The sequence below is a fragment of the Phallusia mammillata genome, chromosome 1, assembly GCF_965637545.1.
Source record: "Phallusia mammillata chromosome 1, kaPhaMamm4.hap1.1, whole genome shotgun sequence".
NCBI lineage: Eukaryota > Metazoa > Chordata > Ascidiacea > Phlebobranchia > Ascidiidae > Phallusia > Phallusia mammillata.
Genome location: NC_137252.1, coordinates 7,549,360 through 7,621,448, shown reverse-complemented (window position 1 = coordinate 7,621,448; position 72,089 = coordinate 7,549,360). Strand labels below are relative to the sequence as shown.

At 38.3% G+C, this 72,089-nt stretch overlaps 3 protein-coding genes across 5 annotated transcripts in view; 2 read left to right on the top strand and 1 right to left on the bottom strand.

The window, feature by feature from the left end:
- LOC145219636 (A disintegrin and metalloproteinase with thrombospondin motifs 18-like) overlaps positions 1-35,680 on the bottom strand; it is a 46,370-nt gene extending 10,690 nt beyond the window's left edge. The window contains exons 1-10 of one of the 2 annotated variants that reach the window (XM_080086971.1): positions 35,455-35,680; positions 25,745-26,105; positions 23,451-23,544; positions 18,713-19,074; positions 13,624-13,786; positions 7,711-8,015; positions 4,960-5,043; positions 3,650-3,806; positions 2,754-2,859; positions 560-697 (exon numbers count right to left, since the gene is read on the bottom strand). In XM_080086971.1, the coding sequence (XP_079943097.1) occupies positions 560-697; positions 2,754-2,859; positions 3,650-3,806; positions 4,960-5,043; positions 7,711-8,015; positions 13,624-13,786; positions 18,713-19,074; positions 23,451-23,544; positions 25,745-25,831 (1,496 nt within the window). In that variant the 5' untranslated portion in view covers positions 25,832-26,105; positions 35,455-35,680. The remainder of the gene's footprint in view (positions 1-559; positions 698-2,753; positions 2,860-3,649; positions 3,807-4,959; positions 5,044-7,710; positions 8,016-13,623; positions 13,787-18,712; positions 19,075-23,450; positions 23,545-25,744; positions 26,106-35,454) is intronic. The other variant, XM_080086976.1, reaches the window with a different exon arrangement.
- Positions 35,681-36,850: 1,170 nt separating this feature from the next.
- Positions 36,851-51,923, top strand: LOC145226384 (disintegrin and metalloproteinase domain-containing protein 10-like). The gene is made up of 17 exons (XM_080092285.1): positions 36,851-37,006; positions 37,339-37,489; positions 38,580-38,701; positions 38,771-38,966; positions 39,597-39,681; positions 40,624-40,866; positions 41,962-42,136; positions 42,517-42,680; positions 43,615-43,798; positions 45,490-45,652; positions 46,163-46,264; positions 46,644-46,737; positions 47,228-47,342; positions 47,550-47,654; positions 48,825-48,940; positions 49,634-49,760; positions 50,238-51,923. Exons 1-17 carry the CDS (start codon positions 36,961-36,963, stop codon positions 50,324-50,326), a joined length of 2,277 nt encoding a protein of 758 aa, XP_079948411.1. The 5' UTR covers positions 36,851-36,960; the 3' UTR covers positions 50,327-51,923.
- A 1,392-nt stretch (positions 51,924-53,315) lies between these two features.
- On the top strand, positions 53,316-70,848 carry LOC145220448 (septin-7-like). Of its 2 annotated transcripts, none has more exons than XM_080087662.1 (13): positions 53,316-53,513; positions 54,020-54,125; positions 54,393-54,499; positions 54,653-54,753; positions 56,538-56,672; positions 57,097-57,214; positions 57,688-57,780; positions 58,145-58,241; positions 58,516-58,567; positions 58,715-58,834; positions 59,735-59,870; positions 64,049-64,191; positions 70,041-70,848. In XM_080087662.1, the coding sequence occupies exons 1-13, from the start codon at positions 53,487-53,489 to the stop codon at positions 70,069-70,071; spliced, it is 1,266 nt and encodes a 421-aa protein (XP_079943788.1). In that variant the 5' UTR covers positions 53,316-53,486; the 3' UTR covers positions 70,072-70,848. The 2 variants fall into 2 exon arrangements, with proteins under 2 accessions (XP_079943788.1, XP_079943784.1); XM_080087658.1 differs by lacking the exon at positions 70,041-70,848 and adding an exon at positions 66,606-68,477.
- Positions 70,849-72,089: the final 1,241 nt, after the last annotated feature.

The following is a 72,089-nucleotide window of genomic DNA, read 5'->3' as shown; positions in this document are numbered from 1 at the left end:
TCTATTTTGAATTTACCATCTTTACAATTCTAACCTAGGCGTCAATAAAAATGACGTAATCTCTTTTCTGTAGCGAGGTCGAGAATGGGGAAACACTTTGGCAGTGAACAGTGGCGGGCTTAAGATGCACGCTTTGTCTCACTGAAGTGCCTCGGTCGGGTTTTGTTGCAAAGAGAAGTTCACCCGAACTCGATATACCGTGACAGGACGTTTCTACAGTTGGCGCGTGTCGTAACTGCGAAAAGGTCGCTGTCGATTTGAAGAGACTGAAACCGGCTCTCGATTTGTGATTTTCACGCTTTATCGAGCGAGAAAATCATACTCAAGACGACTTAATTGTGTTGTTTATGGTATAGAGTCGAGTTTGGATGAGGAAACTGCGGCTTGGGTTTCAAAGCAACCGCTATAGCCGCCCTTTCTGCGTTAAAAACACAAGCCCTTGAAAAGCGAAAGAACAGTCCAAGTGTATATCCATCAACACTGGCTCGTTGAAGTGCGTAAACAAAATCCATTTACCCAGAACTGTATGGATTTCCTGCACAGCACGAGCGGTTATTACCTGAGGAAGTTGGATATGGACTCACGGCTGCACGAAGACCACGTGAAGACCCCGTTCAGGCCGTTGAGAGTGGGTGACATAATGTGGCCATCTCGTCGGCTGCAAACATTGCCTTGCCCGTCGTGCTTCATACCAAAGCTGTGGAAATGAAAACAAGTCTTTAGGAGTGAAGTTACTTGTAATGGGTACGAGGTGTTATTTTTACAGCACACACTTCGGTTCAAAGGTCATGATTTGTGAACAAGGGCTGGGACCGATGTATTGTTGTTTTCCTAAGGAAGTCTCGGTATAGTCGAGTCGCGGTTTGGGAACATTGAACAGTTTGATGATGTTTCGATTGCCCACAGAGCTGGCAATTCAATGCTGCGCCCCTACAAATAGCTAAGGATCAAACGCTTTGAAAAAGACCCCGCGTAAAAAATGAGCAAACATCGGCGGCGCTATCACGTATTAACAACAAACACTCGGATTACGGAACTTTTCACGGGGTCTAAGTCGGTTATACGTTCAAAATCACATTTGAAGCGGCGCAAATGACAAGCGGACAAAGGACGGCTGAACGATTGTGGAATCGCACGACATAGGTTACGACTTAACCTCCCCTTTGACGGAGCAGCTACACCGCGAAAAATTGAAAGCCTTTGGGTCATGGTTACCGGGCGCTGTAAGGATCGAGGGATTAGGCTTAATGAATGATGTTCAACATCAAAGACAAGGACCGGCCTTTATAGTCCAAGCACGTGCGGCAAAAAATACATGTCGTACCACACACGATCATGTCCATGCAAAAACCACATGCACTCTTCACTGCAAACGACAGAAGCCGCATTATCGTCAAATAAGGTAGTTATATTACTTGAAAACCTTCACACAGTTTGCTGAGTAATCCAAAAAGCTAAGTGTCGAATGGTGCAACCTGCCAAGCACTGTACACGGGCCTGGTGTCAGTTTTTCACCAATATATCTTTCCATTAATCAGAGCATCTTGCCCCACATGGTCACTGACCCACTACGCTCTTTAACTGATGCATGTCACTTTGACTGTAGATTTTCAATGAGCGTTCCAGTGAGTCTTGTCTGTAGAGTACTTTACCCGTTTTGCCAGTTAAGCGATTATTCTGACTATAAAAAGCCTTCGTTTGGGGCCATTACCATAACAGGGGCGTCAAAAAGTGCAAAGATCACCACGGAAGGAATATTTCGGGGGTATGTGCCTTGAAGCACTGGCTGACGCGAGCCAAGGTGACGCGGGGATGGATACAAATCCTAAAGTCGCAAATGTTCCGTAACGTCTACCACATGAAAGTGAGACCATCCCATCCGGATTGCCCCTTCACTTTCACTGGTGGATGAAAATCCCTACTTAGCCTCGCCCTACGTACGGAAACGGTGCTCGTGCCGTGAAAGGAACCGGTCATGGGCCAACGGAAGCCTAACAACTACACTGTGCGATTAATAGCAAAACGGATACGTGTGATTCGGTGAGGCTTTTCAGAGGCAATCGAATCTGTCATAACCTAAGCGTCTGCAAGCGATGGGATCTTTAGGAAATAGTTTCTCCCTATTGGAGCACATTGGATGCCGCCCCTTGGAAGCAACAGTGGTTTTGGTAAGACAACATCTTTTTTGCTAAACGTGTGTGCCGAGCTGTTCTCAATACTGGCAAAATGTTAGGGGCAAATACACTTGTTTATTTTTCACATTATCTAAATCCATTCTCCCCAATAATGCACCTTTGGATAAAACTCCTACATTATGTCCCTTATCAGAATTATATCTGCCCGCTAAAAAACAAGTTTTATAATTTGCGAAGCGAGTATTAAAAGTGGCAATGCACCGTTCGTAAACAATGTAATATCTTCAAAAGTATAGCGAGGGTTTAACTTATACAGTGCGGCGCCTTTGTGGTCTTGGTGCCGCAAAATATTCAAGAAGTAGTGAAGGACCCTTGCGTTTCTAAGTGATGGCAACACTAGGGCTCCGTTCAAAGCCTTGGTAGCCTTGAAGTGCGCAAAAAGCGAGTAACTTTGTTTGTGACTTTGTTGATATAACAGCTGGCTCATAGTGGATCGTTTATTGGTTCTACATGATACGCAGGGCTGGGTAATTTCATTCGTTGACGCTCGCTATGGAAGTATGCGCGCCTTGGAGCGAGCCATCGCTGGCGTAATTGCATTGAAGTCATATGGCCTACCTGTGACCAGTTTCGTGTGCGACGGTGAAGGCCAATCCCAATCCCATGTCCTCATTGATGGTGCAGCTGTCTCGGTACGAGCACATGCCTCCAATTTGAGCCAGACCTGCCAACACATAACACAGATTCGTCTACGTTCTGTACACGGTACACGGATGTCAATTGCAAGTCTACAGCCTATAGCGTGTGGATCCAAGCGTCTTTAATGGTTAACAACGTGGCTTTCTTTCAACGTTTGCCAGCATTCCTTACACAGGAGAGCGGCTAGGGCTTTTCGTTCGGGCAATTGCCTCCCGGTGTGCACAGCGGTCGCTCTTGCCGTTGGTTTCCTCAAGTTCAAAATCAATTCGACGTGCTAAGTCTGGACGATCGATGGCATTTAGAAGGGAGGCTGCGTTGGCGGTTTATTGCAGCGTTCCAAATCACGGCGCTTTACTCAAAATATGCGGTGGAAACAAATTGATTTGGCCTGTTTTGTGCGAATCATTATCGGCAGCACGAATGTAGGAGTCAACGCCTTTTCCCGAGATTTATTGCACACGAACGCAGCAATATACGTGAGAAATTCTATTATTGTGTTATGAGGTCAGAGTAACACGTAATTTCCAATAGAGTTGGTTGCGTACTGTTCTAAAGCGCAAACCTATTTTTACAGCCCACGATTTACATGAATTCATTTGCTTCGGTATATTCGGGTGAACAATTGAATGATGATTGTATTATATTTGTCCACTGTTTTGCCCACCACTTTTTGGGGTTTACAACATATAGGTACATCGACGCTCAAAAAAACCTAGGTATAGCGCAGTTTAAGCTCTTTAAGTTCAAACAAACAAATGTGGTAAAAGTTTAAGAAATACATTCAACTTTTGTCTATTCAACTGAAATTAATATACCTAGTGTTTCACATGGGCTGTTTTTGTTCACGCAGATGTCGATGCCCGTAAGAAGGATGGAGTGGTCAGGCCGTCTTCCGTCAGTGTAGTTGAGGCCAGATTGCCAGCGACAAAAGTTGTTAAGCGACTCGTCAGCTTTGTGTTTCAATTCAAGATTCTGGACGACATTTTCGTAAGTTAGTTTGACTATAGTATTGCAAAATATCAAGAAATATGTACAAAAATACTAAAATTAAATCATTTGGAAATTTTTTTTGAACTGATCAAATAGAATGCTGCTCAAAGAAAGATATTATTCGTACAAACAGCTTATATATAGTATGCCTGGTAGCAACGGTTTATGTAAACATATTACTGGTCTCTTGGGAGGATTAAGTACATGAATCTGCTTCAAAACCACACTAAAGACAACCACGCAGTTTTCAAGTAGGATAAGTAAATCCCGAAACCCAGCATTATTTCGATTCTCCCCATTAAAACGGCCCCTGCTGCGAACAGATAACATCTTCCCCTCGACCGCAATAGGCAAATATCGATTTAATAGCTATAGGCGTTGACTGCACAATCGGCGATTGTTCGGTGACAATGCGGTAATTATCCGATTTCGAACGCGTTTAAACAAAGCCCGCTTGGAGTGTTTGCTGTAGCCGCTAATCGCTTCACTGTCCAAATGATCTTGTATCGCGTAGGCAATTATCGCTCCTATATGTCAATGGTCGCAAATATTGTTCCACCTGGGAAGTTCTTTTAAACATGATTTCAGACCGCCGACTGTCTGTGACATCATAGAGCACGTGTTTCGGATTTTCAAGCGCCTTATGCAGCTTATACGGGGTTTACAAAGCCCCACAGAGGACTATTTCGGGTGGCAAACGGTTTAAGTGGAGATAGACAGTAGTTTCCGAGTGCAATGGTCCATGTCTAACCATTGGGGCAACATGCAAGCTTGGATCTAGTTTATCCGCTTGCGACCCGCTTTAAAGCTACTAATTCCGGTCGTTTGAACTTGTGAGCATAGTAAACCGGCGTCAGTTCTGGCAAAGTTATTTAGGTGTCGAATGTTAAAACGGTCACATTAAAATGTCATTTATCATGTACAGTATCATTTAGTATGTCTGTAAACAGACTCTTTCAAATTGGCAAAGCTATCGAATTATTGTGATTAGGGATATCTTGCATAAAAAACTCGAACCACTTATTCTAATACGTTAAAAGTGTTCTCTGAATTTAAAAAAAAAACAAAGTTGGAACTCCGAACTCAAAACATACTTTATTAGTTCAAAGTTCACAATGTAATTGCATATACGTACCTCATTATCCTCCATAAGCATCAACCCCACCAGGACAACATTCACCTGTCCGTCAAGGGTGCGATCCGAAAACAATCCTGAAACCTAATGACGTCACCAGCGGCATGCGTCAACGGCGACGAAGGAACATGAAAAAGAAAAACAAGCGCAAAGCGTTTAGCTGTGTTATATCAGAAAGTGTGTATCCCGTCATCGACATGTCAAAATCATGAAAACAGAGGCGAGATAACGGGACAGGATCGTTATCTGGCGGCATACAAGATTCTACACAAGGTTTGCCCACGCACTGACGTTGAAACAAAATATTGACGCTTCGTGAAAATGACTCTACTGTCTGTAGGCGCCAATAGACTTAAACAGGCCCCAAGTTGTGTTGTAGTTTTATCCTACTATTGACTATGCAACATAAATGTGTGTTTTTTGAACAAATTTGTCGTTTAACTTATGTGATGCTAAACAAAATACTACAGTTGTTATTAAAGAACTTGTAATTTTGTTGATGTTTTTTTAAACATGCAACCTGCTGGACGAAACGCCTGTTCAGCATAAATTATAAACAGTGTTTGTTTGCAACTTTATACCCTAAAAACGTTTTAGGCCACAAGACGAGCGTTTTGTGCCAGTATTCTGGTACGTAATACAAAGGCCAAGCAGTAACTAAGTTATAACTGATTTGCGTGTAAAAAAATCAGGCATATTTTTGACAAAACATGAAGTATCATATACCGCAAAATAGACTTTTTAAAACCTTACACCCTATCTTTCGGCATTTTTCTCACAAGTTACATGAAAGCAGTCACGACGCTTATACGCCCAAGAATAAATGAACAGGTGCAATATAAAATCGACATTATAAATCGTCGGCCCGTGAATCCTGGTTAAATGATTGTCTGCTGTGATTTCCCGGGACCTGTAATCGGCCTGGTAGGTCCGGAAAAGGTGTGACAAGAAAAAGCTTTACTTTCTGTATTCGACGCAATAGATATAAGTGAATGAGGCTAAGTTAAACATCTCCGCTGGATGAAAGCAAAAACCTATTTGTTTTTTGTCGTAGCATGGCTGTTACTCAAGGTTGCAAAAACACTACTGTTTACATAGAATGCGTCCGCAGACCTTATTTAAACAGCTCGTATCCGGTTTTAATCTTTAGCTTTAATGTCAAAACGTTTATTCTTCTTTTTCATTATTGCCTGTGACATATGTATACAGCCGAACAATTGGCTGTTGTACCTTACCGTTAAATAAACAAAGTATGATAAAAGGTAAGTAGACATCTAGTTTTGTAATGTGAACTCGAATGCTAATCGTATGGTTACCAAACTGATAAAATAGGTTTATAACTTGCTGTAGCCAAGCAATAATTATTGTTTTATTACTTAAAATATACATTATTGCGACAAATGTTTTCATGAGTAGGTAAGTTTTTTGTTTATCTGAAGTAGCAATCAATGCAACTCCATAGTTACAAAACTGATAAACACGGTTAATTACATCATAAGTAGCTTGCGTTGCTGAATTGTGGTATCAAAAAACAGTGCAGGCAAAAATAGAACATAAGATTATGAGAAAACCCTTTTTAGCTGATACAAAAACACTTATTAAAATGTCAAAATATAAATCCGCGCGAAAATTGTCTATGTTTGTCACTCTAACGTGCGATTGACCCAACAGTCAAAATCAACAATGTGGGCTTCACGGTTGGCTAAAGTCAAATAGGTCATAAACTAGAAGCGTGCCCTATATGGTAAACTCAACAACTCTAATGCGAGCGCTCTTGCAGACTAAACAAAAAATCCAATATCGCCCGAAATCGCAAACCAAAACAAAGATCTATCAAAGTTAAACAAAGCTGCCCAAAACTTGACGCTAAATTCCCGCCAGGCTCCCGCGCGTCGCCGAGCTGGACGTGCATCAACAAAGCATGCATTACGTCAGCGCCTGAGCTGCTCCGAGACTAGAGATTACGTCACGGGCATGAGAAGCTAAGGCATAGCAAGGTAAAACCGTAAATGTGATTTCAATAGGGCCCAGGTCTATTCTTCTACCTCGCATGATCAAAGCAAATCTAACCGGTTGACAGATTTAAACACAAAGGTCCAAAAACTTGTTTTGACAGCAAGGGCACGGCCGTGTCATATTCATGCTCAGCGAACCGCATTTTTCGTCCCAAAGCCTGCTCATCGCCTACCAAGCAGCAAAGGCGACAAAACAGCAGCATTTATGACTATCAAAACGGGCACGTTTCTTATCCCAGTTGTTAACAACGTCGGTGGTCCAAGTTCTGTTATTTATAGTTAACGAACACAAAGGGCACCAGCGCAACGGCGGTTAATTAACTTGTAGTAAATGGGAATAGGCTACTACAAAGTAGCACTGGGCCTTTAGGTTTCTATGGTTTGTTAAGCTATTTCATTGGCCACCTGTGGTCACTGGTCATTTGGGTTCGAAAAAGCGTGTGACCGTTGCCCATTGGCGGCAAATTTTATCCCAATGGGTTTACAGTAAATAAACAAGTAGGCCAGTGGAAGCTATCCCTAAACGGCTCGAATTAAATTGCCTTTTCTGGCATTTGCACACCGTGGGTAATTTCGTTGCGAACAAAACTTTTGTGTTCCATCGAAACGACAGTACGAGGCGTTTATAAGGGCAACGTTCACCAAAGTTTTACATCAGCTCAATGACATTATTTACCAAAAGGTTAGATTTAAATGCCGCTGTGCTTTATTGCACAAAAAAATTGACGTCACTCACCATGTTCATGACCGTGAGCACGTACGTCGTGATGTCCCTGTGATCGCGTTCGTGATTCCGTATCATATCACGATCGGCCACCACCAGAGTTTCAACATTTTTATCCGAAGGCCTTTCCCTGATCGGAGATGCCATGCGATTTAGGTGGTTCCCCAGGTTGCTGGTGACGCGCTCAGCCGACCTGCGGTGTCGTGACGTCACTTGAGGGTCATTGGGAAGGTCAAAATCCTCCTCAAATTCGATTTCACCGTTGGACATCAGTTTTATCGTCTTTGTTTCGGACGATTTGGGAATTTGAATTGGATCTGTATGAAAATTAAGGAAGTGTGAGATGTTTGGTGATAAAATAACATTATATTTACGGATCTGTTGATACGTTTAATGAGGAAAATATAAACATATAGAAGTGACCTCATATCACTGATTATGTCTTAAGAATTTGCCGACACTTCTAAACAATAAAGCATGTAGCTTTTTACGTATCTGCAGGTCGTAATATTTCTCATCAAGATTTGTAGCAAAAAATTAAGAATTTATGAAATCGTGATGATAAAAAATGTGTACTTGTTTGGTAAACGGCTGCAAATATGTTGCATACCTGCGGAACACGTGCGGTCAAACTGAAAATGAAATCTAAACTTGATACCGATCCTTATAACCTCAATATCAATCTCGCGGCACTGAACGCGGGTGACAATAAAATGCGATTCCCGGCAAAAACGCAGCTGCTACAGGCTTTGCGCTGTCAACTTCCACATCAACTTACAAAGACATATCTAGCTCTGATATCAAGCATCAAAATCGACCTGGCCACATTATTTCACCGCGAATCGCGTGTGGAGCAGGTTTCATGACTTATACCGTCATTTCTAATGCTCAACGTACGCCTTTAGACACGTGCTTGTCCTTGCACTGACAATGCTTCCAACTTTCAGGAGATTATTTGGATTTCCGGGCCAAGAGCAACAAGTGCAGTGAGGTTTTATCCCAGGGTGAGCTCCCGGCAGTCGCACGATATTGTTTACGAAGATTTCCCACAACCCAGAGGGGCTGTAATGTACGAGATATTGTTATGAGGTTAATCTTGTACGGTAAACGCTCGCTAGGATAGGGATTAAGAGTTTTTTTGGAACCGTATCTCGCCCTTTCGTTCCCAGATGTAAGGATGTAAAATCGGGCAAAGGTTATAAGTTTGAAAAACAATTAGGATTAGTATATGAAACTTGCCCCTGCTGAACATTAATACTGCATATTGCTTATTACCAGCTGCACTGATGAGACCTTATTGGTCGAAACAGTGTGCACTGTCTGCAGCTTACTTAATACTAGCGTTTTACAAGTTCCAAAGGTCAGTCAATACCTAAAATTGGGTGTAAAAAAGTTACTCAGTGTACAATAGTGTTTAATTGTATCGAAGAGTTAAAGAAACGCTGTTTTTAAAACAACAAACATACAAGTCCATATTTGTAAATAGGTAAGTACTATTTGAAGGCTTTCAAACACCATCTCATGATCTGATACGATTAGTTTTGACAGCTATTGTGACGAAATACATACAACACTGATCGGTTTTTATACTTCACAATCCGAAAGCGGTTTACGGAGCGAAATCTGAGTCTAGCCCCGGTTTTATAAACTCTTATGAGGTCTATGATTAATGACTATGTCTGCGGCCGGGGCTTTGCCACTTTCGAGGTGGCGCAAAAGAAAAAAACAAATTTGCTACGCGGCGACCCCACACAAAGCGAAGGCCGGGTTTATTGTATATGCGATCGAATCAATTCGTGGCGAAAATAAAACCATTGGCAAATCCGTCGCCCTGGCAACGCTTACTTGAGACCCATTGTGACGTGAAGGGGGTGCCATTGTCGGAGTTGTGTTTAGCCAAACAATGTCTCTACGTTGGTCTTTAAGATGGATCGTGTCGGGTGGCAGAGTTGGAGGGATTTGAGATGGTTTATCGGTGACGATCTAACCAACGCGTGCACTTGACAAAATATCATGTTTGCCTTATACGAGCGTCGCACTTTCACAGTTTATCGTACCATCGTCGTTTTACCCTGCGGTCATTCCTATTAGAGTGGCTTTGTCAATTGTGAATTGCAAGTCAGTTTTATACTTGTCGTTTTCTAAGCCTTCGCGAAAACACTTAATTTACTTCTTCAAATTATGCGTTTCTATAAATTTTAATAATGTAAATAACCTCCCAAAATAGACGTAAAACGCGACATGCTTTGTTGTTTAAACGTTTAGGCAAATGCTCATGCCATCATCAGTAATATGAGGGGTCACATCAATTTTAGTTTTTCAAACTTTTAAATTTACTTCTACAAACTTGGCATTTCAAAAGTTAGAGAACTTTTGTTGCAATTTATTCTTCAAAGGGTTAAGTTAAATCAAGTTCAAAAACCCTTGGGTCAAAAGTAAAACAAAACGTTATGATGCTCATAATCCAACGGCAAGTAGATTTTGCAACGAGCATTGCCTCAATGACGTAATTAACCACCGAGATCAAGGGTGACGTAATCCCCTGGCGTACGACAAATAAAGTTTCGTAGTTCCGGTGCTGAAGTTTTCGTAACAAACTACTCAGCTTGCGACCAAAGAGCTGAATGGCCCTCCAACGCTTACTACGAGCTCTTGGTGCTTTTGTGCGGCGAACGCCCTGTTTACTGTTGGCCCAAAGGCGGTCGTCGATTGAAGGGGCCCTGTGAGGCCTGTGTGGTCGCTACCGTTTGGGGGGTCGCATAGGGAAACAGTATATGCAGTCAAAACATAGGCCAGTGTTTGCGTGTGCCTGCCGACGATTGCTTTGCTACTAGGTTCAATTTACACTTGCTGTGGTTCAGAGATTTTGAGTGATGTGTAATGGTTTACGTAGACAGAATTCCTAAGGAGATTCTCATTAACTTCGGTTACACTGTTGCAAGAAGGTGTTCGATCATTTTCACTTGACCAAACCCCAACCCTCGTTGACTCACTGAAGACAATGTCCCGCACTACGTGTACCAGCGGCCAGTGCACCACAAACATATCGCATTACCCGGCTTTTGTTTTACCGTCACAGGCGGGGAACGGTCGTGGAATTGTAGAGCCTGGAATGCCGCAAGTTACCGGTCGGCGTGAATCTTTCATGAATCACAAGCACACAGTGTTCATCAAGGATTCACAGGCGCGCCGCTCCGCGAGAATGACATCATTGCTATGTGCTGTGTATTGCCAAGTCACGTATATGAAGAGAAGGAAAGCTATACTCAACCGGTGTATCCAATTAATACTGGATCGCTTGGTACACCTAGAGCTTACCTAAGTGACCTTAAGGTGCACCAAGCAATATAAAGGTGCACCAAGCGATATAAAGTTGCACCAAGTGGTATGTGCACCTATAGCGATATTAAGGTGCACAAAGCGATATTAAGGTGCACAAAGCGATCCTGTATATTTCAGATTATTATGGACAACCACCAAGCACAATAATGTGCTTTTACATTGTAACGATAACAAGCAATCGTTTTGTCACTTGGCTTGCGAACTCCGCGGCCTGTCGACAGGAATAGATTACGGCGTAGCAATTGAGCGTAATCGTCCGGTACAGACCTATATAATTGATGTCGCCCAAATGTCAATGCAAATGCCAAGCGCGTGCATGTTTGCGAAGCGATGAAATCCTTTGGCAACCTGAAGCGAATAGCCAACCTGTGTATGGTTTTTAGTTGTTGCTTCTTGTTCCTACAATACGTGGGAATATTGGGAGGATATTTTAAGAGCAAAATAACATCGAAATGTATATTAAGCGTGCTTGGGAATATGCACGGACGCAAAGCCATTACCAATATGCTCGAGTACAATTGGAAAGTTATTGACTTCATCACCAAATATCTGTTGTAGCAAAGACATTTAAGATTCAACCCATGCATAGCCCATTAATTGCAGCCTCTCATTCAGTGGTTCTCAACTGGTGGTCCACGGACAATTTCAAACCAAGATGCTTGTTTTGATGCTTTCTTTATCCTTATTTTACAATGGGCTGGACCACGATATTCATTTAATTGAATTTGGTGGTCCATGGGTTAAAAAAGGTGGTTCTCAACCAGTGGGCCATGGAAGCATTTTGATTGGGCCACAGACCAACCAAATAGAAAGCTTTTTTTAAGAATTTACTTTCATTTGTGTCACAACACTCAATTTTACAAGAATAATGGCTTGGGGAGGAATTGAGAAGGAATGTTTTTGTTTTGTTTTTTGTTCTGAACCTATTTTATAGTTGAATTCTTTCTGTCTTAAAAATTTACTGGGCCACAGAATTTTTTTGCAATGAAAGTGGGCCACGAAAGAAAAAAGGTTGAGAACCACTGAGTTAAAACGAGTTGAGAACCACTGCTCTAAAAGCAGTCAACCCCACATAAAGCATTATTTGTATCTTTTGACCCGTTTTGCTTTCATTATAGCACAGCCAACCCTATATAACCCATTATTTGAAACCATATGCACGTTTGACTTTAAACCACTGAAGGCTTTTGGTTGTCACGTAGTTGCGTTTTCGCAGCATTTTTAGCAGGTATAGGTACTCTTCCAAAAGTTACAGCGCGGATAACATTGCCCCCTTTACGTCACTGGTTGTTGACACGAAATTGTGTGAGAACGCGAGGAACAAGCGTCAGAGCAAAGAAGTAACGCGTTTGGTGACAATCAACTACACAAAAGAGCGGCGAGACGAGATAACCGTGAGACGAGGCATCCATGCGACTCTGACCGTTTGGAAACGGAAACACATTTTTGGAGCGTTTCTTTGATGATTTTAAAAAACATCACCGGGAATTCACGTGTCATGAGAAATTCGAATTCAACATAGCACTTGTACGGGAAAAGGTTGGGACTGGTATGGGAATCTTTTGGTCTCATAAACTCCTTAATTTTGGGCCCATAACTCCCTAATAGGCCTCCTTAACTGTGCACACCAGCATAAAAAACTTAAAAGTTAGCAAATGGATGTGAATTTAACCTTGAATAAAGAAAACACGTCCCACCTTTAACCTGGACACAATGTTTCCAAAATCCGCCCCAGTCCGAATCGATGTGAGCTTAACCCCGAAAATATCACAGCCCACATTTAAACCTGGACAAAATGTTTCCAAAAACCGCACACACCAATCTGGACATTATCAGCACTCGAGACACTTGACCGATTCGCGCCTTTGCGGCGAAGACTTGTTCAGCGAAACGCGACAACGTATATGACTTCGCAATTATCTACTTGATGGGTTGACACCTTAACACGCCGTTTGACGGTCTCACATGGGAAGATAGTGAATTGCGCGGACGCATGTTAATTAAGTGCGCTCTCGATTGCTTCCGAATAGCCAGCTCTTTACCTGGAGTCTTATTAAATCGCGGGTTACAAAAAGCACGCCTGTTCAAAGACTATTGCTAATGATGGGTAGATTCGAGGCCCAACCTAAGTAATAATAGAGTCGTTGAACATTAACCGGGAATCATTGACGCAATTATGATCATCGTTCTTAAAAGTTCATCAGTAATACGTCCTTTCGCTCTATGCTGATTAGGTTTAATTGCAGAGTTAGTTTAACCACAAAATGATGCTGATTCCGTTTAAGCATCGAGCAATCTTCCAATTCAAAGGTGCTGCTATCAACGGCAATAGCCAGTGATAGCGTTACCATAGCAAATTTAAACCGGAGCAATTAAACCCTTTCACTGCTGGTAAACAAGTAACCGACGTAGATTTTGTTTACAATAACAATGTCATTGCTCGTGTCGTAGGGTATAGCGTCGTGTCAGTGTGTCAAGTGTAGCAATTAATTAGCCACACTGGACAACGCAATGATGCACCAATGAGTGTGTTGTCATAAACAAACTAATCACTCCTGACGTGATATTTACAAGGCAACTTACGGCGTCGTTTTTTCCCACAGTAGTGAAGTCGGTGCTTGCCTCCATCGAGATGACGACGTTTATAGAGGACATGCGGGTGCTGGGGATGAGGGAAAGAGTGATTGACGTGCGCGGGAGCCGGCTCCAAAAGGAAGTCATCTTCTTCAGTGCGGAGAAGTCCGGTCTGCGAAAAGGAGTTGGGTTAACATCGAAAGTGAAACTTGTTGTGTAAACATGTCACACGGAACAAATATGTTTGTGGTACTCGACATACATAATTATATCGACTTGTTTACATATACATTTGTAAAGAGAAATTGATTTGACTATCCCATTGACAATCGCCTATTATTATATGCTGTGTACAAATGCAGTCTTAATTTTATGTTTTGAGATACCGCAATCAATTTGCATCACATATGAATAATTCCAAGTAAAGACAGGGCGATTTTGAACGAAAAAAAGGGTGCAGCAATGTTCTTTTTCAAGCACAGCGTTTAAAACATTTTGCGAAAATATAACGCTTCATATAGTGACACCCGCGATCGAAAATTGGTTTCCCTTTCCGGTTTTTCATTCAACTTCAAAAAACCACAAACAATTATAACTTAAATGTTGCCGGTAAACTGACTTGTTCTAACAACCAACTAACCAGAAACGGCATCAGTAAGAAGCTTGACGCGACCCAGGTGTTCCCGAAGCGTCCCCGTTATCCCTAATTTGCTACCAACAAAAACATCAAAGTCTCGGCATTAAGTCATGGCCTTTGTATGCGCAAAGGTCGGTCAGAGCAATGGTATAGGAAACTGGGAATATTGACAGGCTGTGACGTAAAGATTTAGGGCAATAAAGACATATCATGACGTAAGAGGACCAAATAAGTGTAGGTGTGAAATTAATTTGATAACAGGTGCTGCTTGTGAACTGGTCAATTTTAACACAGGGCGTTGCACTTTTCGCAAAGCCGTTTTCGTACATTAGCGAATTGATATATCGGTCACGTCGCATTTGGGACCTAATTTATGCGTTAGAAATACCGAATCGCAAACTGAAATATGATTACGGGCCCCACGACTCAAAAGGCATACATCAAAATGTCACGGCGCCTCGGTATATGACAGGATCCATTGTGAAAGTGTACGAGCCAAGCGCTTAGTCCACTATCCCGTTGGTAGTAAATATTTGACTTGGTAAACAATCAGCGCGTAACAGCCGGAAACGAAAACGAACAAAAAAGGAAACAAAGAAATCTGGATTTCTAAAACTACGAAAAACCTGCCACATAAAGGGTTGGAAAAAGTTGCATTTTCAGTCCATATCTGTTTGTCTAAGCCTAAAACATATGCACCCATGCATATTTTTTTATACAATTACATAATCTGCTTGTTTAGTATTGGTAAGTCGTATTGGCCCCAACATACAAAATTTGCAGTCTTGTTTAAAACTATGATCTAAGTTTGATTGTTTAAGCAGGCATAGCAAGCGATGAGATATTAGATAAAGCCATTTACTCAACTCCAAGAACAACAGCTGATTGAGCCCAAACGGAGATACACATGTACAATCGCGCTTAAACATCTCCCGCAGGGTTCTTTAGCTTTCATCGCAGCAGAGATTTTGTTTGCTTTGGACAACAAGAGATCTCAAAAGCAAACCTTGTTTGACGATTTTCCGGCCGATTTTGGCCTCAAAGACCCTCATTTATTTGTCTTTGTGGATTTTCGGTGGCCCTTTACGTTGTTGTGTACACATTTGCGCGCGATATTATCTCACTATGGCCAATGGTAATAGGGGCTTGGCTTATAGGCATAATGCAAGCAGCATGTAGAACGTTACGGTGTAATTGCTATATACTGATAGGGGCTGAAAAACGGAAGAGAACTCATCTAACCGAATGGAATAAATAGGCAAAGCTTTGTGGGTTAATAAGTCCAACTGGCAATAATCCCAAGATACTTATTCCTGCTTAAATGTAAAACGCATGAAATTGATGATATCCCAAGAACATAGTTAAGATTAATCAAAGAGCTTATCTTGTATATTACTCCAAGTTGTCTACATAAGCGGGTATTTTTGCAATTTACCATGGAAAGCAATATTGTCTATTAAGCTTGAAGTACACTATATCATTAATACTGAATATTTTTGTGTAGGTTTAATTTTTTAAGCGTATTGCTGGAGGCATTCCAATACGCACAGTATAAAGTCATTGCCCGTATAAGGAGGGCTTGGCAATTTAATTTCCAATACATTTAAGGCAGTGACCAAAGAGGTTCTACGTAGAAGGCGTGGGTATATATTTAAAATCAGGCCGGAAGTTAAACGAGGAATTCGAATCAAAGGGTCATTAGATTAGAACCTCAACATGCCACATTTCTAGAAAATTTAACCCTTATGTGGTTTAAGTAGCTTTCTGCCATTAAGACTTGGCCGAGTGCGTGCGGTTGATACGGTGACGCATAGGTGACGTCATCGTGGCACACGCCGGTGACGTCACTCGCGGTTGAGTGCACGAGATTAGATTTTCCATTGATACAGAGGTTTGCGTGGAGTAACGAAACCACTAATTTTACACCTGAATTAAAAAACCATTACCTCATCTGTTTTTCGCCAGGACGACCGCGGTTACCTCATCCTGTGCAAACAAAATCGAAACGGGGCTCGCTTTTTGTGTGGAGTTTGTGGACCAAGCCGTTCTGGGCTCGGAAGCAGCTACGCTGGGGGCCCTATTAGCGGTTAACTGTGGGCCTTGACTGAGCGATCGTAAAGCGGCGAACAATGTCACTCTTACGAGGCTGGATTGATTTGTCTGCCCGTCGTTGGTTTTACGATATTGGCTCAGCACGAATGGATGCTCTGTTACCTGGTGGGTTTTAATACTTTTTTCTCAGAAGACAAAGCTGATGCATGTAAAGACCTCGTTGTCGATGACACGCACCATAAGACAGTGATAAAGTCTAAGCCCATTATGATTTTGTACGTTTACTCTGTTTTCTAATGTGCGAATCTTTGTAATTCGAAAATGCAGGAGCTTTTTTTAAAAAAAACGGGACTCATATGTCATTCAAAGGACTAGTTTTAAGTGTTTTTAAAGATTAGTCATGAAAATTTTGTTTGAATACGAACATTTTTGTGCAGACTTGGTTGCTAAATGGGGATAAAACATAAAAATTGACAGTTTTTTATTGCATTAAAACACTATGTATGCAAAACTTTTTCACACAAATCTAATTTTAAGACTTCAAATCCTTTCTTAATCAACTAAAATCGAATTGAACGCCGCCTTGAGACGAATACACATAAATAATGCAAGCTCCGTCAATCACAAATTAACGACTTTAGCTAGAACCTCGTTCCATTAACCTTTCCTAAGCCCAGGTAAGAAAAACATAGGCAGAGCGGGGTACCGCATATACCCGGCCGACTTTGAGGGCATTTTTCAACCCAGACTACCGCAAAGCATTACGTAACGCCGGGAACTAGATACTTTACCATTGGTGTAAGGACGCGCTTAAACGACAAGTGATGTTGCAATTGGACTTGAGCGACTCAAACGACCCTTGATTACGCTTTTAAATGCCCTGAATCTTGGCTACACGTCATTCTTTAATAACGGTTACAATTTATCTTGTTAGCCTTGCCTAATATAGAACCAAGCTGGTCATTAATTTTTAGTTCGTTTTATTTGTGTCATGCCAGTTTTCGAATGCTTTCGTTTTTTGGACGTTTTTGGTCAATAATTACCCTCAACAACATGACCAACTTGAATGAGTTACAATACGACCACGTTTTTAATCATACGTGCTTGTTTATGCTACTTCCTTATAATAGTTTTTTATCATGACTTCGCAGCAAAACATTCAAGCAAAGTAAAGACACTTTTCAAACAACTGCTAGTTACTTTGAGGAACCCTTAATTTGTGTAGAAAGTTGCGCACGTTTGTTATTTCGGCTTACCAGGCGGGAAGAAAAGAAAAGACTTCAAAGCAGACGCCAGCCGACGGGAATATAATTGTGGCCACGTGGATTTGTAAACAACAACTAAAAAAGAGGAGCTTGGTGGCGCACAAAGGCTTGTGAAAGCACAATGAGACGATCACGGTCTATTCTTGGACTTATAATTTCGGTGGTCGACCAAGGAAGGGGGAAATGTAGAAAGCAAAACATCACCATTGTGAAAGATTATTAATAGACTACGCGAACGGCAATGGCAATGTTGATTATATCTCGCAACTTGGCAAAAGTAAATAATCCACGGCAGAGGTTTACTTAACTATAAGGGTACACGTAATGATGTATGAACTGGATATCACCCTAGGCGCAATATGTAACGTGTATGTTACCCAAGAGCACGTTGTCAAAACCAATTTAGGCTAGTATAATGATTGACTGTTTAGGAAAAGTGCTTGGAATTAACGGTCGACGCCAGGCAAAGTCGGCTCCTGCACGCGCAATTTATTTTCCGCCTTGATTTCAATGATTTCAAAGTGGACTGTAACAATACACGCACTTTGGACGGTCCGGGGATCGTACCCGTTTCGCTTTCGCTGGAAGTGTCAAGCGTTTAAGTTTAGTCAGAGATAGGAACTGTCGAAAGGGATTGTGCAGTAAAAACAAAGACACTGATTGGCTTTAGGCTTCAAGTGATCCGCGAAGGAAGGTGAGAACTGAAAACCCGCCAATAAGCACCGATTTCGAAACTGACATTTTGTTATCAGCAAAAATCACCGTTTAAACGCAGCGCACTGTGACTGAAGTATCATTTTCCCACGTTTTTAAAACCACAAACCAGTTATAAATTCATGTTTATATAGGTTTGTGGATTTGGGTAATGCAGTTTGTGTCAACATAAACAAGAAATGATGATGTCATCGTAGAAAAAAAATATATAACTCTATCTAAAAATGTCTAACTCTGATTTGACCAAAGGGTTTCATCGTACATTGGTTTTGCGTGCTAAACTTTCAGATTTAGTTTTCGTTTTCCTTTTTAGTGCAATTTTAAGCGGTGCTGTTATTCTAAGTCAACTTTATGAAGGTTTTGACCCAAAATCGCATCTTCGTATGTACAACTATCGCTTCATTAAATATTTAAACAAAAATACACGTACCAAGCCTTCACACGTGCTAACAGCTACTGCACCGTCCAAGTGGGATGACAATCTTCCTTGATAATGACATCCTAGTTTCTCGCTTCCTTGCTCCTCCTCCCGAAGAGTAGGACTCTCAGCTCCTGCATCCCTCTTCATCCTTTTCACAGTGAATCCATGAGCCAGGAGAGCCCGGTTCGGCTCCAGATGCATCTTGAACTCTTCACCGAATCCGCTCACGTGATAATGCAAACCCGACTCCTCTAACCGGATGACGTCATCGGAGGTATCGCGACGCATCCGGTTGCTCCGTTTGTGACGTACTTGGTGGGTCACGTGCTCGCCATGTTCGTTTACCATTGACGGGACGACGATTTCGAAATCTGTTAAAATGTTCTTTTTGTTAGAAATATTCGTATTTTTAAGTGGTACAATTGTTATGCTTTTTCTTGGTTCTGCTGCAATAACGAGCTATCAGAACCCAATTCAAACCAGTATTTAAGTAAATAAAAACGATAAAAGAAAATACAAGCAGCGCAGGTATAACAGTCGCAACACAACCTCAGTTCAAGCCTGATTTTAACTGCCCGCTTCGAAGTCTTCGCTACAGCTACTTAACATATAATGACAATTATGACGTCAGCAGAGAACAGTACCAAAATACAAACGTGGCATAATAACTTTATTTTGCTGGTTTGTTGGTTCTGTCCGATTAAGTATGAAGTCTTACAAACTTTATTCAGCTGGTGTTGGCCAAATTAAACTGTAACATTTTCATCAAACATAATTGGAAAAATCAAAAGTCGAATCTGGTTTGGTCGATTTAATTCAGAGCCTTTGAAGTGCCGTAAATCTGTTCGCGTTAAGACAGAAAACATCAGCACATTTCATAATACACAAGTGCTGATTTAAGCCGGGATTGTCACGTCTGTGTTTCATGCGGCACAGGAAACGCACTGTGGACTGAACGCAAATAAATATATTTGACTTGGTATTGACTCTGGCAAAAAATCTAAAGCAGTCTGTTTGCGCTTTCTGTCGGGACGGAACTTGGTGGCTGAATTCCTATCCCTTGTTCTCAGGCCGGCTTCAAATTTTGCCGACCACATAAATTCCGATACAAACGGACCCGCCAATAAAACCACGTGTCATTGAATCGTTTGTCACAAAGAAATGCATTGTATCGCATCTGTTTGTGAGTTAGAAGCGGTAGATATTTTCTGCGCACTTGCATATGCCTTTACCTTCATATTAAATGCGTTGTATTCCTCCTTTTAAGTCATGTTATTGGTGCGACTGTGATTTTTAAGCGAAAATTTCACATTTTGCGGTAAAAACCAACGCCTCTGCCTTCATACTGAATGCGTTGAAATCTTTCATTTGAGTAATGGTACTGATAGCACTGTGTTTTTCAAGCAAAACATAACGAAGGCCGTTTTCAATGTTAGACAGTAAACGTTGATGTAATTTTCAGACAAAACGTTTTTCGTATATTTAAGTAGCATTCCTCGGAATATCGCATTGAGAATGCGGGCATTTTTTACACATCATTGCACACACAGTTTACATTTTCACCCCTGAAGAAACTAGAGAGAAGGGATCTCTAAAACTAATCAACCCTATAGAGTGGAATGACTTTGTGCGATTCTAGGCCACTGGCCCGTGAAGCGACGTTTACTTTAACGCGACAAAGTCGTCTCTGCTGTATACATACACGTGAGAACGGCTTCCAAGCATACAGGGTTGACAAAAGACCCACTGCCAAATCTTCATTCATTATAGGCGATCGCAATGCATTACCGTATTAAGGCCCATTGACCGTGGTCTGTAATATTGCCTTGGATTACTAAGCGAGGTTTAAGCAAGCAGTAACGGTAATTTAATTAAGGCTTTCTATGGTAAACCTGCGTCAACGGTGGAATAGCAACAGAAAATTTAATCCATGGTCATCGTTTCCGCTTGGTATTTAACTTCGCGACATTTCTATGAACCTTTTGATGCGCGTTTGGCTTTTGTTAAGCGCATAACTGAAGGATCAGAAATGCACGATATTTTCAAAGATTTGACTGCACTAAGCTGAATCTTGACGTCACAATTGCATCACAATTGGTAAGAGATGGCATTAATGAAGGGTGACTAAAAGGCTACTGCTTTCGTTGGTAAAACTAAAAGTGCCTTGCACAAATCTGTTTCTCTATTTGCAGGAAATGAATTATTTCTTTATCAGCAAGAATAGTACGTAGACATTCACAGATTAAGCGAAGTACAAAAAAGGCAAAGTTTTGAACTTAAAATCAGTCTATATTTCATCCTTACTCAATAATTTTGTGTTAAATTTCAGTCCTTAGAATTGGGTCTGTCGGAAACGAATTCCATACCACACAGCCTTTGACGATGTAGCGCATGAAAATCCCGAATTCTACTTTTCGCGTGGCTCGAAGTGCAAAGGTGCCATGATGACCGGTGTTACTATTTCGGGAAAGACAGCGAACTGGCGCTGAAACGGAAACGCGCACTGTACGCACGGTTAAGCCCAAAAGATACCCAGGCCACTGCGTTATTTACCTTGAAGCATACCGCGTAACAAAGCGTAGATTATGACGTAATCTTGTCGGCTTTTGGCCTGAAACAGCGTTTGCATCCTAAAAACGCGAATGTTTTGTGGTTTAAAATCGCTAATGAATTATCATTTTGAACGTATATCCTATTATTGTGGTATTATTTATGTTTTGTGTGATTTAAATGCGTTTTAAAATGATAAATACATTTTTATTTTACTTTGTACCTTTCTTGTTATTGTACCGTATTTTAATATTTGGGTTTTGGAGCAACTTAAATGTGATATTCAAATTCTTCTTCCAAAACAATTTTTATTTACTTCTCAAATTCTACCTCCTCGATATTCCAAATATTTAAACGTTAATGTGGTAAAAAACGGATATTAAATTTTGTGTATCTTTACGCAACGTGTCAATGAACATAATAATTCCACACCTGTTTCGATATTTTCCAACTACACAAGCTAAGTTTGTTTACAGTGAAAATCAAGAACAGATGTGAAATTGTAATTTGATTCACGCTTTTCCTGAGGAAAGCCGCTCAACCGGGTGCTTAGCAGCAAGTGAGCGCATCCAATTGGAGCTTTGGGCAAAATCTTGCAAATCATCGTTTGTTCGGGAAGCTAATCCCTCGAAAAGGTCGCCACCTTTCATCTAAACTTGACTGTCAAAACTTGGAACGGGTCAATTGCCCGAGTCCACAGTGTGTGATCAATTAAAAGTCAAGTGATCTGAGCGCTCACTGACTCTATAAACTTGCTCTCGTGCTCTATACACTACGTTTTTTTTTTTCTTTTTGGGGAGGGCAAAATATGTATTTCTCGTGTCTAGAGAACTGACTAAATTTGTTTTTAGTTTAGCCAAGGGTTAAATGGGATTTTCTTCTACTTGAAGAAGGAAATGGTGATTTCCAAAAAGCAACCTTCAGAACTAATTGATTGGGTTAAGTTAACAAACGGTTGAATGTTTTTTTTTTTTTTTTGCTATCATTTTTATAGATTCTATTTGAATAAGGAAATGTAATTTCCAGTAGGCCAAATATATATATTTCTCTTACCTATAGTGATTGATTTTGTTTTGACATTTAACCAATTAAGGTTAAAATGGTTTAGCTACCAACGTTTGATTCTACTTAAATACAAGAATGATGTTTTCGAACAAGCAAACTATTTGTTTCTCGTACTTAAATAGAACTGACTCATTTTGTTTTCAATATCAACAAAAGTTAAAATGAGCTTTCAGCTATCTTCTTTGGATTCTATTTCAGTATAAGGAAGTGGTAAAGCTAAAAAGGCGAAATACGTACTCTGTGGTATGTATAACTAATTTTATCTTAACCAAACTTGTTTTCTGATATTTTGTATGGATTACATTTCAGTTATTTCAGAGTGTAAATGTTTACCGCTTTTACGGGTCACTAAACTTCAGCGAAGTTTGATTTAAATTGTCCAGGTGCGTTGTTCACAAGGGGAAAAGCGGTTCACATAACACATAGGAACGCATGTGTTTTCATATGTCTCGGGGCATTGGCGATGAGCAGCTAAGCCCTAAAGATCGGCGCAAACCTGTGAATTGTACGACCACAAAAGAGGCAGTTTTAGAAGAAAATCGTGGAGAAGCTTATCATTTGGGCGTCGCTCAGTTTTCCAATTACGGTCTTTGCCAGCGGAAGATCAAGCACTATGTATTGCGATTTCATAAGGTGCTCACGTAATCACGTAAGCATGTTCCTGAATTTAGCATTACAATTTTCAGACGACCGGATAAACCAATCATTGAAATACACGCAATTTAGTACTGAACGCAAATTGTATGCCAATTTAGGTTTTCGTAAAAATTTGATACTTTTACGCAAGAAAAATTTAACAAGTCATCGCACGTTAGGTCATATAAGGCACCATACCGAATCAAACCCTTTAAAATGTTTTTGTTTTTGGTAAACGAAAATTGTGGATTTTCTTTAAAATTTGATACTTAACGGAACAAAAATTCAACCATTCATAGCATGCCAGGTTACAAAATCACATACCGAATCCAGCCGGTTACCAAACGCTTACATAACTTAAACAACTAAAATTAGGAGAAAATAGGTAACAGTGTTTGTTAACGGCGTAGACAGCAGTCACCAATTTACACCTACAAAACCACAGGTATGTTACACACGCAATACCCCATATTAGGAGCATTACTAGACACCTTACCTTCCAAATGAGCATGCGTGGTAGATCGCAGATGTCTGTGTAGTTCTGTATGGGAATCGGTGTAGTGCTCGGGCCAGGTTTCTTGATCAAGACTCTGAAACAAAAATGCCAGCGGTCAGACGACATGACACAAGCTAGAACTTGACAGTGGGTCAAATCTCTACAGAGTTGCATTAGCTGATTCGGAACAACCGCAATCCCCTAGCGAGTGTTGGATGTGCGCTAAACATATGTGTCTGAACAAACTCGGAACTCGATCAAAGGTGATTGGATTTCGCTTATGTCACCGCCTCGCGCAACTCAAATCCCTCGGTGCTTAAAGACTGCAGCGTCTTAACCGCATTAAACGCGAGGCGCATATTTCGCTTCAAACGAACTTGCTTGGCGAAAAAGCAAATATTCGTGTAAGACATTGCAAATGATCAAATATACACCAATATTTACTTGGTTCGGTATAACGCCTTTATTAGGCCGTGCGTGTTATGATATATTTACTTGTATGTTTCTGTAGGGAATTGTTTACATGTAACATATGTCCAAAGCTAATGTGTATCGAAACTGTATATTAAAATCGGATCATTTGTTAAAAACATACTAGCATTAAAGCAACACGTTATGCGCTGTACAACGTTAAAAAAATTACACAGTGTTTGGCAAAACTCACTCATGTCAACAAAGCGTTGCGGTGATACAAAACGGAAAACAGTTTTTCGAGGCTGAACACAAATCGAAGCGGTTTTATCTACATGTCACAGGTACATGAGCGCGTCGTTAGCAACAATCGCCTCTTTTGACGCGCTGCACTCCGACCTGAAAGAGCAGGTTTTGGTAATCGTTATCCGACGATCTTGCCACATCACAGCTATTGATAGCTGCTGCGTCGCGTCGCACAGAGCGAGAGGTGAAAGTTATACAAGCATGACACACGGGCTATCAGAGCACAAGCAATCAGTCACGGATTAACAAATTCAGACAAAGCGTCTCGACTCCTGAAAGATGACGTTGCAATGGGTTACCGTTCACAACATAGTGAATCAAACCTCAGTAACTATGCCTAGAACCAAATTGTATTATGACTTGCTTGGAACATTTTAAATCTGAAAGTGAAAGGAAAGATACAATAAGCGAATTTATACCGTTGCAGATTTAGCGTCAAGTTGCACATTATAGTTGATGGTCAAATGCCTAAAGTCTAGACACGCTTTTACACATGGGAATTGTACGTGCCATTTGTAGCTACGCTTGTGCGCATTTCTATGCTGAGGTCATTTGTCCGTCAACACCTAATAGCTAACGTTGTCCATGATGCAATTATGTAGATACCTAGACATTGCACTTGTTTTGTAGCCACGGAAAAAATCCGTACACAAATGAGTCGGCATAAAAGGGGTCGTTTGAAATCGCGAGATTCTCAAGAACACAAAGATATACATTTCATTTTGCTTTAATATTTAGGGGTTTAATTGAGTACCAGAGCAAAACTGATTATTGACTAAAATGTAATGCAACATTGCTGCGAAACGTTTAAATTATTCAGTTTACACTAAGAGGGGTATTTTTTGATGTCGTTTATTATGTTTAGGAACACTATACACGAACTTAAAGTAATTTAATCAAAAACGGCCAGAGTACTTGTGTATGTAGAATACATCATACAGACGTTTCAACAATCGCTGTTGTCGCCATCAGTGCAGACTGCAGACAACAGCGTTTGTTGAAATGTCTGCATGATGTATTCTATATGCACAAGTATGGTTTTTATTTGATTTATTATGCTCATTCAAAAAAACTCATACTTGGCAAAGACCCAAGAGCTTTAGGACGCCAGGTAATTACGTCATTTGCGGTTTAGAGCGACTGAAAGGCCAGAGTGGAATCTAATCGTGGTTGTTTAGACGCGCGCAACAAATCAAAACACGATTTTCGTGGCCTGACAAACGAACACTCAAGCGGGTGAGCGCTGGCGTGTTTGCCCAGCACACAGGCTCACTGTGTTGCATGGCGAATGATTAACCCAGAGACAAACGGCCCTTTAACGGCGGGCGGCTCACCTCGACAAGTTTACATCGGCGCTGCGCCAGTTTGGTGAGATTGATTGTTAAGACCCTGCGCTCGCGAGGCAATTGACGGCGCTGGGCAAATGTTATCACGGCCCGTTTTAATACGTTTACTACGCATAAAAAATGTTCTACGGATATTTACATTAGTCTAACAAAAGTAAACACTAACAATATTTGAAATTGAAAAAAAATTCTTAAATTTTTAAAAATCAATTTTCCTCTCATTTCACCCACCTTGGCACATCCGACAAGAACACACATCAACACTACAGTGATAGTATATTTGCAGACTGAACTCGCAAACAGAGTAGCGGATCTCATTCTGATCGAGACCAACGAAAAGCTCAGTGCTCCGCGGTAAAACCTGGCTTAAATCCTGGCCAAAACAGTCGACCGTCTTCAATGTCTGATCGAAGTGGAGGTGCAAAGCTGCTATCCAGAGTCTAGCAAATGGCAAACATTCAATTTTTCCAGGTTTGAACGTTGATTTGGACAATTGCAAAACTTTAAAGTCCACTATCTTGCATCCGTGCTCTTAAGTTTATTTGCAACTCAGTTCCGTACAATTAAGGCAAATAACAACGGACGCTTGCACCTGCAAAACAGTAAAATCTCAAAGTTACCGATACTTGTAAATTTTATTTCAAATATCATTAAAAAAGGTAAAATCTGCGCCGGCCTTTTCCGTGGCACCTACAGCGCCATTGACTAACGCGTCGACCGGGTGACCAAGCTCTTCAACCAATTTCGGGCGGTTCTTTCTCTCCATCGGCTTTTTCTTGCCTTCTCGTCTGCGCGGCTGTGGTGGCGAGGCGGGCAAGTCGATTTTACTCTCGAATGCAAACAAAGAGAGGCACATCATAAGGCAAACACCGTCCACAAAATTACGGACCCCCACTGTGCAGCAAAACGACTGTTATAGCTGCTAAAGGTTCGGGGAGTTTTGCGGTTAGGCAGTCAACACTAGTTAAACATCAGTCACCTCGGGTGCCGAGCATGAAACTTTTTACTTACCGGATTTTCAAGTGGGCCTATGAGATCGATTTAAACCGTTTTTGTGCCAATGTTACAGAAACACGACTGCATGCTAACGTACTGTACATTTGGTAACCTTCAATTCAGACATACATAACCTGTTGCAGCATAGTATAAACCTAAAACAGCTCTCTTTATTAAGCGTCCTTCTGTGTATTATGCTACTACTGCAGGGGTACAAAACCTTTCCGCTATGACGGCCGCTTTGCACATACTTATTTTACCAACGGCCGCCAAGTGTCTTCTTGTTTTTGATTACAAAATACAAATGTAAAGAAATATCTCTCACATATATATATACTGTCTGATAGTGCCTACAAATCCAAGATTAACTTATAACTTCAAGCACAGATTAAGCTGAACAGTCTATATTGTTTATGACGTCACCATCTATATTGTGACGCGAGTGGTGCCTTATTTGCATTGTTAGCATATAATAGGCGTAAAAAAGTCGAAAACATATGGCTACCAGACTGGTAAAACTCTTTTCTGTTTCACAAAATCTACTTAGAGCAGTTTTGAATGCAAATATATAACATACATAAAGTTTTGCTTATGTCGAGGGCACCAGAGGATATATTTTGGCATACATGTTCACAGCCGCATAAACTGGGCCCCGCCGCGGGTTGTGTACCCCTGTGCTAGGCACTCCAAAATGGTATTAAATGCGATTTGATTAGGACGCCAGAACGCTGGTACGCAAAATGCATATCAATGAACAACTGTATGAGGATTAAATTAAGACAATACGCTTTCTGATGAAACACAATACTCCATCACTATGGTTAATTCTTACCTAACTTAAAATATTGGTACACGGAAGTAGGGATCGGTCACTAATCCTTCAAACATAAACACCTTTAGCCTCGACGACAAACGACCCAGAAATAGACTAGGGTGGCTTTAAATCTGAATGAAGCCTAGTTCACGATCCGCCGCTAGCGCACCGGGCAGACAATAAGGGTAAGCGCAGAGCCGGCACAACAGTCAAACCAAAGGGTCGCTTATAAAAACATATCGGTTTTCTCTGTATCCTGTCTGAACGTGCGATAGAATAGGTCGGGCTGTGAAGCCGTCCTTTGCCCCAAAACCAAGCACTATCAGGGCAAGTTTAGCCAAGCAAGGCTCAAGTGCAAAATCAGCGCTATATTTTTTCACTGACGCCTGGCCGCAAAAACACACTTATCCTTGGGTCTTTGTTGGGTATCAATCATAGCAATATGTTAAGTACCCCTTTGTTGGCAACAGAAACCAAAATGCTTGAATACAATTGCTCTGGAACACTATGTACGGGTCTGTTCATAAGTTTAATGGTTGCTCTGATCCTTTAAGTGAGATTCTCCCGTTTTCGTAAGTATTGCGACGCAAATGGGATCTTGTTAAGCTTAACATGATCCACGCGCAACGGTCAGTGCTACACAAGGCTATGAGTTACAACTTCAATCGTCGGCTGAGGTGTCACGCTGTTATTATCAGTGGTTAGCCACATCAGACGGGCAAAGACACAACTTTTCAATATTCACCCGCTAAGTAATCGGGTTACAACATTTTCTCCCAGTATAACTGACGCAGTAATATTCACCAGTGCACTTTTCGCATCTGGCTGTGCGGTTTCTGCGGTAAAAAGAAACAGAAACATATTTTTGCTTTGAATTCAGGCGTTCAAGTCTCTACGACGCATCTTAGAAGACGCAGGTGCTGTTTCATTGTCCGACACAGAAGCCATACGAACAACAGGTGACATTTTTTTCAGCTGGACAAAAACTTTCACGCCTACATGCGCAGGTTATAGCCACTTACGAACTGAGATTATAGTTCAACTTAACATATCATTTGCCAGCGTCCACAGCTACGTTTAACGTGCGAAAATATACGTGACATTGGCGAGATCAAAAAGGTCCATTTATTGCCATCAAATCAGTTTTTGCCTGGCTGTCGTTTCACGGGTAAAAAGGGCCCTCTTTTTGTTTATTTTAAGTTCCAACTTTGACACGTTTGCGTCATAATTTCACTTCCTTTGCATGAAATAACTTTTACGTTCTTTGCGTGCGCATAGGGTGTGGATTGATTCGTAATGTACAGTCGTACGTTGCAAATAAATAAGCCATCGTTGGCAGGCATAATGGACAAACTTGTGCACCGGACGTCGAAACGTCGATTATTTGTAATAAAAACTGCTGGAATAGCAATACTGCAAATGTTGATATGTTAGGGTTGTATGCGAAAGTTACACATTCAGCAAAACGGACCTTTTGGGCCTACATTGGTCTTCAAATTTTTGGCTTTGGGTTGGGTTATAGGGTTTAAATAAGTGACCCGCTATAAGTCCAAAACAAAGGTATGTCGTTTGTTTTTTATACAATATGGGCCAGTCTGGCCATAACAATGTAAAAACACTCCACGATTGCTCTAGTTCTCAAACTAATTTGTTTTTTCTTGCACAAGTCATTCCAGGGCGTTTACGTCATTTAATCGGCGCTCAGGTATTTGGAACGCTATCCACAAACGCCCAGCGAAGCACCTGTTGATTGACAGGTTTTCAAAAAAAATCCAGAACTTCTCGTCGGAACCGATTGACAAACATCAAACGCACGAACGCCAATCGATTATAGCCCACGGACAAAGCAAAGTATTTTGACATCGAGTCATGCGGATGTTTTGCGATTTCTATGGATGAAACGTTATTTCATGCGACTTTTAGCCGGACAAAGGCGGTGGGAGGAGCCCAGGTGGCACTTCGAGCTTCGAATTTCAGGAAAAGTAACTCTAATCGGGCTATTAATCTCCCCTGGACAATACTATATTGAATTTCATGTTTCCGAGCACCGTTGTGGTTGTCACAATACCAGACACGCGCGTGCCAGTGTGGGAATAAGAGCATCGATATGCCATAGCCGGTTTGAACAAAGTATTGGGAAGTTATGGTACATGTTTTAGCACGCGTCGGCTTTTCAAAGCCTTTTGCGACAGCACCACACGAACAGAACATGTTACACGCGCCATGGCGCCCCCTAGGAACGGTTTATATTCGCAATGATCCATGGAATGTCGAGCAAATGCGACATGCTAAATGAACAACTCCTCAATCGGAACCCTAGCGTTCGCGAGACGGCTGTATGTTTCCAACCCGCGACATGATATTGCTTACACACACAACGCCGTCGAGCATTCACAATGATGTCCTTTATTGTCGAATAAACCGTTTATTGACTTACACCACCAGCGGTCTGAGGCACGGCGGCGCTGGGGCCAATTCAAAACAAGAAACCCACATTATACACTTCATTTTTTGACAGCACACGCGTCAATCAGTGTCAAGATGGGTTACTGATGGTATTGCGCTGTTGGTATTGTAACCGGTATACAATGTTGCGACAATGGGTTGGACAAGATTGATCAGATTATGCATAATGCTTGTCAGAACGACGGATCGATTGCAATAACTCACTAACCCTAAAACGGATAATCTCCTACTGACAACAGTACTTCACAAATCCAAGGCTTAAGACTTACCAACCGGTTTTTCCACAGTCCAAAACATCATTCATCTTTTAACGGGTTTGTTGTTACCATTTCCACATTATGAACAGTACAATGCATGAAAATTAGAATTAAGAGCATCATTTATCACCACGAATTAACCTTTTAGTTAACATACGTTTGTTACGTCATAGTCCAAATTTGTAGTGGAACTGGAAAACAGGGGTAAATGGCGGGAAAACATAGATATACTATAGTAATAGTTAGTAAAACTGCTGTTGTAATAATAAACAAAACCAAAATAAAGTTTCAGCATTGTCATGTACATACGTAATTTGTTATTTAGCCCTAAAATACGAATTGTACTTTGTAAACATTCCCGGCACGCAGTTTTGGAAACACTTTGCTATTGGCAAGTAAAAAAAGCTAAAAGCCACAGCTTCGGAGGGAGTTGTTTATTCTGCAGAGGGATTTCCACATAGCTGATGCGGTTGTGGATGGAAATCTGCTGAGCTACTGTCTGAACGTTGTGGTTTTTTAACTCCCTTGTTGTATGCCGAGATGCCGCAGTGAAATTGGCGCAGCTGCAAACCAAGGGCACAAGCAGCGAACATTCAAACCCAAATCCAACTGGTTTTACAAGTTTAACTGGTAAGCTGTTGCCGTTCGTGTCCATATGTTTTATATATTGCAGAGCTGTGCACTTTGTATGATAGCAGGCCAGTGATGGTTAATTTCAACTGTGCAAAGTCATTTCCTGTTTGAGGGATCAAATGCCAAAACAAAATTGAGTGGCAGTTTTGCAATTTTGATCTTGTTTGTTACCAAAACACACCCTCACCAAAAAAATCTATACTATTAAAATTGCAAAACAAGTTACTTTGGTCATTTTGGGGTGCTAAGCTGGCGGCTTGAATCGGACTGGTGAAACGATTGTTAGTTCACTAATAAGGTTGCAAAACTTTGGTGAGAAAGCATCTTGTGTTTTTGTTTCCAAGAATTGTGCATAGCAGGCTAAAATCAGTCAGAAATGACAACTGTGCAATTTTTAGGGTGCAAATAAAAACTCAAACCATTCAAGCTCGATATTTTGCGAAACAACGTATAGTGGTCCAGTGGTACATGACAAGACAAATGAAGGGAGTCAAACTTTGCGACTCAAGCGGACTGAAGTCCGTGTTCTATTGTAGCCGTGTAGCGATTCATCATTCCTATACCTTCCGGTCGCACCTTGCTGAACAAATACATTTGACAGTGTCACACCAAACGCGTTGTCGCTGCGCTTATTGAACGCTACGAGAAACGTTCGGCAATCGTTCCTAGCTTTTCGCATCAAGATTAACAAAAGAACGATTTCGCTGGCCTGTTATCGGAACTTTAGATTCTGGTTAACATTGCAATTGTGTTTTAAAGAAGCGGAAAAACGTGCTGTTGGGAAGTTTACCTGTATAACCTTTGGACACTAACAAGGCATAACTAGCGTATGAACTTTTTCGGATGTAAAACGGCTAATTTGAATTCATTCAACATTACTTTCCTTACCCTGGGTGAAATTTAAATTGAAAGTAACCATCAGTCAATGCTTGCTTCAATAGTGATTGCCGTCCTTGGAATTTTAAAGGACAATTTTCGGTGTGTTGAAAGTTTGACATGTGTTGTAGTTTATTAGGGCCATGAACGCTTTGTGTATTTAACACTTTCGGTTTCGGATAATTGCTTCGCAGTGCTATTCTATATTTAGCGATAAAATAGATGAAATAAATATGTACCGGCGTGTCAACAGCAACAGATGCGGCAACAAAGTGCTGTTTAAATGTTAGTAACAATGTTGCAAAAACGTTTTGACCCCGCTTGTAGCATAACATTGATTTTGACGCCTAGTGGAAGGTAAACAACAGCATGTTGTGTTCGTTATATTGGGTTTGTTTATCTAGTAAACACAGCACCTAATGGGAAGAACCAAATAGGTGTCTGACAAATATACACTCCACAATCAACGTAATTAATCGAGAAAGTCGTGTTAAGGTCACAGCGAAGCCTTTAAACGGAACCCAACCTTCGCGACGAGACCGTGTTCAAACATGGCTTGCTGTGAAAACTGCGGTGAGCGGCTTGCCCCGTTATATCGGATGAGAGGACGATAAAATCCACTTCCACTTTCCAGGTTATATGTCCGAAGTGCAAACGCTGTGGACAGCAGTAAAACAGATAGTGGACGTTGCTTTTATGGGAAATTAAACAAGGCAAACTTATGTGGGGATGTTATAGCGGTTTGACACTTACAATTTACGACCAAAGCAAACAAAATGTCCATATTGTCCATGCGATAACCCATGGCCAAAAGGGGCGTTGGTCAAGGGTTTGGAGGCGTGGCCCTTCTTGGTGATCTTTAAAGGTCTCAAAAGCTCCCATAACATTATTAATTGTGTTTGGCGATTGTTAAGTATGACTTATCAATGTGATCACAATATAAATTAAATGCCATGCTTCTACCCAACTTGAAGATTGGCCTAGTATACAGTACAAGTTAAAAATTTTCTTTTGTTCATACTTGGTTGAAATTTGTCTGCCACTATTTTCATATTTAACCTAAAGGACCAAAAATAATTCACCAAAATCTTTCCAATTGATAATAAGGCGCAGTAAAATGTAACCCACAGATACGTGATTTTCGCTAGTTTGGCAAGATAACACTTTAATATAACCTCGCGTCTTCATATAAAGTGGCCGCCTACCTTAAGCTAGAATGGTATAAATTACTCTAAGCAAACACCAACACCAAACAAGCCGACACCTCAACCATTGGACAGAGGTCGATTACTCATACACGACTCGGCCGCCTTCCAAACTTAACACAACCCAAACTGTAGCAATAGACAAGATGAATTTGTCCACATCAGGTCAATGCCCTCTCCCTTAAGTCTACAAATGCGAGACATGAATTCCAAACAGCAATTAGCGCGCCGAGGTGGCCCGGGTCTGATATATTTGCGCCTTTGAGTTGCCTCGCGTCGTGTAGGCAGCTCTCCCACGAAGGAAGCTATAACCTCCCGCTGCGGTAAAGAAATCTTTTGCCAAATGAACATAGACTGTATCTACACAATAACTTTACAATGCCAAATCAAATACTGTTTCATTAGGTTGGTCAATTTCACAAATGTAGTGTCTTGCAAACGTGCTGTTTATGTTTGACTGTAGAAAAGTAGGTATAGTCCACTTTTGTCCTTTTTTACGAGTATAACACGAGAATAACTTTTACGAGTATAACTTACGACATACAAAAGTATTATTAGCGTCATACTGTTTATTGTTATTGGGTCATGTTATTACCAGAATATTTATGCTACGGCACAAAAAGTAGTCAGAGATTTAAACAGTTTACTGAAAATGATTTTAGATTTCATTACAATAAAATGTATACACTAGGTGTTTACCCAGTTAATTATCTGACCGCATATGGCAGTTTGTCGCACTTTTCCCCATCTTTAATTTTAGTGAATGAATTTGGCTGTTTTAGGTTGAAAAGCCTAAGTGTTTGTTTTTCAATCATTATCGACGCTCTTAAAATCGCAACGATAATATTTACGAGAATTATGGGACAATGCTTACACTTTGTTAATACTCATCATCACAGAAGACATTGTTCCATTCAAATGACATCTTGGTGTGATTGATTTTGTGGAGGTATAGACTTGGCACTTCATTAAGCGAGTTCGATACCAAATAAACAATATAAGCGTATTTTTTATTTTTTTTCAGTCAAGTCTATAACTAAACGCTCACGCCATTATCTACAAATCACCTATTGTTAATTTTTGCCACAACCAAAACGATATTTTGTGTATATTTGCCGTTAAAAGATTAGATTTCATAGCTACAATCTGCAATAATAGCTATCGGTTTAGTTTTTAACTATGCGTTTGCCTCTGCAGGTAACGTCAGAATCCGGAGCATGGCTTTGAACAACTGTAATCTAGCTTTCAACGAAGTAACGTTAGCAACTTGGGAAGTTTAAAGCAAATGTAGCGTTATACAGCTAAAAATACCAGAAATATAGCGATTGCAACAAAGCCAAAAATGTATTATGTGGAGTTGGGTTTACAGCAGTGGCTTATAACTAATTTAATTATCGTTACTTCTGAGAACAACGAGATAAATTTAATTTGCTCCTATATCAAAAAATAAAATTGCCATTGACGTCACAGAAGGATGACGTCATGAAACTTAAAAATTGTTTTACCCCCCAAAATTACCCCTTTGGCGGTAAATACCCACCAATGCTTTTGACTAGTCGTCGTAAAAGTTAAAATACAAGCCGCTAAAAAAACATCTCACTTTGGGTCTGATGTGCAGATATTATAGTGCCTGTAAGTGGCAGAAAATAAGATAACGCGCAGGATCAAAAAACCCATTGGTCACCTGTAGACCACAAATCATACGCATACTTCAAACATATGCGCTAGGTTTTACAGCACTGAGAGCAAACTGCGACCGGACGCAGGTAAACAGCTGGTAAGAAGGATTTTTGCGAAATTGTCGTAAATCTTCTTGTGGCGTTTAAACTCTAGCCCAGTGGTCGGCAACCGCCGGTCCGCGGCCTGGTACCGGCCTGCAAGGAGTTAGTTACCGGGCCGTATAATTTTTCAGATTAAATGCTATGAAACAATTTACCCATGTATCCCGGGGATGATCAACTAATTTAAGCGATTTTGTTGCAAAATATTTGTTGTTTTTCTAAGACCGGTCCGCGATAAAATTTTACATTAAAAAACGGCCCGCAGTGCAAAAAAGGTTGCCGGGCCTATATGTGGCCAAATCCCAGGAGCTTTCGTAACAATATTTTTTGTGACAAGTTTTTGAGTACATTATTAACAACTTAATTTTTGTTTTCGCTTCCTAGGGATTTTAATTTTATGCTTGTTGAATATTAAACCGTAAACACTTGAAGCTTTCAAAAGCGCAGTTTGACCACAAAAACTAAATTCAAGCTACATTGTCACCGATTACATATGTAGGCCTACAAGTTTTTTGACCTGTTAAAAATGAACCTATGTAGCAAAAATACATATTTTAATGTTCAATATAAATCCTCAGCGCAGAGATCGGACATCGTGTGTGGTGCTAGTGACACCTAACGGAAATAAAAACTTACAAAACAATGTGATTATAGTCATTCGACCACCCTTTTTAATCTGACTTTAAAGTTGTTCGTCCAATGTAGCTACAATGTCTGTATATAGTCTATGATTGGAGTTTAAATAATAATGTTCCAATAGCGACAAATCGTCATGCAACTTCAAACAAACTAAACAAGTCTTTCTAGCGTAAATTATAAATTAAACTAGTATAGCCTACTAAATCTCAGGATTTCTTAAACTTCGTTTTAAACTTAACTTTACCGACCCTTACGCAATAAATATATTTCTTACCTCTTGGTTTTTACACGTTTTCGGAATAGACTTCTTTCATACCTCAAGTCTTCATATGGTTGCTCATAAGTCTGTGTGGTTTGCTCATAAAGTCTGATAAAGTGTTGTGCGACTTAAGAATTGGGCCTGGTCATTGTCGCATGGTTGTCCTTGCATGATGACTGTGCATCAGTTACAATGAAGTGGCCCTCGAAGTGCGTATCTGCAGCTTAGTGACCATACGACTTCAAATATGCGCTGATAAGAACCTAAAAAAGCCACTTGTGGTGCGTTTTAATGCTTGCCTGGTCTGAAGATAATGCCGTTCGCAACAACCAATAATAATCAAGCTGCAAGCGACCCTACAGCATGTAAAACCTTACAGGATTTTCCTCGAGGCAAAACAAAACACTGGAAAATGCACATAATTTGGACAGTTCTGTGCTTTTTCAAAAGAAATTAAACAGTGCTAATTCGCTAACTAAAATAAATAATAATCGGTATTGCAGACTGGGACCATTCGCGTTAGCTGGGCTCGAAAATGTGTTGCAAAATACATTTGACAACGGGCATGGTTTTTACAGAAGTTTGAAATAAACCTAGCCTACATTTCCTTACCGATTGGGAAAATTATCTATACTTATTGAGAAAAACGGTTGAAATAATTGCGACCAGTATTAAATGTTACTTTATTGATGCTGACGGTTCATTATAAATGAGCAGAAATCGACAAATCGATTTTAAATGTTTGTTGTATTTATTATTCACTAGGTGTCGCTCGAGGCCAACCTATTTTGGGGTTTTCCGCCGTGATAAACTTTTCTCTTTAGTCAACTCGTAGCTGCGTTTGCGTATTTGGTTATTCATTGTTGTCTGGACTCTAATGACTGCCTCACCTTTGTCTGTTGTGGTCGATTTTGTGAATTTGTTTTGTATTTAGCCACTATGTAAGGGAAATGGAGGTTAACTGTGTGAGCTGACCGTTTTTGACCTAATACAAATGTTGTGAAATGTGATTTTATAAAATATGTCTTGTTTTGCTTATGTTAGAAACATAATAAGTGTAATAGCCATAGTTTGTTTATTTTTGCTGTTGTAAGATTCAAAATCATAATAAAAGCAACCTAAAATATGTTAAAAAGCTAAACAAAATTATTCGGATCATAAAAATGACAATGTCCTTTGGAAAAAAGAATTAAAAATATTGTTTGGTTATAGTATACTTGTTACTGACCTGAAATTATAGAATTCAAGGATTTAACTTCACCAATTACATTATTTTCAATTATAGAAGTTATGAACAAAGATAATAAAACCTTTTGAGTAGTGAAAGTCAATTAACATACTTTGTTTATTGCCGAGACAAATAGTTTGTCTGGATTTGAACATCAAACATTTTACATGCTGAGCTTTATCATTTTCTTAATTTTATAGGCCTAAGAACCGTGTTACTGTTAGTTTGTAGCCGTGTAATTTATAAAAAATATAAAAGTGCTGCAAATTTTTTTATTGATAAAGGATAACATCATGTTATCATTGCTTGTTTTTGCTTTTGTTTTGCTGAGTATACATGGTAAGTTAATTTTGCAAATATTTAATATTATATGCTTTGCTAGTATTACTTTTTTTTGCAAAGATTACTGTATTTACGTTTTAACCAAAAAATCTACCGTTTAAAATTGTGTGTTTATACAAAACAATGTTGCTTTACAAAAAGTATTAGTGAACAAAAAGTAATTTTAGCAAATGAAAAGTAGAAAATTGCAAAAATAATGATGTCATTTTTTGGCTTGCATACATTATGTAGCTGCAATGTTAATTATATAACATCAATAATTAATACTTTTGCTCTCATTGTTAATTTGGATATTTATTTGGGTTTGCATAATATGTGTATTTTTCTAGATTATGGAGTTGACTGCATGAACATTCATGTCTCCTACTTTGAGCATTTATCATACGATATACATGCCCTCAAAAGTCAGCATGAAAGGTCAAAGCGATCGCTGGCAGATGTCGAAACTCCTGTCAAGTTAAAGTTTGAAGCCCATGGCAGGTGAATATTTTATTAACCAATAGAGCATTGGTGTAAGAGTTGGTCCAAATTAGCAAAAAGTTGTACCTACACCATTACATAAAAGAATGGTGGCACAAAAGGATAATTTAAGCTTTGTAGTGTGGGCATGAAATGATCATTCTAAAATATGAATAACAAAATGAGTGTTGTACGTATGTAAGTTGTTTGTCCTACGTTTTTAAGTCAGTACCAACCCATACTGATTCTGTTTGGAATATACTTCAAGTTGCTGAGGAAAAAGTAGCTTTGTTTGATCTATTTAGTGTTTTATTGATCAGATTTGTACAATACACAAACCTGCCTATACGATTTGATGCCGATTTTAATGATTGTTAGCTTTTGTGAATGATATGTGACAAATATGTATGCACTATAGATTTTTAACAAAAAATAGCAGTGCATCTTGTGTAATACAGTTGTAAATGTGGTAATACACACTGCAGTGTTTGAATATAAATGTAAACCTCAGGAGCATGTGTACAAAAGGTGCAAAAATTATGCAAACATCATATAAAATCAATTTGCTTACATGATTTTTTGATTTTAAATGGAGATTTTACAGGACTTAAGAATAGTTGCTAGTAAGAGGTGGCACTGTTGACAAAGTAATTTGCCTACTCATTTTGCCCTATGATGTCAATACTTGGTGTGTACGCATTCACTGAACTGGATTGAGTGCGTCATCACAGTCACAACACTGCAGTGATGTTATAAATAGACGCCTATAAAGCCCTGTTCAAGTGGTGTGAATGTTTTATTATCGGAGGTGCTAATAAATTTTTCCTTGTTCCATGCAACATTGTGTTTCAGGAACTTACAATGACTTAAGCTTTTCCTGTGCGTGAATGGCTTGTGTTAGCTGGTTTATACAGACAAGAAAATATAAAATAAACTGGTTTTTGAACAGCCAGACTTTTATCTTTCTTGAATATTGCATGTTATATTTGGACAATACAAACCCATGGTCGTGAATTTTTTCCTATGTTTATTTACCTATACATCTGCTTGAAATATATCTTTTTTTGTATCTGTTGGTTTAAAATATAACATCTCCTTTTTTATTTTTTAGAAATTTTAATATCCGGCTTGTTCATGATGATACAATTTTTCATCCCGACCTAATTGTAGAAAACAGCGATGGTAACCAGATTGATGTGAACATATCTCATATTTACCATGGATCCTTATATGGTACTGCCACCAAAGGAGATTCTTGCATTTGAATAAATTCATAACCTGCTTTAACTTACATTTATGCAGGCCAAAAGAACAGCTTTGTACACGGTAGCATTATCAATGGTATATTCCGTGGCGTTATCCATGAACCGGATCGTGGAAAGTATTATGTGGAAGAAACCCACCAGTTTTTTGGAGGCAGTCGAGGCCAATCACCGATGGCCGGTTACAGAGGACACTCTGTTATTTATCATGAAGATGCAATTACACACCCTTCTCTGTAAGTTGTTAGTTTGTTTTCTTCTTTCAACTGCTTAATTGCATTATGCTCGCCATAAATCCCTCATGAGCTAATCAATTGGATTTACAATGTTTTTGTTTTTTTTGACTTAATGACAATTTAGTTCAAGCCCAACAAGTGTTTCGTCCACCAGGTTGCATATTTAAGAAATTTGTCTTTTAACTGGTGTGACGCTCAACAAAATACCAGTTGCAATGTTGGTATACCAGTTGTTTGTTAAGAACTGCCATCCAGAATTGCTCTGAAAAAGCCCTACTGTTCTGGTGGGCAAAGCGTCAGCAAAAATGCAACTTCTTAAAAAACAACTAGTATTTTGCTTAGCATCACACCAGTTGAATCACAAATTTGTGAAACTGGTCCAAACTATCAGATTTCTTGGGACATTTCTTTGTAAGAGAATAACAATTAGTTGACACAGATCTGTGCCAGCCCCTTGTTTAACAGTTAAGAACACTTTAAACTACATTTTAACGGGATATTATTTGTCAGTACTGTATACAAGTTATAAAAATCCCCCTGGAATGTGTTTGACATTGAGGAAATGAATTATGCATGTTGATGCCCTTTTCACAGTGTGCTGAATGGTTTTCACTCTGATATTGTTTACAGATCTGGAAAACATTCCCACTGTGGTGCTTCCAAATCAGACGTACGACGAAGGATGTTCAATTTCCAAAACTCATCACTTGAAAGGGTAAAAATTGCAATGACAATCTTCTCATAATTGTAAATCAAAATTTAAACCTATCCAATCTTAAGTAACAAAAAATAAAAGCCACAAGAAATGAAAAGGTCCGATATCCAGGTGGAAATGTTGTACTTAATACTGACTTGTTTTCTGTTAGTTTTCATGGAAGTATACTGCGTGTTTGCACATTTTTAAGTTACCAACAGATGCCATCAATCAAAACCAATCACAGTTAGTTAAAAGGCAGCACAAAACCGTTACATAAATTAAATACCTCTCAATTTGGTGTCACAATTGTGTATGGACATTGTTTGACGATGTCCAACTGTCTCACCTAGAACCAGTTAACACAAGCTAGATTTATAGGTTGTTGGTTAAAATATAGGATTTAAATAAAATCTTCAGTAAAGAGCAATATAGGTTGCGCCTTGGTTTACAAACTGCAATTATGCCGACTCTTTTTTTCCGTAGGCTATGTCCATTTTCTGTATGGCCCACAGTGATTGTTGCAAGTGCTCTGGTTTCTGTTTCTACCCTAATGTGCCTGATTTATCATATTGTTTTTTTCCACTTGGTGCAGCCACCATTGTTTTATCAGTAGGTATGGTGATGACAAGTTAATGCCAAGGCCCCATAGCATTGTTTCACAACCTTTAAAAACAACCACTTTCTTGTTAAGTAAATTCATTACAATCTGGTGTTAGTAAAGCGCAGCAATAATTGCATTCCGATCTTTTGTGGTACTTTTTGCTTCAGTTTGTTTAGTCTTCATTTAATTTTTTTTGTTTGATTCTATTTGAATAAGGTTGATTAAGAATGAATTATTGTTTTAAATAAATTATTATAGAGTCTTAAGTACATTGTATTTAAGAAACTTCCAAATCAATCCCACTTTTTAGCTTACAAATAAAACAGAATGTGAAATTCTGTAACAAATATATTTCACAGGGCTATGATGACAATATGGCACATTCTCGGCACAGGAGAGCTGTTAATCAAAATAAGAAGACCTGCCTGCTTTTCATACAAACAGACCATATCTTTTTCAACGAGTTTCCATCAAGAGATCTAATCATTAGTAAGATTGCGGAACATGTCAAAGCTGTGAACAAAATCTACACAGACACCACATTTTTAACATCTGACAATGAAAATATCCAAGGCATCAATTTTATGGTTCAGAGATTAAGGGTAAGTAGAGTGTTGTTATTAATTAGGAAAATTAATGTCACTTTTTAAGGAAAAGCCTTTTAGGTGTTTTGTTTTTTTTAAGTTTGTTGGCATCTAACATGGGGTTAAGTACTCATTGCTTGTACATTCAATTCTTGTTATGGTTGTATTTGGATGTTTGCATGATTGTGTCTGTATTTTTGAATTATTGCATATTTTTTTAACTTTGGTTGTTCAAGTTGTATTTTGAAATATACCATCCCAGGCCATTAACTGTGATTTTTTTGATTTTTTTTACACAGTAAACCACCTAAATATGTAATTTGTGGTGGCATTAAAATGTAAGCATTTTTTCTAGAGTTATTCTTCAAATGTCAGTTGCATTATATTCGACAAATGTCAGTGGCATTATATTCGACAAATGTCAGTGGCATTATACTGAGACTTTAAAATTTATTTACACATGTACAATTTTCAAACTGAAAGTAGAACTGAATAGAACTGTTTTTATGGACATCAATGCCCTACTTTTATGACTCTACATACCTTGTTAACTGCCTGTTGTTAATTTTCAACTAAAAAAACTTGTGGTGGTGTGTTTTCAATTTTTTGGACCAGAATTTATGATTTCATTTTTTTGAAATAAAGGAGTATTGTATTTATTTTTTGGTTGAATGGACCCTGTTTTTGTAAACATTGTTATTGGTGTTTCTGGTAATTATTTTTCTTTGTGCAAGAAACTTCTTATTTTCAACATTTATTCCTATTGATTTAAGACTAAGGCAAAAAAATGTGGATACCTGTTTATTAAAAAAAGCTTTACACAGTGGTTCTCAAACTGTGCTCCAACTGACCCAACTGATCAGCCCTGGTTTGGGTGAAACTTTTGTTTTGGACATTCTTTGAAATTTCTAATTATGCTAGCCAGGTTGAGAAGTGGGCCTATTTCTTGGTCTATCCATTCAAACAGGGTTTAGTGGTACGCAGCGATAGAAAAAGTTGTCAGGTAGTATGCGATTCATATAAGTTTGAGACCACTGCTTTACACAGTACCAGTAGTTGCAATAAAACCAGCTCTTGCATTTACAAACTCTACAAAGGTATATTGCATTCCAGATTAACGACACATCAAAAGATGATGACCCGTTCAAGAGCCCCAATATTGGTGTGGAAAAATTTTTGGACATTGTTTCCCTTGCTAACCATAACGATTATTGCCTCGCATACGTTTTCACCAACCGAGATTTCGATAACGGAGTTTTGGGTCTAGCTTGGGTCGGATCCACAGGAGGTAACGACAAAGTTTTTTTTTGTTAATTTTTTTGGTCTAATGCTGGTTTGTTTTAACTGTTTGGTCAAAAAAGAGCCCTTCAAACCTATCTAAAATTACATGTTAGTTAGTTAGTTATCCAAAGTTTATCCTCGTAAAGTTTGACCCCAAATGACCCAGTGGTTCACTCACAGGCCCCCAAAATGTAAAATTTTAAAAGTAACTAAAATACTCCATTAAGAATTTTCATACTTTATTTGTTGTATTATTGAAACAATCAATTCGATTCTGTCACTTTTCAATTTTCTTCAAATTAGGGGAAACATAAAAAATGTAAAACCAGCACTACAAACATACACACCGATAAAGCAATAACACTTATTGCCCAATATTCTTTACAGGCACCAGCGGTGGTATATGCGAACGATACAAGACCTACACAGACGGCTCATCAAAATCACTTAACACAGGATTGGTGACCTTCAAAAACTATGGGTCCATTATGCCAGCTAAAGTAACCCACATCACCTTTGCCCATGAACTTGGGCATAACTTTGGATCACCGGTACGTTCCTATAAACTATGTTGAAACGCTACTTCTACCACAGTTGTAAATTATATATAGATGCTCCGTACTCGTTTCAATGTGCGCTGCGCTTTATCAGGCCGAGACCACAATGAAATTTAATGTTTATTTTGTTAAGACCAGACTTTCATAGTTGCTTAGTAGGGTATTGAAGTCATAAGGATGGTTATTTTTTGTAACTTGTATATATTTTCGCTGGCTGCCCTTTTATGTAACGTGAAGCCAGTATTGTGACGGTTGGAACGAGACCAATTGGTTTTCAATAACCTAAAGTCCAGACGCCTTGTGGTTGTCAAGTTGTTCTGTGATTTTTAGCAGAAAAAAAACTGCTGGAATGACTTTAAACAAATCCGTTTAACTTCAACTTAATTACGGGGCTATGAAAGGCCCGTTTTTTTTTACTTTTGCTTGCCGATTTTTATGCACATTCTGAAAGAATTTGACCATATTAACCAATTATAAACATTGTCTGTCACCTATCGTTCAGACGCTTTTAACGACTTAAACTCCTACCTAATTACCGTTCGGTGAAAGACCTTACGTTTGTAGACTTTTGCTTGTCGCATTTTCTACATGGTGTATAAGAACTCGTCCGTACGACATGACAAATAACAAATTATATCCAATGTCTTTCACTTAACATGTATACGCTTAATGTTTTTTTAACTGTTAAAAAGAAAAGAAAAAAAACAACTAAAAAGAAATTAGAAGTTATATTTCTTTCCCACTCGATCACAAACCTTTAACCGACTGCTTACTGTTACTTAACTAAGAATGGAAAATATTTTCCAAGTAACATGATCAGTCAATGAATTTAAATGAAATATACATATTCCGCCTAACAGGCGTCTTCAATTCCTTATTCAAATAAACTCCTTAAAATATTGCTTGACATAAATGCTTATTGCAACAGCACGACAGTGGGTTAGACTGCACTCCTGGCGAATCACGAGTAAGTACAGAGAAGCAGAAAGGCAATTACATCATGTTTGCTCGTGCCACATCAGGAAACGACCCCTTCAACACTGTATTCTCTCCCTGCAGTGTGAGGAACATGAGCCGTGTGCTGGAAGCCAAGAAGGATAACTGCTTTGTCCGTAAGTATTCTCTGTTCGGAATTTTTTTCTGTTTTGTAATCGTGTTGCTGAAAAATATGCAAGTAGCTGTTCTGTATGCCAGCGCTTTTAACTGTGGTGCGTAACACAACAGCCACAAGGGCTGCATCAATACACAGCAGTGCATAGGGATTCACAAAAATTAGGTGTAACAGTTGGAATGTCTGCATTTCATACACCCTGGATCAAAAATTTTGTCTGGATTAAGCGGTGATCCGGAATGTCGATTAGTTAAAGCCTTACAAGATTACAAATAATTTGTACTTCAAGTTTTGTCCAAATTTCTTTTCTGTGTTTTTTCAAACTACACGTTTTTATTTCACGTCTGTAAACCGTCCAAAATGCCGATTAGTTGTTGCATGAATCACGAGGGTGCAAAGAATGGTAGCACCAATTTTGAAAGGTTCTCGAGAGAAAAAAATGGTGTGGATGTTGAGCACTACACTATGGCAAGTGTTTTTACTCTACTTGTCGTATTAAACCAAGCTTTATTTTTCAAACCAGGCCCCCCAAAAACGAGACTTACAAGTCACAATGACCCTAATTTACTGAGAGACATAGAATTGTTTTGCGGTATTAGGATGCTCAAGCCAAGCGTTTTTAGTATTCAATGACTTTGTGTTTTTTATGTCCAGTATATAACATACTGTTTCAGTGCAAACAAATTCCTCTTGAAATGCATTTTGATAGCCCACTCTCATTTGCCCACAACGTCTTTACTCAAGTTAAAACATACAAAACAATGTATATAGGTGTAAGTTTTATTGATTTCACCCAAAAAAATACCGGTTTAGCTCGATTAAAGTGTAATTTCTGCAAGTTAATTGTCCAAAAAACAAAAATCTTTAAATTAAACCAGGTACAACTTTTCAAGGGTGTTACAGTAACCTCTGAGCCATTTGGGCTACTTTTCTTGCCTATGAATACATAATACCTTCTTCACACAGCGTCACTTTGCCTTTTCGCTGACATTTCCTGCCCTTGTGTGTAGGTTGCACGGGTTACATTGTTAGGTAGCAGCACAACGTCACGTAAGGCTCGTGTGATTAATAATTCACCAGGCAGGGTTATTTGAATGTAGCACAAGTACAGACGTTAGCGTATGGGACATGGGAGAACACTCTCTTGCTTGTTGCATTGATACCATCGGTCACATGGCCCAACTTCTGACTACTTGCAATATAGTACAGTAATTTGTATATTTTTGGGAACGTAATTAGGCTTTGGGTATTTTTTACGATTTAATTTATAAGACGGGTTCGTGTTTATTTTTAGTTTTGTTGCCATACTTGCAAGGTTGATTCATAATTTATTTATAATGTTGAAACTATAACCCAAATTTTGAACCTAATGACATGCTGTTATTTTTTCAATATCAGTTCCGTAAACCAAACACACTATTTGAAGCATTTATCAGTTAGTTATTTAATTAATAATAAGGCAAAAAATCATTTTCCTACTTATTCTTTTGACCATTGCAAAACATACTGCAAGCATATCCCAAAAAAGGGGAGTATTTCTTACGTTTTAAAACTTTTCATTTTTTTCTTAAGCATGAGATTTAGTGCAACATTTGTTAAACAACTTATTACAACACAAAAAGTATTTCTTTCAGACATAACACCACCACGAAAAAAAGTAAAATTTTTTGAACATATGTTTTTACTTTGCAGCATCAAACCAACCTGTCTGCGGAAATAACATCATCGATCAAGATGAAGACTGTGATTGTGGTTACACTGATACTTGTGTTGCACTGGGCGACACTTGCTGTAATCCTGCCGACTACGAAGACAGAACGATGCGATGCAAACTAAAGGCTGCGGCGCAGTGCAGGTAAACGTTAGCTTATCAGCATGAAAGTACCTTATACCTATTAAATGAGAGTAAAAAAACTTTTGCCCAAAACACAATCGGTCGATGTAGGTAATTGGTACGTGTATAATTTGATTAGATCTTCAGTACCTATCAACATAAAGTTTCCTATAAACGTTGCTGAATCTTTACGTTAAACCGATACCCATATTAGTGAGCTTTAAATGAAAAATATTCGGTTCCCAACCGTAAAACGACTAAAGGTGCTATGATCTGGTTTAATTGTCTAGAAAAATTCAACAAATTGTCCAATTTGAGAAAACAATATTGTCTTTCGAAGACACCCCATAAGAATTTATTATTTTTGCAATGAAGGAACGGAAATGAAACGACACATGAAACTCAATATGTCGCAACAGTGCGATAGTCAATTTTAAATGCACCAGCATTTTATAAAAACCTCCACATTTTTGGCAAAGAAAATATGGCAACGATATTGTATAATGTGTAACTTGTGATTTTGCTTTTCAGTTTAACACAGGGACCATGTTGCGATCCAACTACTTGTGGATTTCGTGATTCATCGCATGAATGTGCTGCGCAGAGTGAATGCCAGTTAGCACAAGTTTGCGCATATCCTTTGCAATATCACTGTTGTTGCACCTTACTGGTGTTTGAATAAGAATCTGTTTGATAGGTAGAGCTATTAAAGAAAATGTTTCACGAGAAAATTTTATGTTTTTAAGAGATTTTTTTTTGTTTTTTTTTATTCGAAAAAAAAAATTTAAGAAACTTTTTTGGTCTTATATGCATAAAAATACTTTTTTATGTTAAACCGATTTAATGTCTCAATATGTTGAGAAATTTGTTTACATTAATTTTTTAGCCGCTAAACCCCGTTAGACACAGTTAAAAATGATTATAAACATGCTATGAAGTGTACTAAGTCGTTTAGTCGGATATTATGTAATCCTTTATAATTTCTCCTTAATTGTATTTATCCGATGTTCACTGGCAAAAATGCGTCTTGTCCTGAAGCTGTGGCAAAAAGCAACGGAAGTTCACCGATTGAATGTAACCACAAGACACAGATATGTGTGAATGGGGTAAGTAATGTTAATACAAGTCAGTATTTTATGTACGCGATAGGTACAACCCTTGTTTATTGTACATTCTAAGCATATGACCTGTTACGTTGAAGTTCGAGCAGTTCCCAAGCTCGTAACAATCAGGCCTGATCCCAGTATTGAATTTATGTCCATTTTAACGGATTTATGGTCAAACTGGCGATCCCCTACTACTAAGATGACAAGCTCAGCATATGAGGCAGGCAGCAGCGCCTACGACTTTCGACAGTCACATCACTGAGTGTGTCTTGCTTAGTTGGTAAAGCGAGTCCCTAAAAAGCTCCTTTTGTGGGTTCGAATCCCACCGCAGGCTAGATTTTTCTTGTCCATGCCTTTTAATGTGTGGTATACCATCATTATAATGATAGGCTTGATTTGTTGCATTGCCTTCGTTAGGTCTTGCGTACCTTGTACGAAAGTATCGTTTAGAGGTATTTTGTAGCTCAAGCAATCGTGTGTATTTTCGCAGGAATGCTCGGGATCAATATGTAGAAAACACCCTGGTTTGGAACCATGCTCTTGCACAGTTCCTGCCGACGAAAAAGATCGTTCTGTTCTCTGCCATACCTGCTGTCAACGAATAGGTAAGTAAGAAAGAATATCAACCAACGCATAGTACCTTTTTTGAATCGAAATAACTTGCCTTAAAGGCTTAAGCGGATAAACGGATTTTTTGTGCATGTATTTTTTGTATTTTTGTCTGAAAATCAGGAATATTTTTCAAAAATTACCACGTCAGTTTGAAAAATCTAAATTAAGTTATGTATATATATATATACATCTGTTTATAGGCGACGAGAACAGCTGCAAAAGTATGGGAGACCCTACCTTCTCTGCAGAGTTTAATGGCAGTGTTATATTCCTACAACCCGGATCTGCCTGTGACACGTACAACGGTAAGTCTATCTAGGTTTTATTCGATCAGTTCGTCTTGTATTGACCGTTTAATCGATAATGTTGCACCTATAAATGGCAACGATGGCCTGCAGGCAAAACACACCCCAATCAAATTCTAATTACGTTTGTGGCTCGCCTAGCGGTACGTTTTAATAAGGAAACCTTTTTGATGTTCCCTGTGAATATAACTAACAACAAAGGCACATGCGTATCGCACTGTAAGCTGTACATGAAACAAGAATATTGATATACTGAATCAATCTGGTCTTTAAATTAGAGTTATTAGTCGGGTCGGGTTCAGGCATAAGTTTCAATAAAAAGGCTTGTTTGGGGCCTTACCTTATACTCAAGTAAATTTGTATCATAATTGATCGGTAAATCTAACTTTGGGCCCAGTTAGGGATTTATTTTAACAAAATCGGTTTCGGGCCGAGTTCGGGCTTTTACTTTTGGACTTGGCTCCCTAATTCCTGGGCTCCATACAACTCTGTTTAAAGACAATTACGTTAAAAAATCAGGCTCTTGGCTGAACCAATGGCTGCACACTTTCGTTGGCACTAGAAAAAAAAAACGAATCTTCTACTGATGGGTTGGTAAAAGGTCATCTATCGTGGGTTTGAATCCCATCGCAAACCTTTTCTAATGGGTTGTTGACACCTATTATTCTGTGCTTAGAAGTTATGAGACTAGGTTTAAATTATTCAGATGTTGGATTTCAATTTTTATCAGACACAACCAGACCTGTCCAATAAGCTAAATATTCTGAACTGTTAGTCTACTGACACTTTTCTCACCATTTTTGAATATACATGTGTACTTTGTTCGTAATACTTTTACTGTAATAGAGTTTTCGGGGATAAAGTGTTGTTACACGTGTAAACTAATTTAAAATTCCTACTTAGAATATTAACTAGTTTTAGCATGTCACGTCAAAACGATTAGTTTATCAAAGCTTTATTCAAACAAGCTTGTCTCATGCGCAATAATAATGAACAAAGAGGCACTTATGATGTCACAGTCATATGACTTTTAGAAATACTACTTTAAACACAGCCCGCGTATGACTTAACGCTATTAGGCCGGCCCACGCGTTATAAAGTGCTTTGCCGCTGGGGCGGATGTCACGTGATGTTTTGACGCGTAATCACCTCGTGACGTCATTGTTTCAGGATATTGTGACGTATTCTCGAAGTGCAGGCTTGTAGACGCCGATGGACCCTTGTCACGACTGAAGAAGGCGATTTTTAATCCGGAGCTTTACAGCACCATCAAAAACTGGATTGTGGTAAGTGGTTATGATTAGACATTTTTGTGATAGATTATTATGGACGTAACATGTAAATCTCTAAACTTGACCACGAACAACCCTGTTTACTAACCGCTAATCATTGCATACAGTACATGCAGTGCGGTTTGTTTATGTATAAAAAAAACGTTTTTAATTTCGTTCATAAAGCCTTCCTTGAATGTGATTGGCCCAGTCTGTAATTGTAAATAAAATAACAAAAAGCGTGTATTTAACAATAATCGAACTTGGTGGTGCTGAAGTTTTAAATCCATTCCATTTGCCAAATACCAGTGTCTTTTTACTCCTGCAAACTTTCTGTTCATTTTTTGTTTTTTTATCAACGTTTTTCAAGATCATAACATTCATGTAAAAGCATGTGAGCCAATAAATGATAAGCTGCAGACAGTGCACAGGTGATGCATGGGGTTGTACCCTGTTGCTCCCAACAAACTGGAGTGCCGTTGGATGGCTACACTAGCCAATGCGGCCGATCTCTCGTCACCAGCTGCACTGATGAGACCTTATAGGTCGAAACAGTGTGCACTGTCTGCAGCATAACATTCATGCTCTTGTTACAGTGGTGTGAGATAACCACTTCAATGTATTGTTTGAATACATACAATTAAACCTTAAATTTTTATTGAGAAAAAAAACATACAGTTGACGTATACTTGTGTTTTCATTATGTAGGAATATTGGTGGGCTGTGGCTCTTATGGGTTTAGCTCTCATCCTTCTCATGGCTGGTTTTATTAAAGTGTGCAGTAATGTTACTCCCAGCAATAATCCACGTCTTCCTAAACACAAGCAACTACCAGGTAAGTTTTCTCTGCAATACTATTTTAGGTTTAGTGGATTGGTCTAAAGCGGATACCTTTTCTATTGATTAAAATTTGAATTTGGTTTCGTGTAAACTTTATTGTTACAATTTTTATTCCTACCTTTCTATTGATTAAAATTAAACATAATTTATTTTGGTTTGAAATTAACTGTTGCATTCCTACCTTTCTATTGATTAAAATTTATACTGAATTAATTTTGGTTTGAAAGTAACAGTTGCGATTTTTGTCCCTGCCTCATAACTGATATTTACACAGATTTTGTTTGGGTTTATAATTTTGAGTGTTTCAATTTTTATCATGTTTAAATGACTTTTTTTTATGGCAAAATGTAGTATTTTTTTGACTTTATTGCGCCTATTTCTGAATCTGTTATTTAACATCAATTCTGTAATACCAACAATCGCTAACAAAATTTTAATGTCTTGTTAAAAATGCTCGTTTCTGATTGGTCAGGTGCCGACACGCTTCGTCGCCGCCGCCAACGCAGCCGCCAAGTCCAGGGCCGATCCCAAAACTCGAGACAGAACTTCGAAATGAGATGAGATCAACCTGTGATGCGCATTCCTAATTTCTCCATGACATAAAGCCTGCTACCGTTCCGGGCTATCGACAACCGTACGAGACCACTTCATACTTTTTCTTGTAATTTTTTTGACTTGTCACTGTTTCTTTGGCTGCCATATTTCCTGATGGCTCGGTCATTTTCCTGTGGACCTTGTGTTTTTTTTTCTCTTTCTCAGCGGATAGAGTTGTAAATCAACCGTGTTTTTATCATTTGCGCGTTGTTGCTTCCATATCGCCAAGCAAAAACCAGCAGAATCGCTGATTCAAGCTGCTGGGGTGTTTCTCTGTCACAAAAAAGTTTATCCTTGCCGACAGGTTTGTTTTAATTTTGCAGACCTTAAACATAGAATATAAATTCACATGTATTTTTTCTCGTAAAACAGACCCCAAAACCATCTATTTACTTATTTCTCCAAAGCAAGTGCGCGAACTTTGGATAAAATTGAATTCTTTTTTCGTTTTTCAACGAACTATTTGACCTGTATCTTGGTACAGTCCTGTTTGTAATTGATATCTATTGGATTTTCTTAGTATCCTCTACAGTAGTACTCACACAAAAACGGCTACACCTTGCAGCTATAGAACTCACTTTTTACCCTGTCTATCGATTGAACATTTTTTACATCCTGTTGCCCCTTGCAAAAGGCGCAGTGTCATTAAAACCACCTGCCTCCCGTTTTATAACCGATAAATAGTGCTTAAACGTGACACATTAAATTATTTTGCGGAAAATAATTTTTAGCGGACGTATATACTTGAAAAAATGACACGCAAAAAATTTGTACAACACTTACTATCACACAAGTGCACCAACAGTAGAGATGGTAACATCATCTTCATGGGTTTTGATGCCTCTTGATTTTCAAAGAATGTCACAAAATACAGTGAACCTCGGTTAATTCGGACTCGTTTGGACCAAAAATTTTGTCCTTGTTACGTGAAGATCCGGATAAACCGATGTCGATTAGTTAAAGCCTTAGCGCGGTTTGACCGAGGTTTAGTGTAGGCTATATTCATCTTTTTCATTTTTTTGACTGGTGTTTGCCCGATTTTCGAGTAGGATTCAGTTTTTACCCAACAACAGTTGTTACTTGTATATCATCTGTGTTCATATGCTGTCGCACATTTCCCAAAACCAAATACGTTTAACCTTAAGACGACTTCGCATTAAGTCTGTAGGCCTACTACACAATTTGTTGGTCGATGCCTTACTTGTAAAATAACAGTCCGCCTGGCTTTTAGGGTGGAAATATATTATCTTTCCTAAAAAGAAAGCGAACTGTTTAACTTTGAGGCTTTCACAAGCTTTGTATGTAAGCTTGTTTTGACCACAAATTCCGCCATTCAAAAAAAAGTTTTTTGTGCCATAATTATAAATCGAAACTTTTCGATATTTAGTCACCTCAAGTGGATATGGTGGTCCTGTTTCCAGGAGATAATTACCACAAAATGCTGGTTATACCGTACGACTTTACAATACAGTGCTTTACATTTTATTTCACCGTAGAAAGTATAGATTACCATGGCGTCGCATCTTTTTACTGTTTCCCTAATAAACAAATTCGAGTCACGGTGTGCTTTTTGTGATCTCATTTAAACACTATCAGAATTTTTTTCCCACATAAACAATACAACCCAGCGTTGCAAGTTGGGCCGGGTTCGGGCTTAGGTATTTGTGAGAAAACGGACTTGACTTTACGTTCCGTGTCCGCCATTGTTTTTTAAATAAAATCACTCAGCTAAGTAACAATTCTCTGGCTTTGACTTAATGCCCACCCTCCTCTAAAACGTATTGTTTTCCCCATTGTCTACTATTGTTCATTGTGTTTGTTGTCTTTCTCTTTTTTCTTGCTCATCCTTTGTTGCAAGGCTTTCGTGAAAATGCCTGTCAATCAAAATTTCGCGCCTAAACGGGCTTTGCAAAAACGTTTCGGGTTCGGGCCGGGCTTCAGGCTCAGATTTCGGGCCCGCTTGCAACTCTGATACAACCTTGAGGTGCTTCTGGTAATTATTAACCTCGTAAGACAATACAAAGTCGCTAGTCATCAGTCGATTTCTTCTAACAACCTGTGGTTCAGGCTATCTTTTAGCGTTAGTCGTGTCGAGTCAAAAGGCCTGTAATTTGCATAAGTTGACCCCAAACGAAGCCAGTGGCTAATTATAGTTTTGTGACAGATAGTTTTTCCTACCCTCCAAAACATCTTTAGTTGTCCCTGAGATTGGTCATTCAATTATATCACAAGTTATAACTCACACTAAACATCGGGTGGTGTTGTTGAGAGTGTAGTCTATTTTTGGCTGTTGTTAAAAGGCCAAATTCTTGTTTATGAGATATTTAGCAATAGGTCTACAGAAAATCGAAAAAGGAGGCCATTTGGGCGATTTTTATTGTCCTCAGAGGATAACTTGCTTTTTGTTGAAAATAAGGACATTGTTGTCTAAAAAGAGGACTTTATGGTAGGTCTAGTAAAGACTATGTAGAGCGTAGGCTACACACAGAGCTGGCGTTTGCAAGCAAGTCGTATTGAGATAAAAATTAACAATTATTATTGCAAGAACCGAACACAAAAAATCTTAAAGTTATCCTGACATTTATTGCAGAACCGCAATCAATAAATCCTGACATAAAGAGGGCGTTGCCTGTCGCATTTTTTAGAGGGCGCCATTGGGCTACTTGCTTCACATATGTTTGTTTTAAAATGCATACGATTACGATGATGCTCAACCATCCGAAAAACCAGTGGCAGTTTGGCATTTCACTCTTATTTGTAGTGATCGTGTTTAATTAGCAGTTGTTTATGGATAACGGCGACTATACCAGCCAATGTTGATGTTTTTACTGGTGAAATATGTAAAATAGCCGTTTAAAATGTTGGCAAGTTTAGCGCTTATTTTATGTGTACGTTTTGTGAGCTTTTAATAGCCTTCCTTAAGTACGGAAGGAAACGTAATCATTCGTTAACGATTAATGCCTATTTCGGTTTAGTGTTATACGAAAGTCACTTAGTAGCTGTTGTGTGTTGTGTTGTAAGTAGTTCACTGCAGTAACTGGATAACCTAGTTCAAATTATTGTGCACTTGGAATAAACTTGGTGAGGGCTGAAGACCAAATAATCTCACAAGTTCTGTTGAACCCTCATGGTATTGCTTAGCGGTGAAATGGGTGTGTATTTGTTTGATTTTATTTTCTAAACAAGTTCAATTTTATGAGGTAAATTCGATTAAAATACTTTATTTAAAACATTCAACAGGCTGTTTCAAATTTTAATGCTGTGTTGTACCACATAACAAAATACAATTTTTAACACTTTTCACTATACATAGGCTATGTCAAAGAATAAAAAGTAACTGTTTTTAATTCATCAAAAACAATATATATTTAGCGAAAAAAATAGAGAAGGCTGTTTAATGCCTCACTGAAAGTCAAGGCTATGACTGCCTCAATTGTTTGTGTTTTGTGTGTGTATACATACAAGGATTTTTCTTTCTATCTAATTTTTTGTATTTTTTTCTTATTTTTCATGTACCTGACCTGCTGTGCACCTCAATTCAACAATTACAGCTGTAAGTATATTTATGACAAAAATTGTATCAAAACGTAAAATGAAACAGTTGCTTAAATCTCTTGCCACGTAATTTTGTGTTGTAACGGTCTTTTGTTAAATTTGCAGCAACAGCCGAAGTCGCTTGATAGTTATGTTGGATTTGCAAACTTGCCAAATCAGCTGTACAGAAAATCAGTGAAGCAAGGATTTGAATTTACTCTCATGGTTGTGGGTAAGTCAACTCGCTTCTTAATTTTCTGTCATACAAACTCATTACTTCTTCGTTTTTAGCAAAAAAGGCACATACTTTTGGCACAAAATGTTTCTTTAACTCTCATGTTTATAAATTTTAAAACTTTTTGCAACATGATACCACTTCATGAAAGGCTTTGTAAAACAGCAACATAGCATGAATTTTTATTCATAATTTGTGCTTTTGCTATATATTTAAAAAAATCACCAAAAGCTTGAAATTATTAACAAAAAAATGTCATTTCAGGTGAATCAGGTCTTGGAAAGTCAACTCTTATAAATTCCCTGTTCCTTTCTGATCTTTACTCTAAAGAATATCCAGGACCTGCTTTCAGAATTAAGAAAACTGTTCAGGTATTGTTTATGTGCAAAAGTATTGCATTTGCTTGGCAGTAAAAGTGACAAAGAATTATTCATGCAATAGTAACCCAAATATATTTGAAATCAAATTCGGCTATATGTAGAAACTTAACTTTGTTTACATAATTGTGCAATGTGTTGAAACAGGTTGAAACTACCAAAGTATTGGTCAAAGAAAATGGAGTATCTTTAAGGTTGACAATATGCGACACACCAGGGTTTGGTGATGCTGTGGATAACAGTGACTGGTTAGTATTGTTATCATTTCTATATTCTACTTCAGCCATATGAAAAAGAATCCCAAATTGTCCTAACTGTGAAACCTTGTGTTTGGTTGTTTGTTGTCTTTGTGTGATTTATAGAAGTGCAGATTGAATGGTTTTGACTTATCTAATTGACATGTTAGTATATGTGTGTTTGTTTTTGCTGCTTGTGTGTATTTACTTCTGCCAGTAAGTTTGCTTAAAGTGGGCCAACAAATGTTTACTTATGTGAGTTCAATGTTTCTGCTACTGTTTACTCTACTGCCAAACTGCAGCAGAACTTTTAAAGAACTCTTCAGCTTTAAAACTATTTTCATTTCATTTTGTGCATAGTTATGACATACTTACGGCTGTGGCCTTTAAAATGCCAACTGCTCTGTTACCATGAAACTGTGCAGTTTGTCATCTGAGCCACAGAGCCTGCCATAAAAGTGCCAGCATATTTTAGCCCCAGGGAAGGAATTCGGTCATTGATTATCTTGGTGAATGTCTGCAAAGCTGCATTGCTATTATACCTGTGACAGTTATATTTGCTTGAAAAAATGTACCCTTTGTCTGCTTTCATGATCTTTACTGTATTAATATGAACTCTCATTTAAGCTAACTTTATTTCAAATGAATATAAGTGCTGTTAAAAATGTAAGCCTAAAATGTATGGACTGTTTGACAAAGTTTAGTTGTGCATTTATGTAAGCATGTTGGGCGTCTCACAGGTTTGTTTTGTAACTCCCTTGACATTCTAGTGTCAAAAATTCAGAGAATATTAAATTACTGTTTAAACACACAACAACATGTCCATTATACACAAGTTGCATTTGACACATATACATGAAAAATATGACAAAAGCATTGGAATGGCTATTTGTAATAAGAAATAATTTTTGTTTTGTTCATATACTGTAAAATGTCTTAAAACCTTGCCTTGAAACACAAGACTAATGGTTTCAACCTGTCTCATTTCCTGCTATTGAGCCTTGATACCTGCCACAGTGCCTGAAGTTTTCCGGGTATGCTGTGGCTTGACGGCTCTTTTGATCTTATTGAGCTATTTCGCGATATAAAACAGTATTGAAACCCCTTTTTAGTGATGAGATGAGTTTTATAAATTCCATTTCTGTTATGTTTCAAAATGTAAGGAAGTCTTGTTCTGGGTCATGCTACAGCAAATTTGCTGAATCTGATGAAATGTCTTCCAAATATAGAGTGTAGAAATGCCAGACATGCTTTGACTATTCCTGGTCATGTTATCATTGTTTCTTATTATTTCATTGTGCTGCATTTACTCCATTTTTGGACTGTGCTTTGCCAGTCACTTCATTCACTAGAAGTGGTTTTAATTGATTGTACCTGTTTTGTTTTGTGACCTTAAATTACACTTAATATTAACAAAACACTCAATTCCAAATTGCGACCAGTTTAAAAGAATGCAAATGATTTTCATTGATGCAGTGCACTGACCTATACATTATGAAATAAACAAAAACATATAGGAAGTTATGCAAAAATTGACCTCAAAAATGCCTGTGGTATGCGTAACTAATTTGAAAATAGCTGTGTGGTGCAATGAACTCATGATATATATATATCGTAGTTTTTGCCTTCATAGCCCTAACATGTTCATGTACTTCCTTGTCAAACCAATATTTTAATCTATATTTTTTTAAATTATTTGGTAAATCTTTTAGTAAAACAGTTGCTTACTATGGATACTTTGACTAAAACTTTACAAATATGGAAAAATATTAGCAAACATATTCTTTTGTTTGTAGTTGGCAACCAGTTATTGGACACATTGAAAGCAAATTTGAAGATTATTTAAACGCTGAGTCTATGGTCAGTAGAACGAAGATTGCAGACAATCGTGTGCATTGTTGCCTTTACTTTATAGCTCCTACTGGACACGGGTCAGTAAATCTTTAAATCTGTGTTTTTTAGGATTTATCTGTACGTCAAAAAAGTACTTGCAGATGGGTTTAAATTTTTGCTACACTTTTATCAAACTGGGTCGTTTTTGAACATGTGGTATGTTTTGTTTGAAAGAATTTGTTTGTTTAAAAATCATTAGGTGCACAAACATTTTTCATGAAATTATGGTAAAAATTATACAGCAATAGTCTGCCATTGACAATTATTACGTTTTTTACTGTATAAAATGCTTTGCCAAGATACAAATAATTAACATTTACACATCCAGAAAAGTTTTTCTCACATTTTGGTCACTGTTAAGGGTGTTTCATTGTGGTCAGATAAAGGTATTTTTTGCCCACTACTAGCACAAATTGCAGCAGCAGGTATTTATTTTGTAACTCAAACTAAATCTACTTTCAGCCTAAAGCCACTCGATATTGAATTCATGAAGCACCTCCATGACAAAGTCAACATTATACCTCTTATCGCCAAAGCTGACACAATGACTCCTGAGGAATGCCTCAAATTCAAGCAACAGGTTGGCCAAGTCTCTTTGCAAACCTCTTTTAAAAACATGTACACATGCTTCTGCAATCTGTTTATATACATTTATGCTGAAATTTATGTGCTTTTTAAAGCTTGTTATTGAACAGAATTTAAAATGACATGTTATAAAATGTGTAGAGGACAGTGATTTCAAAGTCTCAATGAATTCCTCCCTTAACAATTCAAAACATTTTCATTCCTCCCTGAACTACTACATAGTAGATGCTAAACCATACAAAGTTCATTTCAAGTTGGGCCTTTTATCAGCTTCACAGGTCATACTCCCAGAGCCTAAGTATCTATTTAGAAACCACATGTAAAAATTGAAATAAATTCCTTTCAGGTTGAGAAGCACTGTCCTAGGTTAACTTTTGGTGTGTTGTTTTTACATAGTGTTATCTTGTAAAAAGAGATGCATTGAAAATCATTGTACTCATCATGTTTAATGTATTTCAAATGTCCCAGATTATGAGAGAAATCAGAGAACATCAAATCCAACTCTACGAGTTCCCGGAATGTGACGATGAAGAAGAAAATAGATTAAACAAAAAGCTCAAGGTAAGGACTAAAACTTTTACACATCTGCCTGTTTTGTCTTATTTGTCTATCCAAACATAAAAATGATCGGGCCCTATTAGTACTGCTACCAATTCATGTGTACACAGGTGTGGGTAAAATTAGGTACCTTATGTACATATGTTGTAAGTGTGGCATATGATGTGTGTGGATACCCAATTCATAGGATTGGCAACATATATATATATATATATATAGGAAGGCCAATTTTCAAGTGCACTGTCTAATTTGCTTTAAAACTAAATGACCAACCTGACACAAAAGTGTGATAATTGAGCTGTAACTTGTTTATTTTAGCGACCTGTAATGCGTTGTAACAGTTCAATTAAACTTGCCTATTTTACAGAGCCGAGTTCCATTTGCTGTTGTCGGTAGCAACACAGTGATGGAGGTTGGTGGACGTAGAGTGCGAGGTCGTCAATATCCATGGGGCATCGCTGAAGGTACGTTCCCAATCTTGAGTTTAAGCATGTTAGTTTGCCTCTTAAACACCCATGAGGCCTGGAGAGCCATATGCTACAAAAATTATGAGCACAGATGGCTCTACACAGGCTGTTTATCTTTCTAATTTGCAAATGTGTCATGTAAGAAATAATATGACACAAATGTCTATTTTTTGAAAAATTTTTGTGTAGATCAAGCGCATTCGAATTTTTCTTTTTGGCATAATGGTTTCGGAATTTTATTTGTTTTTTACAATGAGATTTTTCTTTGCAGTTGAGAACATTGATCATTGCGACTTCACAGTTCTCCGTGACATGTTAATACGGTAAGCTGTGTTGTGTATTTTTTGCCACATACACAACCTTATTAACTGTTTACCAACATTTTTCATACCATCTCATACTTTATAATCCTAGGACCAAAGTGTTTGACACTTATTTTTGTATCAAAACATTTGCTTTCTGTTCAACAGAACACATATGCAGGACTTAAAAGACGTCACCAACAACGTTCATTATGAAAACTACAGAAGCAAAAAATTAAGCAGTGTTTCAACCACCACGAACGATGGCAGGACGAAAACACAAACAAAGTAAGAATTTGATCTCTTCCTCATGATAAATTTGCCTAAAATAAAAATAACATAAAATTGTCCTGTGATATTTTGTACGAACACTTCTTGGCTACCGATGGTTGAATATACTGTCAAATGTGGAATGTGCTGTTATTGTCATCAATTGTACAGTATTGGGTTGTTGTGGTTTTTTGATTGTTGAATGATGATGTACCAGCCACCACTCAATGTTATTATTATGCTGGTGAATCATCAGTAACCAATATATTTGGCTGTTGTGTGTTGGACTGTATGCGGATGGGAAAATGTCACAAATAGATATAGTACTCCTCTGTTTTGCAAATCACTTTTGTTTTTTGTGTGTAACTTAGTATGTGTGAAAAAACTGGTGTAGTTTACTTTCTTTATTCTTGGAATCTCTAACTGTAAGCTAAGATTGGTTTGTGCAAAGTTAAAAACTGTTGCACACTTGTTGTTGGAAGTTTTGTGCATATATTTCATTCCATTAGTTAGTGTTGATTAATTTACTGTTTGTTGAAATCACTATAAAATGGCTATGTAATTTAACCTTGTTTTGGAGTTTATACTATTTTCCTAAAACCAGACGTCTTGGGTACACAATGCACAGTTCTAAATATTTTAAGCAAAAAGTTACAAGCCAGTAGTATTTGGGTGCAAAAACACCACACTGTTTCGACAGTTTCTATTATCGTCGCCATATGAAACAAAACCGACAAAAGGGTTGCAAAAAATACTGACTTGTATCTTTTTTGTAAGTCCAGGTTTGAATTTATTAACTAAAGCAACGGTAGGTTATAACTTAGCATTAGCTGACAATGCATAGCTTACCTACAGAGGTGGTTCCAACTTTAAATGTGATACAAACATAACACAACAGCTGTTTCCTTTTTTTGTCAGGAGTCCTCTTGCTCAAATGGAGGAAGAAAAGATGGAGCACATGCAAAAGATGAAGAAGATGGAAACCGAAATGGAAGAGGTCTTCCGGATGAAAGTCCAAGAGAAAAAGCAGAAACTCCAGGACTCCGAAGCTGATGTAAGTATTGTACTACCTAAATTGGTCAGGATTGTCAAGAGAGAAAGTGTTAGAGTCATTTAATATGGGAAGCGTGTTTCTGTACATAGTTAAAGGCCCAAACTGAATATATTTGGGAAAGTTGCAGATTTCTGCGGTGTGGTAAATCTCAGTGTGGTTTAACAAATGTTTAGGGTTTCATAATTGCCTGGATTCAATTCAAATCTTTTTTGGAGGTAGATCAAGATGTAAAACACATACTTTTTGTACATTGAAGATATAAAACATGTCAAATGAAGCCCATTGAGTTGGTCAGAACTTATTACATGTTTACATTAAAACCTTTACCAACCTGTTTTACCATTACACAAGTCAACTATGGGCTTTATATCACAAAGTCATCCTTTTGTTGGCTTAAAAAATGCTCCAGGGCAGATTTGAGGAAAGAATGTAATACACCTGCCTATGTATAATGTGACATAGCATTGCCATAGTAAACTATGCATGTTTACAAAATAACCGCCAAGCCAGCTCCTATGCCATACAACAGTGGTTCCCAACCTCTTTTGACAAATTCCTCCCTTCAAAATTCAAAACATTTTCATTCCTCCCTAATGTACTACATAGTAGATGCTAAACCATACAAAGATCATTTTAAATTGGGTCGTTTTATCAACTTTACAGGTAATATTCCCAGAGCTAAAGTGTCTATTTACAAACCACATGTAAAACCTAAAGTAAATTCCTCTCTGGTTGGGAACCACTGCCATACATGATTGGCCCATCACACCAAGTGTAAAAAAACGTTCCAAATTGGCTTGCGTGGCCAATGTACACGTACAGCAGTAGCAAAGAAACCACTGCCCGAATTTCAATCCATTTCCGGTGCTATGGTCGTGCAATAAGGCCCTTCGCGTAGTGAAAGTACATTGATTAATCGTGCATGCGTGGAGGAATGTGTTTGCGTCTTTGACAAGGGTTTGCTTGTTGTAGGGAAAAACTGCTTTCTGCTGAGGTGCTTAAAATGCATTTGCACTTGTCATGTTGCGCTATCCACTTAAGACTACTTGCATTAGCAAAGTTTAAAGGCACATGTCGACCTACTTAGCGGTTTTTCTTCACTTGTAGATTTCTAGTTGTGGTAACGTTTTGTTAAAAAAAGTTTTCGTTTAGTGACTTTTTCCAGTGGTTTCTAGACATATTGAGAAATAGGTGCCCAATTTATAAAAACGTGTCTGCAAATGCGGTAAAAATTTGTTGATATAGAACTGTTACACCAAAGTCACTTATACAAGGGCTATACGTGGTCAATGTGTACATTTGCAACGATTTGAAGTAAACATTTATACGCTATCAGAGTAAAGACACAGCATACATTTTTCTATGCCCTTTCCCAAATAGGTTTTACAAAGCTGTGTTTATATTATACCTGAACTGATAGCTGTGATAAATTGATCTAATATTCTGTGTGACCTTCACTGCCATTGCAGAACGCTAAGCAACCAATTCATGTCAGCAGGTTTCTAAGAACCGAACTGCCTCTTGTTTCCACGCAACCGTTCGGTCTTTACTTGTGTTTACATTTGAAACCGTGAACTGGGATAGTTTTTTGAGCTATATTGGATTCTAGGTAATCTTATGTATTTAATTTATGACACAGTTGTTCAGAGCGTAAAACTAAACCTACCTTAAAAAAACACGCCATAGAATTTTTGCACTGTAGTGTAAACTTGTAACTCTACACAAGGTCGTTTAAAATTTCACTTAAAAGCTTCGACTTGGGCACTGGGTAATTTACAACGCAAACGACATTAGAAGTGCAGTACAAGTTTACGCGTCAGTAGTTATTCGGGCGTTTTGCCAAATGGAGTTTATGACAGGGTTTATTGCCATGTTTAGTGCTATAGCGATTGTGTTGTGTGCTACCTTACTAAAAGACGCCCGAATGAGACGTCGAAACGTCGGATGGGTTGTTTCATTTGCGGTTTGAGCGGGATAAATGTTTTTGTCAACAATACTATATTTCATGATAAGGGTTCACCTTGGGTTATGAAACGGCGAAGAATGGGCGACCAGATATGACCAGGGTAATTGTAAAGTCGGCTCTTCAAACTCTTCAAAAAGTTTCCGACTTTAATTTTAAACAAGCATTCATGTCGCCTCTATGAACCATTTAATGCTGTTTTAAACACAATTGGCCCAAATCCGTGGTCGCCAAAAATTTCTCCCGAATTTAATAACTTGGATTTAGATCAGTGTAAAATATGTTCAGGCCCTTTGCTAAAACAGTCAAGTTTTCGTATGATTTGTATCTTGCAAATATATACTGTTCAATTTGAAAGAACTTGCTACCACTCGAACGCATTTAACACGTTCATTATGCAAACGTATGTACTGATTTTTACGTTTTTTAGTTCTGTCAGTCGTTGTAAACATGTAATATTTTAAGCTCAAAGAGTACAAGCGCAAATAAAGGATAAGAACCTCTGTAATATCATGCTGAAGTCGGTGTACTGTGAAATATGTATAGTAAAATGTAAAACTCCCAACCTAAGTTTATTATTGATATTATAATGTGCATTTAAGTACGCAGTACCACAACCTTTTGGAATAAACGTTTTCAAGGAAAATGCAAAGGGTGTGTTGATTTACGAAGCATTTTGGATGCCAAATACAAAAAACGGGTCTTTTATATTCGCGTGGCGCTGGAATTACTTTCTGTTCCGCTGCAGTGATCTTCATACATTATCAAGCATTTTTTTAAACTCCCTTGAGAGTTATGACATTCTTCGTCACGCCTCGTTGCCCCCAGTACTAGATCTACCGGCCTAGTTTTAGGGGCTTTCCCGACATTTGGTAACGTTGCTGCAAATTAGCAAATGCGCAGGTAATTAGGTCGCAGCCATTTCATTCGCCTCCTAATATATTCGTGTACATATCACGTACTTCGTGTATACAGACTGTTAACCGGTCTACGGTCTACGTTTAATGCATGCTGTGTCTAGTGATTCTAATGACGTGTTTACTAATACCAGACACGCGGTTCATGCAGTGACTGTGTGCATGATGTAAAATAAGCTTGATTAGCGCGTGCCGGAACATACAATTTGGCAATGATCACTTATTGTATTTTGTGTAGTCTATGGTTGAATTTATTTGCTGACCGTATTTGAATTACGTTATTTGTTCCAAGTATCATCTTGTTAAGGGGTCGACCTCTTGGACGTTGTTTGTTGCAGAAACAACCTATTAATTACCATAAACACGATGAAACATACAAATATATTTTGTAATCTTCTGTTATTTGAATTTTTCTATTCGCTATTGTTTCTATGAAACGTCGGTTTTCTCGTTTGGCCCCGTAACGTTTGGACCACAAGCCTTCGTTTTACCGGCAAATTGTAGTCGAAAGGCACGAAGCCGTTTTGATGCAGAAGTAACGATAACTAAACAACCTTAAATAAGTTCAAAAACAGTTCACAAACCAGTACATGCCAATTGAAACATACAAATTAATTTCTCCTCATGGATTTGTGTATAGGTCAACCAAGAGTTTGAGGTCGAGTCGGGTTTAAGTTTGAATAAAATCTGCCTAATTCGGGCCTGGCTTCACATCTTTTTTATTTGTGTCGCCACTTCACCAACTTTCGGGGCTAATTCGGTAGAGCTACTAACACCATAACGCAAATGACAACCAAAAGTCGATTGGTTATATATCTAAAAATGCTCACGGTTAGGGCTATTAGGGTCGGGGTAAGGTATTAGCACTTAAAATTCAATAAAACTAACCCAAAAAATTAGTTACTAATGTAAAAATTTTAAAAACTTATTTCCCAACTCAACCCATTTATAGCCGCTAAATAAAAAGTTCAGCTCTTTACGCCCCCTAATCGACTTTGGATGTCATTTGTGTTATGGTGTTAGAAGGTCTACCGGCTAATTCAGGCTTCGTTTTTTTCGGGTTCGGGCAGGGTTTGTAGTTTGTACTTTAAAGTTTATAAATTTCGGACTATGGGCCAGGCAATAGATACACTTGGACAAAACGGTAACAGTCATCAAACTTGAGGCAGCTATATCTTATACATATATAAGCTATTGCTGCCAGGCATAATATCAAGTTCTTCTGGCAATTGTATTTTTGTTAAAGAAGAGCTCTATAAACTTATATATATCTTATCTATTGTGAACTTGTGTTTCAGCTTTCAAGGCGACACGAAGCGATGAAGAAGAATTTGGAGCAAGGTTATGCCCAGCTTGACGAGAAACAACGTCAGTTTGAAAAGGAAAGGCAGGAGTTTGAACTTCAACAACAACGTTTTGCCGAAGAGAAGAAAGGAGACAAGTAAGGAAATCCTGTTTGTATAAATTGTTTAGAGCTAGCTCTGTAGGCAAGCTAAAGGTCAGGTTTGGGTACATCCTAAACTGTTGGTTAATCCTATAAGGAACTAAACTCCATCCTTTTTACTAAATATAACAATATGCCATTTTTGAAAAACAAACTTGGGAAAAATGTATTTGCCTAAATGACAATGTCCGTTTTATTCGCATACGATTTGTGATACCTAACGTCCAACTCTTTCATTTTCATCTAGTTTTAATGACAGAAAGTAGCCTAGTCTGGCGTTTTTTACTCAAAAAGGCAGTTGTACACAAAAAAACAAACTCCCCTTAATGTTTGAGATCTCGGCCATTTGACATGTAAATAAAATCCGTATTGCGAGAAACATGCTACACTATATGCATTTCATTGGTGGCTTTTACATAGGCTTTGCAATTCACCCTGTCGCTATATTTCGATTTTAAGGTTAACCAAACCACATTGACCGCGTTTATAGAGGAAATTTGGTGTGATGAAGGCTGTCCGCAATTATATATGAAACAATACAGAGCCTAACGTGGCGGTTGTTTTGGAAAAAAGCTCGTAACACACTTCATTGCATTACTGTGGTATCGAACTGTATTTCGTGATTCCGGTTTAAACCATTGGGGAAATAAGTTCTCTTTGACTAAATTTGCCCAATGAGTGCTATGTTTAAGTAGTGAAAACAGTGGCATAAGAACATATCGGTCCAATACAAAATATTAAACCGTTTGGCGTAAGTTCATAAATAAAGGCCAAAGTCCTGTAGAACTTGGCTTTTCAATACACCCACTGCTAAACATCAACCCGCTGTGTATAACCGCCATGTTAACATGAGTATAACCCTTTTAACAGGCAAGGATAACACGGTGTTCACAACGTACAGCGTGTAATACAAATGCTTGCTGTGTGTTGAATGTATGCACCGATCGATAAACCGAAAACGAACCGCCAGTGAGACTGCCACTGTTCGCCTTAATCGGCAATGCTCAATCGATAAAATGTTTACCTGCGCTGTACGATACAAACTACCGTATACCGCAACATGCATTAAGCGTGGCTTACGTTTATACGGTATGGAAACATGATTGCATAGGCATGCGTGTTCTACGCTTCCGTTTCAATTGAGCGTCTTCTGCGAACCAGGCCACCGTCTTGCGTGACGTCAAGCGCTCTGTTACGTCATAGTGGGTGATTAAGAGTGCCCGAACGTTGGTGACCCCCAATTTAGTCCATTTTGTTTTTTAACTTAGCTTGTACCAAGAAATGCTTAACTGCTAATATGACATACGGTTAGAAATAACTGTTCCTTCTTTAGTGCCTATGAATGACAACTTGCTAGACGAAACAAAAATACATCTAACGTCATAAGTCGTAATATGTTTTTTTTTAAATGAACCTATTTAATTGCGTTAATGCGACTTTGAAACCAAAATTGTTTGGCATTACATAACTCCTAAACCAAAAAAAAAATTTATTCCCATTAATAGACAAAGGCGTTATGCCGACAGCCGGTGTCCCAAGCATTACAAGTTTCGATTACAGAAAGTTTTTAACAACACGGCAACTAGGTGGTTTGAAAGTAATGTAATTCAATACAAGCAATATATTTACTGTGTACACACAAATTGTGTTGTGGGTACGCAGTAACTTACGAAAGCCATTTTAGTGTTTAAAAAACCTCGTTTGTTTCTCGGAAAAACAATTCATTGTGGCGTGTTTACAGGAAAATGATTTGCATGCTTTTTATGTTTTATTGATAACTACCAATTCCACTTAGTGATAAATCTGCCTGGTTTAAAAGAGCTCACAAAACTGATTTGATCCTGCTATGATCTTCCAAAAGTAGATTATCCACAGTTGAAAATTATTGCACAACTAGTATTCAATAGTGTAAAAAGTTTTTACAACAAATTATTTGATACCTAAACTTTAGCAGTTTTTTGCTTATAATTCCGTTGCACCCACTCGGCTTGCTTCTCAATTTTAACCCATTTAAGATGTTGGCGGCACAAAAGCCAATTATTGAGAGCATCAAAGGACTGACCTGATACTATTGTTATGGAAAACCTCAAAATGCATCGTAAAGTTCATCAATTTTGTTACAATATACGTTTTAAATCGTTGATATAAATATCAACGTTTAAACATTTTCACACCGTTTGATGCAGATTTAGTGCAAGTTGATTACATCCTTAGTTAAAAGAGTTCATAAAATTTGTTACTTTTGCCTGGTTTTTGACCGCAAAGCAATGATTTGAGATTGTGATACACTCACCCGACACTGATTTACGTTTTGTTGTTTTTCCTCCCCCTCCTCCTATTTTTCTCCCTCCCCAACAACCCTCCCCTTTGCTCCTCCTCACGCATCGCCGCTTCCCGCATGGCTTCTTCAGGACGCTGGACAAGAAAAGAAAAACCAAAACGCTCTTCTAGGCTCGACTCTCCGCCTGCCCTGCTTGCAGTCTTCCACAAGCCTTTTGCGATGACCTTTTTTTAAACAAAAACAAACAATTTCGTCATGGACCACTGACTCGGGTCGGACACCGCTGCTGCAGTGACGAGCTTTGAGCGGTTTCTACTTCTAACCTGCCGCCACATTTAACCCATTGAGTCACCATTTCGGCACGCTCTTTATATTATTGCTCGTTCATCCCGCATGGTTTGTGTGGAGTTGTTATTTCACCATTTTTGTCCTCTGCAAGCATGCACGAGTGCAAAAACAGCCTTGAACGAGAAGCGATTCATAAATTGCTTAAACTAGTAAAAAATGTGATTTGGAACTGTTTAAAAGAATTTGGCCGCATTATAGCTACAATTTGGCCGCATTATAGCTCGTTTTAGGCTGTTACAAGCGTGCATGTGTGGAGAATGCTGTTTGTGTTGGATTTGAGTGGAAATTTGCATGTTTAAATCATATGTATAGCCCTTCTCACACTTAAAGTGCTTTTCTTTTCAGCGTGAAGTTTTCGTAACGCAAGTATGCATGCTATGAGAAAATCGTACCCGCGCCAAAAGCCTATTTAAATTTTGTGACCCTATTACAAGGAATGCGGTCCACCCGGCCAATCATATAGCGTGCTACAAGTCACGGGACAGTACGATTAACCGTCAAACTAAGATTGGGTTCCACACATTTCAGTTAACGCCAATGATGAAAGATAGACCAAAAATATATTTTTCCTACGAAGGACAAAATATTAAAACTTTACTAAAATTGTGCATTTTCTAACTGCAGTCAACCTCGGTTAAACCGGACTCAGTTAATTCGGATCTTCGCCTAATCCGGACAAAATCGGTTGGTGGATTAACCTAGGTTTATTGTTCCTGGCGAATGTGAAAAGGACACTTAACGATAGCGTCGCCCTAAATGAGCAAGGCCCGTCAATACTTAGACGAATGAAGGGGAACCCTACTAAGTCGAATGCATAAAGATATGAAGTATGCTAAAGCGTTGTATGTAGCATGCTAATATATACCAAGGACCAAACATGCTGTCTAATTAAAAACAGTTTGGCGCTTTACACCAACGCTTTACAAAGAAATACGTCTGATCTTCGTAGCAAAAACTGAATCCCAAACCAGCCTCCGTTCTCAGCTAACCCTTCGTGCCATTTTACCTGTGTACAAATATCTATATAACTTGTAACGTATCTGATGTACATAAATATCTATATGCACTCACCCCACATTACCACGTACAATGTTACTCCGTTTCAACTGTTCAACACAAGATCATACGAGTTTCATCTGATAACTCAGGTCCTTTCTGTGTGCCTTTGTAACTTAGGTGTTGGAAAACAATGACTTGCCCTTGTATGTTACAAAAAAAACTACTATTTTCAACCTTGATTTTTAGTTTTCTTAACCATTTAAACGTGAATTTTTGGCTGCAGTTTTAGATTTAACGTTTTTGAATGACTAAAAAGTGAATTTTTCTGTGCTAAAAAAACTTTTTTTCTTGTCAATTTATAGAGATATTTATTTATACGGACCAAGTGGTTTTCCAATGCTATAGTGTACAAACAGAACGGACCTGGCGTTCAAACCTTCCTAAAAACGCATTTCAACCACTTGATGTCGCTCTCGACTTTTGCCTATATATTGCCTTGCCTCTCCAGTTACTGCAGCGGTCCACTTTGATAACTTCTATCCAACACACACTACTAACATTCGAGTATTTCTTATGTCGCTGCGAGCTATTTGTAATGACCTTGACTTCTGTTTTTTCATGACTGCCGTTACAAATAAAATCTTAATCTCATTTATATCCAAGTGAGTTTTTTTGCTTTTAAACTGAACCGACAAGTTGGTGATGAAAGGCTTTATCCCAAAGCCGCGGAAAAAGAGATGTTTGTTTAAATTAGTAATGCACGGAACCCACAAGGCTAAATAGTAGTGATGGGACGATACCAGGTTTTGAAGCGAGTACAGAGTACGAGTACCACATGTATATACCATCGATACCGAGTACTTAAGTGTGGTGTTGTACTTAGTTGTATATCATTGGCTAATTTATCTGCCATGGTCGGGGGCACACACACATGCCGAAAAATGTAATCTCCACGTGATAGCGAAAAAGATATACGTAAACTGGCGGAACTTTTTTCCAATTTTGTGCTGTCCGAAGCAAGTATTGGCATAAAGTTGCCCGTATTCTTATGGTATAAATCGGCTTTCGGTACTCGCAGGTTGTTATCGAAAACTGAGACAAAATATTTCGATACCAAATACGAGTATCAATACCGCTGAAATCGTTCGATAACGAGTACCGGGTACTCGTCCCATCACTACTAAATAGTTTCGGCACGAACCTGAAATCTCCTTTCTGGTGGACATATTCAACTGAACCTTGTGTTGTTGATGTGAGTGAACAATTATGAGAAACCAAAATCTTTTTCACAATGTGGAAGCTTTGCTAAACTTCTATTATTTTGCAGACAACATGGCTTGAATTTTATAAATACAACAATTTGGCTAGTTGATTTGTGACGTTTCGTAGTGGTGAAAATGAAAGTTTATAGGCACTAATTTCCATGTAATCAGCGTGTTCGACCGAAACCTTGTGCATTTAAGTGACTTAGAACAGTGGTTCTGAAGTTTTTGGTGTTATTTCCCACTAAAGTCTATCACCAAAGTTCAAACTCCCCCTTATGTCATTTTATGATGATGTTTTTATACCGTACATTGCCAATAATGGTCTTGATTCGATTGCAGAATACTGAACTTTCAGTCTGAATAATCGCTTTGGAAATTCCAGTAAAACTTAAAATAGCAATGTAGGTACCATTACCTAATACAATTTCCCTTCGCAAGTAGGCCTACAGTTTCCACCGGTTAAAAACCACTACTCTAGATAGATTTATAAAAGTATTTACGTCGCTATTGCCAAATTCTTACACCAGCACCAGGTTGTATTTGAATTCTGACATTTGAATCTTACCTCTAGTCAAACAACAAATGACAACGTTGAATTAATACATACAACAAAAAATAGCGTCAAAATTCCGTAGAAGCCATTCTGTTTATATCTTAAAATATATGTGCCGGTCCAAATAGGGTTTAAATTTAATACTAATACATTTTAAGTGTTAGTAATAAGGCTTGTACCATATATGTATGTTTGCATACGTTGAGCGCAATAATGTGAAGAATATAAAGTACAAAAGGTTATCGGAGCTTTAAAGATACGGTTATCAATTTATATGCTTTCCTGATATGAATTAGCAGAATGATCCCTATTTTGGTTACGCTATCAATTTTCTTGCAACCATGTTTTTAGAAACTCGTTAAAAGCTCTTGAATACTTTTTACTTTACTTTTGGTTGCAGTCGAACCCTTGGACGCAAGAAAAAGTGGTAGCGACGTACATGACCTCTACTGGATTCAGTGACCTTCAAAGCTGCCAAAAACCTACCAGCTTGCCTATACTGTTTTTGTGAAACGTGTAAATACCTAAAACACTGCAAATGCGTTCGAATGCGTGTAAAAGAAATCCATAGCGCGTGTGACAATTATACAGGGCCAAAAGTGCGTTCAAAATGAAAGTAGATGTCCATTTTTTTCAAATATGTCAAATGTTTCGCTATAGCTTACCTTGTGCAGAATAATGCATTTTGGATTTTTGTTGTCAAAAAACGTCTATGTTATTCATGTACATATTTCTATCATTAGGCCCAAAATTGGCAGGTAAATGCCTTGCTTAAACGTATTAAAATACACAAACTTTTCATATGATTCTGTTGCTATAATCTTACAGCATACTTTTGACTTGCTCATTTCAGAAAATGTAACTCATTTCACATCCGTTCATTGTAAACGCCTAACCCGTCCTAAATTAACTTTCATTAATGAATTGAAATCTGTTTGTTGTCAATAACCACCTGTATTATACGTGTATATCCAGTGGTGGGATTCAAATTTCTTTTAGCCGGTTCTATCACAAAAGTAATATTTTTCAGTCGGTTCTGTTGCAAAAAGTCCATTGACAGTAACCAGTAATGCTAACCGGTTCGCTGATCTCATAAAATTTCGTGAGACGGTTCTATCAAACCAGTGCGAACCGGCTGCATCTCACCACTGAATACATGTACTGCTGGCGGCCGTGACGTAAATAAAACTCTTGTGGTAACTATTTAATTTTTAAACTAATCTTTAAACTAAAGATTTTGTGGTATTGGAAAGGGTATTACTAGCCTATCAGCCATATGCATCAGACTTTTCGTACTCCTATTTGATGCAAACAATCCGAAAAACAGAATATACTACGACGTCATAAACAGTTGAGACTGATCTTCACCCTGTGCAGCTGAATCTGAAATCTGTGCATCCAGGTACAAAAACTGGGCGCGTTTCGCGTGGATTTAAAACTTTTCTGGGCGGATTGGGCCGAAATTTTGACATTTGGTTTACAAGCGGGTGTAATGGTTGACCCAATTTAATTCATACTTAACTCAAATAGGCTACTTCTGCAAGATTACAGGAAAACAACCAACAAAACTGCAAAAACAACGCATCTTCAATGTTTTTGCTCAACCGCGCACGCAACTGGCTTTCAAAACTGTAAAAGTTATTTCGTAAGGATTCCAAATTTTCGTGGTTTTAGACATGAAAAATGAACATGTTAAGTATCTCTTTAAATGTCGGTAAATATGTGTCAAACAGAAGAAACATTTTTCGTTTTGGTTTTGTCCGTCTATAGCTGCTTAAGGTTTAATCCTATCTCCCCAAACAACAAGAAAACCCTTTTTAGTCCTTAAGTTCGTAATAACTAGGTATACGTATGAATGCATTGGGCAGATTTTCGTTGAATATTGGCGAAATAAAACTTGTGACCACTAAATATTTCTTTGTTGTACGTAAACGATAATTTTTATAGCAGATACGTAAACAGCAGCTGACCGAAATTGAGCAGACAGCATTTTCTTAAGCAAATTATGGATTCCAAAACATTCAGTTTCGTAAGTTTAAACTTGTAAGTTTAAAAAAAACCTTGAAAATCTTTTTTTCTTTCTCTGATTTATTTACTTTAGAAAAGCAAGGTGTTTTTAAACACTTTCAAGTTTATTCGTTTCAGTGAACAATCAAATCATGCGTTGTGTGTGTTTCATATTTCCATTCATATAGTCACCAAAAAAACATTTAAATCGTCCGCGCTACATATATAAGATATGAGTCGATAAAATAGGGTAGAGCTACTAACACGGTAGAGCTACTAACACTGAGCTTCACCTTTGGCCCGACCTGAGAACTTCTGGTAGGTGGCGCAAAAGAACATTGGCGTTTATGGTGCTGTTACAGCAATTTGGGTTTATCGTAAGAATAATTGCTGAGTCAGCACCATAAACACCTATGCTCTTTTGCGCCACCTACCAGAAGTT

Excerpts from the sequence above, each read along its gene's own strand:
- LOC145220448 (XM_080087658.1), top strand. The coding sequence starts at position 53,487 with ATGGTATTGCTTAGCGGTGAAATGGGT. Across the intron at positions 54,754-56,537 it reads GCTGTGGATAACAGTGACTG|TTGGCAACCAGTTATTGGAC; the intron begins GTTAGTATTGTT and ends TTTTGTTTGTAG. Across the intron at positions 58,242-58,515 it reads TCCATGGGGCATCGCTGAAG|TTGAGAACATTGATCATTGC; the intron begins GTACGTTCCCAA and ends TTTTCTTTGCAG.
- LOC145226384 (XM_080092285.1), top strand. The coding sequence starts at position 36,961 with ATGTTATCATTGCTTGTTTTTGCTTTTGTTTTGCTGAGTATACATG. Across the intron at positions 46,738-47,227 it reads CACAGATATGTGTGAATGGG|GAATGCTCGGGATCAATATG; the intron begins GTAAGTAATGTT and ends GTATTTTCGCAG. Across the intron at positions 48,941-49,633 it reads CCATCAAAAACTGGATTGTG|GAATATTGGTGGGCTGTGGC; the intron begins GTAAGTGGTTAT and ends TTCATTATGTAG.